Source organism: Xylocopa sonorina, unplaced genomic scaffold, assembly GCF_050948175.1.
Source record: "Xylocopa sonorina isolate GNS202 unplaced genomic scaffold, iyXylSono1_principal scaffold0014, whole genome shotgun sequence".
Lineage (NCBI taxonomy): Eukaryota > Metazoa > Arthropoda > Insecta > Hymenoptera > Apidae > Xylocopa > Xylocopa sonorina.
The window spans coordinates 4,039,576-4,111,664 of record NW_027490090.1 but is presented as its reverse complement, the minus strand read 5'-3'; the positions used below and the strand labels follow the sequence as shown (position 1 = coordinate 4,111,664).

Genomic DNA, 72,089 nt, shown 5'->3' with positions numbered 1-72,089 from the left:
TACAGAAATCTCATATCTGCTCACTAATAAGTCACTCACCAATAACATTCTAAAAACTGCCTTATTGGGTTCTACAAATCTGCAGAAAAAAAGTATAAACCAAGCAAGAATCAAAGTAGAACCATTTGAAATTAATTCACACAGAACATTCTATGCTCATCCACTACAGCACTCAATAAATTACATTCTAAAATCTGCTTTATTGGTCTTTACAAATCTGCAAAAAAGCAAGAATTACCGCCAAGCAAAAATCAAAGTAAAACTAATATACATATACTAATATAATAACACTTAAAACTAATTAATTCACACAGAAATCCTCATCCTGTACTCATCCACTACCCCATTTACCAACAACATCCTAAAAACTGCCTTATTGGGTTTTACAAATCTGCAAAAAAAAGCAAGAATCACCACCGAACAAGAATCAAAGTAGAACCAATATTGGTAGAAGCATGTTTAAAACTAATTCACTCAGAAATCCTCATTCTGTACCTATCCACTACCCTATTCATCAACAACATCCAAAAAACTGCCTTATTGGGTTTTACAAATCTGCAAAAAAAAGCAAGAATCACCACCAAACAAGAATCAAAGTAGAACCAACATTGGTAGAAGCATGTTTAAAACTAATTCACTCAGAAATCCTCATTCTGTACCTATCCACTACCCTATTCATCAACAACATCCAAAGAACTGCCTTATTGGGTTTTACAAATCTGCAAAAAAAAGCAAGAATCACCACCAAGCAAGAATCAAAGTAGAACCAACATTGGTAGAAGCATGTTTAAAACTAATTCACCCAGAAATCCTCATCCTGTACTCATCCACTACCCCATTTACCAACAACATCCTAAAAACTGCCTTATTGGGTTTTACAAATCTGCAAAAAAAAGCAAGAATCACCACCAAACAAGAATCAAAGTAGAACCAACATTGGTAGAAGCATGTTTAAAACTAATTCACACAGAAATCCTCATCCTGTACTCATCCACTACCCTATTTACCAACAACATCCTAAAAACTGCCTTATTGGGTTTTACAAATCTGCAAAAAAAAAGCAAGAATCACCACCAAACAAGAATCAAAGTAGAACCAACATTGGTAGAAGCATGTTTGAAACTAATTCACTCAGAAATCCTCATTCTGTACTCATCCACTACCCCATTTACCAATAACATCCCAAAAACCAGCTTATTGGGTTTTACAAATCAGCAAAAAAAAGCAAGAATCACCACCAAACAAGAATCAAAGTAGAACCAACATTGGTAGAAGCATGTTTAAAACTAATTCACTCAGAAATCCTCATTCTGTACCTATCCACTAGCCCATTTCCCAACAACATCCCAAAAACCAGCTTATTGGGTTTTACAAATCAGCCAAAAAAAAGTATAAACCAAGCAAGAATCAAAGTAAAATTAATGTAAAACTAAATAATAATTTGAAACATTTAAAACTAACTAATTCACACAGGAATTTTGTACCCATCCACAATTTTATACACTACTTACCAATTACACTCTAAAAACTAGCATATTGGGTTCTACAAATTTGCAGAAAAAAAGTATAAACCAAGCAAAAGTCAAAGTAACACTAATATACTAATATAATAATATTTAAAACTAATTAATTCACACAGAAATCCTCATCCTGTACCCATCCACTACCTCATTTACCAACAACATCCTAAAAACTACCTTATTGTTCTCCACAAATCTGCAAAAAAAAGTAAGAATCACCAGCAATCAAGAATGAAAGTAAAAAAAAAGGTACAAACCAACCAAGAATCAGAGTAAAACTAATTTAAAACATTTAAAACTAATTAATTCACCCAGAAATCCTATACTCATCCACTACTGCATTTACCAACACCCTAGAAGCCTAAAAACCAGCTTATTGGGTTCTACAAATTTGCAAAAAAAGGCAAGAATCACCACCAAACAAGAATCAAAGTAGAACCAACATTGGTAGAAGCATACTTAAAACTAATTCACCCAGAAATCCTCATTCTGTACCCATTCACTACCTCATTTACCAACAACATCCTAAAAACTACCTTATTGTTCTCCACAAATCTGCAAAAAAAAAAGTAAGAATCACCAGCAATCAAGAATGAAAGTAAAAAAAAAGGTACAAACCAACCAAGAATCAAAGTAAAACTAATTTAAAGCATTTAAAACTAATTAATTCACCCAGAAAAACCAACAACACCTTAAGAACCTAAAAACCAGCTTATTGGGTTTTGCAAATCAGCAAAAAACAAGCAAAACTACTCAAACTTCAAAACAAAACCAACATTAACAGAAGCACATTTCAGTGCTCGAAATTAAGAGCAAGAAAGAGCCCAACTAAAGTCGACGAAAAACCCAAAACGGTGGTGGGGAGAGGATCCAAGGGTGCCTCGAATGGAGCCTAAAAACTACCTTATTGTTCTCCACAAATCTGCAAAAAAAAAGTAAGAATCACCAGCAATCAAGAATGAAAGTAAAAAAGAAAGTACAAACCAACCAAGAATCAGAGTAAAACTAATTTAAAGCATTTAAAACTAATTAATTCACCCAGAAATCCTATACTCATCCACTACTGCATTTACCAACAACACCTTAAGAACCTAAAAACCAGCTTATTGGGTTTTGCAAATCAGCAAAAAACAAGCACAACCCACTCAAACTTCAAAACAAAACCAACATTAACAGAAACATATTTCAGTGCTCGAAATTAAGAACAAGAAGGAGACCAATTAAAGTCGACGAAAAACCCAAAACGGTGGGGGGAAGAGAATCCAAGAATGCCTCGAATGGAGCCTAAAAACTACCTTATTGTTCTCCACAAATCTGCAAAAAAAAAGTAAGAATCACCAGCAATCAAGAATGAAAGTAAAAAAATAGGTACAAACCAACCAAGAATCAGAGTAAAACTAATTTAAAGCATTTAAAACTAATTAATTCACCCAGAAATCCTATACTCATCCACTACTGCATTTACACCCTAGAAACCTAAAAACCAGCTAATTGGGTTTTGCAAATCAGCAAAAAACAAGCAAAACCACTCAAACTTCAAAACAAAACCAACATTAACAGAAGCACATTTCAGTGCTCGAAATTAAGAGCAAGAAAGAGCCCAACTAAAATCGACGAAAAACCCAAAACGGTGGTGGGGAGAGGATCCAAGGGTGCCTCGAATGGAGGCAGAAGAAGGAGACGAAGGCAGCAGTGCAGGCAGGACAAGGAGAGCAAGGAAAACTGCTGTTCGACTCTCATTTTCTGGAAGAACGATCCGCGAATTCTGAGTTCCACGTCGAAGCTGGTGATTCTAAGCAGCCAGGGACGAAAAGCAGCTACGGCAGGAGGCCAGACACGGCGATCGGCTCGAACAATGCCCATTGTCCGGCATATCATTTTCACGATTTTCCATCGGTCGACTCTCAACCGATGAAGACTTCGTTCGTAGCCACCGATGAATATCGTTCCTCGATTTTCACTGCCGCTGCGGTACCCAGCACCTTCTCGTTCCTCTTTGGTGGGCCGCTCGAGCGGATAAAACGAACACAATGCCTTTTGTTTCTCATCTTCAACGCCTATCGACGCGGAGATTCGTCATCCTCGAAGAACTGATTTTCTGATCGCCTTTATGCGAGCCAGAGCCAGAGCCCTCCCCCCTCCTGCTTCTCCGTCCGACGATTATCAATTTTTCTACCTAACCTAACCTACATTACCCGTCGTACCCCACTCGCAGTGGCCATGGAAGCATTCAGCAGCCAATCATCTCGCGTCTGATCGATATGCTCGACCAATTATCTGCTGGGGTACGAAATGTGAGCCAAGTGGGTTGCTGCTTGGGACTTAAAAATCGTTTTTGTGTTGTTTGGAAGTTGAAAATTTTCTTTTAAATTGTTTGGAAGTTAAAAATTTTCTTTTAATTTGTTTGGAAGTCGAAAATTTTCTTCTAAATTGTTAAGCTGTTGAATTTGATTTGTGATGTTGCTTGAGACTTAAAAATCGTTTTTAAATAGCTTGTAAGTTGAAAATTCCTTTTTAAATTATCAGAATGTTTCAAGGTTGTTGCTTGGAACTTAAAAATCGTTCTTAAGTAGTTTGGAAGTTAAAAATTTGTTTTTAAATTGCGAAAATGTTGGAAATTTGTTGTTGCTGATTTACTGACTCTAATTTAAGATGTTGCTTGGGACTTAAAAATTGTTTTTATGTTGTTTGGAAGTTAAATATGTGTTTTTAAATTGTCAAAATGTCAATTAAGATGTTGCTTGGGATTTAAAAATCGTTTTTAAATAGCTTGGAAGTTAAAAATTTCTTTTTAAATTGTCAGAATGTTGCAAGGTTGTTGCTTGGGACTTAAAAATTGTTTTTAAGTACTTTGGCACTTGAAAATTTCTTTTTAAATTGCCTAAATATCAATTAAGATATTGTTTGGGACTTAAAAATTGTTTTTGTGTTGTTTGGAAGTTAAAAATCATTTTTAAATAGCTTGGAAGTTAAAAATTTCTTTTTAAATTGTCAGAATGTTGCAAGGTTGTTGCTTGGGACTTAAAAATTGTTTTTAAGTACTTTGGCACTTGAAAATTTCTTTTTAAATTGCCTAAATATCAATTAAGATATTGTTTGGGACTTAAAAATTGTTTTTGTGTTGTTTGGAAGTTAAAAATCATTTTTAAATAGCTTGGAAGTTAAAAATTTCTTTTTAAATTGTCAGAATGTTGCGAGGTTGTTGCTTGGGACTTAAAAATTGTTTTTATGTTGTTTAGAATTAAAAAAAACTGTTTTTAAATTGTCAAAATGTTGGAAATTTGTTGCTGCTGATATACTGATTCCAATTTAAGATCTTGCTTGGAACTTAAAAATCGTTTTCAAGTAGTTTGGAAGTTAAGAATTTCTTTTTTAAATTGTCAAAATGTTGGAAATTTGTAGTTGTTGATATACAGATACTGATTTGAGATATTGCTTGGGAATCAAAAATTGATTTTATGTTGTTCAAAATAAAAAAAAAAGTGTTTTTAAATTGTCAGAATATTGCAAAGTTGTTGCTTGAGACATAAAAATCGCTTTTTAGTTGTTTAGAAGTTAAAAATTTGTTTTTCAATTGTCTAAATGTCAATTGAGATATTGTTTGGGACTTAAAAATCATTTTTAAGTAGTTTGGAAGTTAAAAATTCCTTTTTAAATTATCAGAATGTTGCGAGGTTGTTGCTTGGGACTTAAAAATCGCTTTTTAGTTGTTTAGAAGTTAAAAATTTGTTTTTCAATTGTCTAAATGTCAATTAAGACGTTGCTTGGGACTTAAAAATCGCTTTTTAGTTCTTTAGAAGTTAAAAATTTGTTTTGAAATTGTCTAAATGTCAATTGAGATATTGTTTGGGACTTAAAAATCATTTTTAAGTAGTTTGGAAGTTAAAAATTCCTATTTAAATTATCAGAATGTTGCAAAGTTGTTGCTTGAGACTTAAAAATCGCTTTTTAGTTGTTTAGAAGTTAAAAATTTGTTTTTCAATTGTCTAAATGTCAATTAAGACGTTGCTTGGGACTTAAAAATCGCTTTTTAGTTCTTTAGAAGTTAAAAATTTGTTTTGAAATTGTCTAAATGTCAATTGAGATATTGTTTGGGACTTAAAAATCATTTTTAAGTAGTTTGGAAGTTAAAAATTCCTTTTTAAATTATCAGAATGTTGCGAGGTTGTTGCTTGGGACATAAAAATCGCTTTTTAGTTGTTTAGAAGTTAAAAATTTGTTTTTCAATTGTCTAAATGTCAATTAAGACGTTGCTTGGGACTTAAAAATCGCTTTTTAGTTCTTTAGAAGTTAAAAATTTGTTTTGAAATTGTCTAAATGTCAATTGAGATATTGTTTGGGACTTAAAAATCATTTTTAAGTAGTTTGGAAGTTAAAAATTCCTTTTTAAATTATCAGAATGTTGCAAAGTTGTTGCTTGAGACTTAAAAATCGCTTTTTAGTTGTTTAGAAGTTAAAAATTTGGTTTTCAATTGTCTAAATGTCAATTAAGACGTTGCTTGGGACTTAAAAATCGTTTTTGTGTTGTTTGGAAGTGAAAAATTTTCTTTTAAATAGTTTGGAAGTTAAAAATTTTCTTTTAAATTGTTTGGAAGTCGAAAATTTTCTTCTACATTGTTAAGCTGTTGATTTTGATTTGTGATGTTGCTTGAGACTTAAAAATCGTTTTTAAATAGCTTGTGAGTTAAAAATTTCCTTTTAAATTGTCCAAAATGTCAACTGAGATGTTGCTTGGGACTTAAAAATTGTTTTTGTGTTGCTTAGAATAAAAAAAACTGTTTTTAAATTGTCAGAATGTTGAAAGGTTGTTGCTTGCGACTTAAAAACCATTTTCAATTTGTTTGGAGGTTAAAAGTCGTTTTTAAGTAGTTTAGAAGTTAAAAATTTCTTTTTAAATTGTCAGAATGTTGCAAGGTTGTTGCTTGGGACTTAAAAATTGTTTTTATGTTGTTTAGAATAAAAAAAAACTGTTTTTAAATTGTCAGAATGTTGAGGAGTTGTTGCTGTCGTGGTATTAAATGGCGTGAAGTGATTCAGACTTGAAAAGGTAACTGGAGAGGTGGAAAAACACGTAAATTACATTATTCACTGTGCTCCCCGCCATCTTCGTATTCACCAGCCAATCACCTCTCTTCTGATCGATATGCTCGACCAATAATCAACTGAGAAACGAAAACAGAGCCCAGTGGGTTGTTCCTTGGGACTTAAAAACTGTTTTTATGTTATTTGGAAGTTAAACATTTGTTTTTAAATTGTGAGGATATTGGAAATTTCTTACTATTGAAGTACTGAATGGAACTAGGACTTAAAAATCGTTCTTAAATAATTTCAAACTCAAAATTTTCTTTTTAAATTGTCTAAATGTCAATTGAGATGTTGCTTGGGACTTAAAAAACGTTTTTATGTTATTTGCAAGTTCAAAATTTCTTTCTAGATTGTCAGGATCTTGGAAATTTGCTACTTTGGGGATATTTAATGGCGAAATGTGGTCCAAACTTGAGGATGTAACGAGGAGGTTGTTGTTTGGGACTTAAAAATCGTTTTCAAGTAATTTGGAACTCTAAAGTTTATTTCCAAATTGTCTAAAATGTTTAAAAATCTTGTTTAAGTAGTTTGCTACTTAAAAATCGTTTTTAAGTAGTTTTGAACGCAAAAATTTCTTTCCAAATGATCAAAATGTTCAAAACTCGTTACTGTTGAGGTATTAAATGACCTGAAGTAGTTCACACTTGCGAATATAACAGAAAAATTACTATTTGGGACTTAAAAATCGTTCTTAAATAGTTTCAAACCCAAAAACTTCCCTCCAAATGATCAAAATGCAAGAAATTCATAGCTGCAAAGGCACTGAACAGCACAACCTGATCCAGACTTGAGAATATAACAGAGAGGTTGTTGTTTGGGACTTAAAAATCGTTCTTAAGTAATTTGAAACTGAAAAATTTCTTTTTAAATTGTTTAAAATGTCAATTGAGATGTTGCTTAGGACTTAAAAATCGTTTTTAAATACTTTCAAACCCAAAAACTTCCCTCCAAATGACCAAAATGCAAGAAATTCAAGGCTGCAAAGGCACTGAAGATCACAACCTGATCCAGACTTCATCCAGTAACGACTGTGAGGTGTAAAAATGAGCGTTTCGTGGAGGAGAGTCTGGGACGACGAGTAATCATAATTTCGACAGTGAGTAGTATTTCGAGATTGCGATATATAATAAGCCTGAGGCAGCGTGCACATCACAGGGAGACAGTCCGATACGAGTGAGTAGGCACATTATAGAAACGAAACGGGATACCCAGCCCAACCTACGGCAACCTACCCACCCATTGGCATCAAACCAACTACCACTACTAGTCCCTCGCCACCGCCACTACCTCATCCTCCTCTCTTATTGCGTGACTCTATCCTTGAGAGGTACTTTTACTGTCTACTGGGTGATTTCCTTGTTCCTCGCGCTTTTTTTACAGCTTCGAACCAGTTAAGAACGATTATTTAAGTTCCAAATAGTGATTTTTACTGTTTACTGGCTGATTTCCTTGTTAAGGACGATTATTTAAGTTCCAAATAGTGATTTTTACTGTCTACTGGCTGATTTCCTTGTTCCAACGAGTTAAGGACGATTATTTAAGTTCCAAACAGTGATTTTTACTGTCTACTGGGTGATTTCCTTGTTCCTCGCGCTTTTTTTACAGTTTAGAAGTAGTTAAGAACGATTATTTAAGTTCCAAATAGTGATTTTTACTGTCTACTGGCTGATTTCCTCGTTAAGGACGATTATTTAAGTTCCAAACAGTGATTTTTACTGTCTACTGGCTGATTTTCTTGTTCCTCGCGCTTTTTTTACAGCTTAGAACTGTTTAAGAACGATTATTTAAGTTCCAAATACTGCTACTGGCTGATTTCCTTGTTCCTCGCGCTTTTTTTACAGTTTAGAACTGGTTAAGAACGATTATTTAAGTTCCAAATAGTGATTTTTACTGTCTGCTGGCTGATTTCCTTGTTCCAACTAGTTAAGAACGATTATTTAAGTTCCAAACAGTGATTTTTACTGTCTACTGGCTGATTTCCTTGTTCCTCGCGCTTTTTTTACAGTTTAGAAGTAGTTAAGAACGATTATTTAAGTTCCAAACAGTGATTTTTACTGTCTACTGGCCGATTTCCTTGTTCCAACTAGTTTAGGACGATTATTTAAGTTCCAAATAGTGATTTTTACTGTCTACTGGCTGATTTCCTTGTTCCAACTAGTTAAGAACGATTATTTAAGTTCCAAACAGTGATTTTTACTGTCTACTGGGTGATTTCCTTGTTCCTCGCGCTTTTTTTACAGTTTAGAACTGGTTAAGAACGATTATTTAAGTTCCAAATAGTGATTTTTACTGTCTACTGGCTGATTTCCTCGTTAAGGACGATTATTTAAGTTCCAAACAGTGATTTTTACTGTCTACTGGCTGATTTCCTTGTTCCTCGCGCTTTTTTTACAGTTTAGAACTGGTTAAGAACGATTATTTAAGTTCCAAACAGTGATTTTTACTGTCTACTGGCTGATTTCCTTGTTCCAACTAGTTAAGCACGATTACTTAAGTTCCAAATAGTGATTTTTACTGTCTACTGGCTGATTTCCTTGTTCCAACTAGTTAAGGACGATTATTTAAGTTCCAAACAGTGATTTTTACTGTCTACTGGCTGATTTCCTTGTTCCTCGCGCTTTTTTTACAGTTTAGAAGTAGTTAAGAACGATTATTTAAGTTCCAAAGAGTGATTTTTACTGTCTACTGGCTGATTTCCTTGTTCCTCGCGCTTTTTTTACAGCTTAGAACTGTTTAAGAACGATTATTTAAGTTCCAAATACTGCTACTGGCTGATTTCCTTGTTCCTCGCGCTTTTTTTACAGTTTAGAACTGTTTAAGAACGATTATTTAAGTTCCAAGTAGTGATTTTTACTGTCTACTGGCTGATTTCCTTGTTCCAACTAGTTAAGAACGATTATTTAAGTTCCAAACAGTGATTTTTACTGTCTACTGGCTGATTTCCTTGTTCCTCGCGCTTTTTTTACAGTTTAGAAGTAGTTAAGAACGATTATTTAAGTTCCAAATACTGCTTTTTACTGTCTACTGGCTGATTTCCTTGTTCCTCGCGCTTTTTTTACAGTTTAGAAGTAGTTAAGAACGATTATTTAAGTTCCATATAGTGATTTTTCTCTGTTGTATCTGTAAGTTTGTTAATTTAGAAAGAAATTTTTTAGTTACAAAGAATTTTTTAAACGATTTTTAAGTCTCGAACGACATCACAAATCAGAATCAGCATATCCACAGCTTAACGATTTTTAACTTTCAATTTACTTACAAAATGATTTTTAAGTCCCAGCATTTGCTGAGTTTTTAACGTTCTGACGATTTGAAATGAAATTTTTGAGTTTCAAATTAATTAGAAACGATTTTTAAGTCCCAAACAACAGCCTCTCTGTTATATTCTCAAGTCTGGAGCAGGTTGTGTTGTTCAACTGCCTTCTCAGTTATGAATTTCTTACATTTTGATCATTTGGAAAGAAATTATTTAGTTTTGAGCTATTTAAAAATGATTTTTAAGTCCCAAGCAAGTCCTCTCTCTGTTATATTCGCAAGTGTGAACTACTTCATGCTATTCAGTATCTCACCAGTAGCAAATTTCCTAGATTCTGTTCATTTGGAAAGAAATTTTTGGGTTTCGAAATATTTAAGAATGATTTTTAAGTCCCAAATAGTAACTTTTTTGTTATATCCACAAGTGTGAACTACTTTAGACCATTTAATACCTAAGCAGTAATGAGTTTTTAACATTTTGACAATTTGAAGAGAAATTTTTGAGTTCCAAATTACTTAAAAACGATTTTTAAGTCCCAAGCAACATTTCAAATCAGAATCAGTATATCAACAGCAACAAATTTCCAACATTTGACAATTTAAAAGGAAATTTTTAACTTCCAAACAATATAAATCAGTTTTTAAGTCCCAAACAGCAAACTCCTTAAAAAGTAATTTTGTCTACTGGGTGGTTTGCTTATTCCTGACGCTCAACCTGTTTTTTACGTGTTTTACATGTCTAGAAATTCCTCGCAATGCTATTTGTTATTACAGTACACCCTATTTATGTTAATTGTACAGTAAAACTTGTTTTTGTGCGGTTCTTTGTTTCGTGCGATTTATTTTTCTAGTTATTTTTCTAAGAGTTCTGAACTTCGACTGTTAAAGCTTGAAATCTCAGAGTTTCAGAGCTCAGAGCTTTAATTCTCAGAGCTTAGAAATGAAAATGGAAACATATAATTCCTAGAAATTCTCTATAAAAATTGAGAGATCCTATAAATAAAAATTAAAAATTTCAATTGAAATTGCGAACAAAAAACAATTTGAACCTAAAAATTCTAAGCTCCAACTTTCAGAGCTTCAGAATTCTGAGCTTCAACTCTGAAAGCTTCAAACCTCAGAGCTTTTCTTCATGCGAGAACAAACAATTTTTACAAAAAAAAAAAAATGTATTTTTTCTTATTAGTGAATCGTTTTATTTTCAAAATCGAGGAAAGAAAGAGCTTCAGAGCTTCAACTCTCAGAGCTTTAAAATTCTGAGCTTCAATTTTCAGAGCTTCTGAGTTCTGAAATTCAAATCTCAGAGCTTAAACTCGCAGTATTTCAGAGTTTTAAGCTTCAAGTCTGAAGACTCAACTCTCAGAGCTTCAATTTTCAATGTTTCAACTCTCAGAGCTTCAATTTTCAATGTTTCAACTCTCAGAGCTTCAATTTTCAATGTTTCAACTCTCAGAGCTTCAATTTTCGATGTTTCAACTCTCAGAGCTTCAATTTTGAATGTTTCAACTCTCAGAGCTTCAAAGTTCAATGTTTCAACTCTCAGAGCTTGAAAACTTAAAATCTCTCAACAGAACAAAAATTTCCCTCAAACAAACCACCCTGGAAACTCACAGAGCTCCAATTTTCAATGTTTCAACTCTCAGAGCTTCAATTTTCAATGTTTCAGCTCTCAGAGCTTCAATTTTCAATGTTTCAGCTCTCAGAGCTTCAATTTTCAATGTTTCAGCTCTTAGAGCTTCAATTTTCAATGTTTCAACTCCCAGAGCTTGAAAACTTATAATCTCTCAACAGAACAAAAATTTCCCTCAACCAAACCACCCTCGAAACAAAAGAAAAAAAAAAAAGAAAAATCCAATACCAATAAAGCAACATCCCAAAGTTTAAGCACATATCTCTGAGCTTCGACTCTCAGAGCATCAGAGTTCTAAGCTTCAAATCTCAGAGCTTAAACTCGCAGGATTTCAGAGTTCTAAGCTTCAAGTCTGAAAACTTCAACTCTCAGAGCTTCAATTTTCAATGTTTCAACTCTCAGAGCTTCAATTTTCGATGTTTCAACTCTCAAAGCTTCAATTTTCGATGTTTCAACTCTCAGAGCTTCAAGTTTCGATGTTTCAACTTTCAGAGCTTCAATTTTCAATGTTTCAACTCTCAGAGCTTCAATTTTCAATGTTTCAACTCTCAGAGCTTGAAAACTTAAAATCTCTCAACAGAACAAAAATTTCCCTCAAACAAACCACCCTGGAAACTCACAGAGCTTCAATTTTCAATGTTTCAACTCTCAGAGCTTCAATTTTCGATGTTTCAACTCTCAGAGCTTCAATTTTCAATGTTTCAACTCCCAGAGCTTGAAAACTTAAAATCTCTCAACAGAACAAAAATTTCCCTCAACCAAACCACCCTCGAAACAAAAGAAAAAAAAAAAAAGAAAAACCCAATACCAATAAAGCAACATCCCAAAGTTTAAGCACATATCTCTGAGCTTCGACTCTCAGAGCATCAGAGTTCTAAGCTTCAAATCTCAGAGCTTAAACTCGCAGTATTTCAGAGTTCTAAGCTTCAAGCCTGAAGACTCAACTCTCAGAGCTTCAATTTTCAATGTTTCAACTCTCAGAGCTTCAATTTTCGATGTTTCAACTCTCAGAGCTTCAATTTTCGATGTTTCAACTCTCAGAGCTTCAATTTTGAATGTTTCAACTCTCAGAGCTTCAAAGTTCAATGTTTCAACTCTCAGAGCTTGAAAACTTAAAATCTCTCAACAGAACAAAAATTTCCCTCAACCAAACCACCCTCGAAACAAAAGAGAAAAAAGAAAAAAATCCAATACCAATAAAGCAACATCCCCAAAGACCAAAGCACGGAACTCGAAGCGGAACCGCGAGATGGGTAAAAAAAAAAGCTGGTAATTTCCGTTGGAAATCACCCGTTAGATGCGGCCGCGGATATACTGATACGACAAAGAATTGATACGTTCCTTTCGTAAACGTCTCTCCTCCTTTTTCCTTTCTCTTTCTCCTTTTTCGAGCACGAGTACCGATAGACCGACAATGGAGGCACATCTGTAGGTACCACGAAACAATGGCTACGGAGATTGTGGAACCTATTGCGGATAGTATTCCATAATATACCCTGTTGTTTCCGCTCCCTCGGATAGAGCCAGCCACCGCGGTCGATGGAAATATATGGCCCCCTTTCCAAGGTCTATCTAAACTGACACTACCCACGTTTAGTTTCCTCCTTTACCCTTTTATTCCCTTACTCTTTTATTCCTAGCTAGACTGCATTTGCGTTGTGTTGCAAAGACAGTATTGATTCTGTTTAATCTTTGGTTTGGTCTTTGAGTGCTGCTGCGTTTGCATTAAGCAGTGAGGATTGTATTATTCTTGCTTTTTATACTTTTACTGTACTGCATTTAGTAAGTTGCAGTAGTAAACTGCAGATTTTTGTTCTTTACCACTGCATTTGCTATTAACTACCATTGATTCTATTATAATTTTAGTTTTTACCCTTAGTTTTGTTCTTTATCATAGTGTATTTACAGTACTGAAGTGTAGATTCTAAATGTAGATTCTGTTGTTACTCTTGATTTTGTTCTCTGCTACTGTATTTACATTAACTATAGAATAGATTCTATTACTGTTTACTACTGTATTTACATTGGTAAAGTGTAGATTCTATTGTTACCCTTAATTTTGTTCTTTACTACTGTATTTACATTAGCAAAGTATAGATTTTATTACTGTTTACTACTGTATTTGCATTAACCAGTGTAGATTCTATTATTACTCTTAATTTTATTCTTTACTACTGTATTTACATTAACAAAGTATAGATTTTATTACTCTTTATTACTGTATCTGCAGCAATCAGTATAGATTCTATTGTTACTCTTGGTATTATTCTTTACTACTGTATTTGCAATTAACTGATATAGATTCTATTGATTTTTGGTTTATTCTTTATGTACTATTGGATTTACATTTATACTAGTGTGGATTCTATTATTTTTCGTTTTTACCTTTTACTATACTGCATTTAGTAAGTTGCAGTAGTAAAGTGCAGATTTTTGTTCTTTACTACTGCATTTGCGTTGTGTTGCAAAGACAGTATTGATTCTGTTTAATCTTTGGTTTGGTCTTTGAGTGCTGCTGTGTTTGCATTAAGCAGTGAGGATTGTATTATTCTTGGTTTTTATACTTTTACTGTACTACATTTAGTAAGTTGCAGTAGTAAAGTGCAGATTTTTGTTCTTTACCACTGCATTTGCGTTGTGTTGCAAAGACAGTATTGATTCTGTTTAATCTTTGGTTTGGTCTTTGAGTGCTGCTGTGTTTGCATTGAGCAGTGTGGATTCTATTATTCGTTGTTTTTATACTTTTACTGTACTGCATTTAGTAAGTTGCAGTAGTAAAGTGCAGATTTTTGTTCTTTACCACTGCATTTGCATTAACTACCATTAATTCTATTATAACTTTAGTTTTTACCCTTAGTTTTGTTTCTATGCTACTGTATTTACATTAGCAAAGTATAGATTTGATTACTGTTTGCTACTGCATTTGCATTAACCAGTGTAGATTCTATTATTACTCTTAATTTTATTCTTTACTACTGTATTTACATTAGCAAATTATAGATTTTATTACTCTTTATTACTGTATCTGCAGCAATCAGTATAGATTCTATTGTTACTCTTGGTATTATTCTTTGCTACTGTATTTGCAATTAACTGCTATAGATTCTATTGCTTTTTGGTTTATTCTCTATATACTATTGGATTTACATTTATACTAGTGTGGATTGTATTATTCTTGGTTTTTACCTTTTACTATACTGCATTTAGTAAGTTGCAGTAGTAAAGTGCAGATTTTTGTTCTTTACCACTGCATTTGCGTTGTGTTGCAAAGACAGTATTGATTCTGTTTAATCTTTGGTTTGGTCTTTGAGTGCTGCTGTGTTTGCATTGAGCAGTGTGGATTCTATTATTCGTTGTTTTTATACTTTTACTGTACTGCATTTAGTAAGTTGCAGTAGTAAAGTGCAGATTTTTGTTCTTTACCACTGCATTTGCATTAACTACCATTAATTCTATTATAACTTTAGTTTTTACCCTTAGTTTTGTTTCTATGCTACTGTATTTACATTAGCAAAGTATAAATTTTATTATTCTTTATTACTGTATCTGCAGCAATCAGTATAGATTCTATTGTTACTCTTGGTATTATTCTTTGCTACTGTATTTGCAATTAACTGCTATAGATTCTATTGCTTTTTGGTTTATTCTTTATATACTATTGGATTTACATTTATACTAGTGTGGATTCTATTATTTTTCGTTTTTACCTTTTACTATACTGCATTTAGTAAGTTGCAGTAGTAAAGTGCAGATTTTTGTTCTTTACCACTGCATTTGCTATTAACTACCATTGATTCTATTATAATTTTAGTTTTTACCCTTAGTTGTGTTCTTTGCTACTGTACTTACATTAGTAAACTATAGATTCTATTACAATTAGTTTGTACTCTTAGTTTTATTTTTTTACTACTGTATTTACATTAGTAAAGTATAGATTCTATTACAATTAGTTTGTACTCTTAGTTTTATTTTTTTACTACTCTATTTACATTAGTAAAGTATAGATTCTGTTACTCTTAGTTTTTACTTTTGGTTTTATTCTTTACTATATTGCATTTACATTAGAAAAGTGTAGATTCTGTTGTTACTATTAATTTTGTTCTTTGCTACTGTATTTGCATTAACTATAGTATAGATTCTATTACTGTTTACTACTGTATTTACATTGGTAAAATGTAGATTCTATTATTACTCTTAATTTTATTCTTTACTACTGTATTTACATTAGCAAATTATAGATTTTATTACTCTTTATTACTGTATCTGCAGCAATCAGTATAGATTCTATTGTTACTCTTGGTATTATTCTTTACTACTGTATTTGCAATTAACTGCTATAGATTCTATTGCCTTTTGGTTTATTCTCTATATACTATTGGATTTACATTTATACTAGTGTGGATTGTATTATTCTTGGTTTTTATACTTTTACTGTACTACATTTAGTAAGTTGCAGTAGTAAAGTGCAGATTTTTGTTCTTTACCACTGCATTTGCATTAACTACCATTAATTCTATTATAACTTTAGTTTTTACCCTTAGTTTTGTTTCTATGCTACTGTATTTACATTAGCAAAGTATAGATTTGATTACTGTTTGCTACTGCATTTGCATTAACCAGTGTAGATTCTATTATTACTCTTAATTTTATTCTTTACTACTGTATTTACATTAGCAAATTATAGATTTTATTACTCTTTATTACTGTATCTGCAGCAATCAGTATAGATTCTATTGTTACTCTTGGTATTATTCTTTACCACTGTATTTGCAATTAACTGCTGTAGATTCTATTGCCTTTTGGTTTATTCTCTATATACTATTGGATTTACATTTATACTAGTGTGGATTGTATTATTCTTGGTTTTTATACTTTTACTGTACTGCATTTAGTAAGTTGCAGTAGTAAAGTGCAGATTTTTGTTCTTTACCACTGCATTTGCTATTAACTACCATTGATTCTATTATAATTTTAGTTTTTACCCTTAGTTTTGTTCTTTGCTACTGTATTTACATTAGCAAAGTATAGATTTGATTACTGTTTGCTACTGCATTTGCATTAACCAGTGTAGATTCTATTATTACTCTTAATTTTATTCTTTACTACTGTATTTACATTAGCAAAGTATAGATTTTATTACTCTTTATTACTGTATCTGCAGCAATCAGTATAGATTCTATTGTTACTCTTGGTATTATTCTTTACCACTGTATTTGCAATTAACTGCTATAGATTCTATTGCCTTTTGGTTTATTCTCTATATACTATTGGATTTACATTTATACTAGTGTGGATTGTATTATTCTTGGTTTTTATACTTTTACTGTACTGCATTTAGTAAGTTGCAGTAGTAAAGTGCAGATTTTTGTTCTTTACCACTGGATTTGCTATTAACTACCATTGATTCTATTATAATTTTAGTTTTTACCCTTAGTTGTGTTCTTTGCTACTGTACTTACATTAGTAAAAGAATGCTTCCTTTTTGCTTCTTCCGCCCTATTCTTTCTTCCTCGTTGCTTCTTTCACCCATTTGTTTCTTAATTCTTCTTCTTTCTCCCTTTTTCTGTTGATTCTCTCTTTTTTCTTCCGACTTACTTCTTCCTCCCTTTTTTTCATCTCACTTGCTTCTTCCTCCCCCATCTTTCTTCCTACTTGCTTCTTCCTTCCTCTTCTTTCTTCTATTTGCTTCCTTCTCCCTTCTTTTCACATCTATTTGCTTACAGTAAATACAAATAGGACTATATAATAACATATGCAAGAAATTACACTGAAACCAGTAAAATATACAATAAATTACAATAAAGCTTACGTTTTATATAATTTAAATAGTTATATAAATAACATTTCTTCCATTTATCCATGCAATTAAATAGTCTAAGGTATATATTTACATAAAAAACATAAGAATTCCCCTAAAATTATATAATAAATATACCAATGAAAAATTAAATTAATACATATTTTAAACATCTATTGCCTTCCTGGCTTCGTTTCAGCTTCTCTTTCCTTCCCTCTGCTTCTCTATTTCTCATCTTAATTGCAGAATTTTAGAGTACTGCTGTTTAGATAAAGAAATTCCTTAATTTTCATTGAATAGAAAGAGTCAGATAAATTATATCTTCCATTTTAGAGGTAAGAAAGAGAAAGATACATACGAAAGCTATAAGAAGGAGTGTGATAGATGATGATGCCTCTAATTTAGAACTCGTGGCGCCATCTTTACGAGAAAGTGCTCAAACTGGTCGCACACAATTTTCGACAGCGAAGTAAACCACTCTGTGGAGGTCCTTGACTACTATAATTTCTTCTAATTAACTTTCACGTCGCTTGCTTTTATATAACAATTTTATTTAAAAAAAATAACAAGCCTTTAACAAATTAGATAAACTGAAGTAGAAGCTCAGAAATGTAAATCTAGATTTTCTAAAGGAAAATTATAATGTGTTGTCTTTGATGGCGCAGAAATAAGTGAATGATAAATTTGAAAAACGTAGCGAACGGGAGTCTCTTTTTTATAGATGGCGCGAATTAATCTTGAAACAATTTCCTATCGAAAATTTACCTTTCGAGGAGTAGATGCAGATGGCTGCAAATGTGTTTTTGCTCAGATGCGGAAGTCGATAACGCCATAACTCTAACATAACTCTGACATAGAGTTATGGCATTATTGACTGCCGCATCTCAGCAAACACATTCACTGCCATCTACTTCCGCTCTAAGGAAGGTACATCTTCGATAGGAAATCGTTTCAAAATTAATTCGCGCCATCTATAAAAAAAAGAGACTTTCGTTTGCTACGTCTTTCAAATTTATACGTTTTTCAAATTTATTATTCACTTATTTCTGCGCCATCAAAGAGATCACATCATAATTTTTCTTTGCAAAATCTAGATTTATATTTCTAAGCTTCTACATCAGTTTATCTAATTTGTTAAAGGCTTGTTATTTTTTTAAATAAAATTGTTATATAAAAGCAAGCGACGTGAAAGTTAATTAGAAGAAATTATAGTAGTCAAGGACCTCCGCGCAATACTTTACTTCGCTGTCGATAATTGTATGCGAACAATTTGACCACTTTTTACAGAGATGACGCCATAACTGCGAACAAAAAATTTTTTTTAATATTATCATTTCTAGAACTTGTTATATTTTAATATAAATATAGAAATATAGGGTGCTGCAGTTCCACAGTGCCTTTATGCGAGACACCAATGAAAAGAACGATCATTTCTTGAAGAAATTAATATTTAAGCTCAATGTAGAGTAGTACTCTCGATATTTATTAAACAATTAGCAATGAAATCTTCATTTCTTCAAAGAAACCCCAAAATAAGATTGTAATAGCTTACACACTGGATTCTTTAAAATAACAATTATTTTAAATTAAAGAATTGCACACAGTTGGCTTCTCCATAATCTCCATAAACCGTAAAACAATTAACTAAACACAAAGCTTCAAAATTATATATACATATCAACCCATTTGTAATTTCTATTGTAAAACAAAGAACGCTAGCAAACTTCTTCAAAAATTAAACTTATCACTGTCTTATATTACACATATCAAACTTTGCACCCTTTTCTTGCTAATTACAGTTCTAGAACCATCATACAAATTATAAACATTCCAGAAGCCATAGATTATACAATTAGAAAGAAAAAAGAACTCTTTATATTAACATTATGTGGAATTAGGGGGTGCTGCAGTTCCACAGTGCCTACAGCAACCGCTGAAAATAATTATTGACCAACGCAGACCTTTTACTTAACAGCAAATGATATTTAGCTAAAATTAAATGTCTCTTTTTCGTATTCTTCAAAATAATTCATTCATATCAATAATATACATGTAAATGCGATAATACATAATATGGAACAAAGAAATTTATACATCTAAGTAAAAAACACTTTGCCATCAACATCTGATCCCAATTATGTACATCCGTATGATCGTTTAAGATATGTACCCATAATTATGATAATTATCCGTTAAGCATTACATCAAGTATACTTTGACTATCTTCTCGATGAACCAATCTTCTGTAAATTGCAAATGATCACCGGGTACAGCAATGAAATGCAATTTGCCAGACTCGTACAGCTTTCGCAGTCCCAAACGGTCCTGAAAAATAACAAATAAATCAGTACGCTGGTATCAGAATACGTAATACGATTTGTTATTCAGGGTGTCTCACAATTTAGAGAGCGAAACTCTAATCGATGCGTACAAACATGCAATTTCTCAAAGTACATATTGACTCTGCGATAAAAGAGAGCTTTGAAAGAGAATTCTATGCTTAGAGAGATTCGTTTAATTAAATACAAGGCTGTACTGTAATTGTGCGCTAGAAAAGCTTAAGTTTTAAGTAAAAAAAAAGAACAAAATAGAATTTATCTTAAACGTATCAGAGAATTAATACACAGCAGCGATTCTTAAACCCTTTAAAGAGTCAGCGTAGCCCAATAATTGATATCTTCGAAGCAATTTTGTTATTATCCCTACATCGCCCAACTTTTTGCTTTTAATAAAATTTCTACACGGCTAAGACTTTTCGTATTCGCTGCCACTTGGCTACAATTATTCGTCTTAAAGCTAGAATGGGCTCCGCAGAAGAAAATATCCAAAAGAAGGTCTTCGAACTGCGCAAGCTCAAGAACTCCTCATCGTACGTGTTTTTCTGGCTCTTCTGGCAACGAAAGAGGAAATAGAGCTTGTACAAGGATCGAAGAAAGAAAAGAATACATAAAAATGACTACGCGGTCAGATAGAAAGATCTATTCCACCGATTAACTGTAAATGAGACTCTAGATTGAATAAACTTAGATTTTTAGTTCGTAATAGGTAGATTCTAAGTAGTAGCTTCGTAGAATTGAAGAACGATATTGGAAGAAGAAATTTAGAAGCGTTAAGCATCTGCGTCAGGCATTAATACAGTTCCAGCTAACGTAATCCTTCTCCGTTCCCATTTTGTCTTTTTTAAATGCGAAGGGCTCTAAAATAAGCGAACAGCCCTACGTTTTATTGTTTCACTTCGAAACAGAATAATTGTTATACCTCTTCATACAAACGCGTTTCGTTGAATGGTTGGATCACTTCAACTTGACCCGGTTTATAAAATCCGAACCATTCTGATTCTTGGGGCCAGACAACAGTGTCGTTGAGGAATTTAATTAGCACCATGGCCTCCAATTTCTGAAGATTCTCTCTGTACGTCTGAAAAAGAATATTATCTACATTATTCTAAAATAAAAAGAGAATCTTCTCTAAAAGCGAAGACGAAAGGAGCGTATCATGCGTAACATTTGAAAAGCTGCATCGTAGGACACAGCGATGCACTCTTGGACGAATAACTCGCATTCTGAGTTTAGATATTTCCTTTCAATGCTTCATATATCCTTTCGCCTCAAAATTCTTTCTGTATTTTGTAAGTCGAAGCTGAATAAATGACTTGAGAGGGCAAAGCGAAGACGTACAGCGATACGTTCTCTTCATCTCCCTTTCTACAGCTCTCCGTTCACTCTGCAGCTCTAATTTTTAATTATTTAATTAGAGAAAGTTCTCTAAGCGAATATTACTGAATGTTAATAATAAAAATTATTTTATTATTTTTTTAATTAATAAGAAAAATGATTCTACTATTTTTTTATTTCATAAGCAAAATTATTTTATTATTTTTCAACAAGAAAAATTATTTTATTATTTTTTTATTTAATAAGAAAAATTATTTTATTTTTTTATTTCATAAGAAAAATTATTTTATTATTTTTTTATTTAATAAGCAAAATTATTTTATTATTTTTCAACAAGAAAAATTATTTTATTTTTTTATTTAATAAGAAAAATTATTCTATTACTTTTTTATTTCATAAGAAAAATTATTTTATTATTTTTTAATAAGAAAAATTATTCTATTACTTCTTTATTTAATAAAAAAAATTTCTCAGACTATTTTCTAAAATATTAGATCATTGTTGTTCAAATGTGAGCTACGTTAATTTATTCTGCTGATTATATTTTTTAATATACCTCGTTTATATAATTTTCGTTATTAAGCTCAGCCATAAATATGCTTTTCTCTCTGTATTCTTCTTCTCTGTACGGATCATGCCAGAACGTAGCTTGCACCAAGTTCTCTTGACTGTATCTATCGCAAAATAAAATGATACAGTAGTTTTATACAACAATTAATGAGAATTGAAGCGTTACCAAATTTCGACTAGAAATTTGTGTCTTAAATTATTGTACCAGATCTCGCTATAGTCTACGACTACATAAATTTGGTAAAGATTTTAAATTTTTGTTGCGTAATTGAATCGAATGCTAGAACTCGTTTTCTTTACAGCCTTAGACTTAAAAGATAGCCATTCATTTAGCAGAAAATTAATAATCGTATCATTAATTTCAATTTCTTTTAATTAATGATCGTAATACTAAGATTTCAATTTCTGTTAGTCGAAACTTGTGCACGCTTGAAGAACAAGCAATAAATTGAAGATGAATACTGTAAATAGGCTGCGTAGTGAAGAATGCGATTCATATATTTGCATATTGTCGGACCAATCGATCCACAATTTGGTAGCCCAAAAACACCCTGTTGCGGACCACCGATGGAAATCATGTACTTGATTGGAGGATTTGGACACCTTTGCGCTATTGCTCTCCTGCGAAATAGATTAATATAATGCAGTTTTATTGCTGAAAGTATGTTTTCGCAAGAGACTTCAATGCTTTGTACTTTAATTCGCATTCTAATTACATTAACAGCAGTTAATCAAGATGAAAGTAGATTTGCAAAGAAACTAAATGCTTTGTACTTTAATTTGCATTCTAATTACATTAATAGCTGTTAATCAAGATAGTTTACGAAGCGATGGGACCAAAAGGGAAATATTAAAATTGCTCAGAAGCTGTTATTAAGTTCTATGGTGACCATACTTACGCAAGCTGGCCACCTTGAGAAAATCCAATGATATTGTATCCGTCTTTAAGCTTCTCATCGTTCGCCAGCTGTTGACAAGCATCTTGTATATGGTCGTTGACATTACCAAAGTAGCTACGCTCTACGTCCTGGAAAATTGTTATATAATTTAATATGTATTCGCTTATCGCTTTGGGTTTGTTGCTTGAGACTTGGAATTCCAAACTTGAAATTTCAGATTTAAAGCTTCAACTGTGAAGCTTGGGATTTGAAGCTTGAGACTTGAAGCTTCAAACGTGAAATTTCAGACTTAAAACTTCAACTCTTAAGCTTGAGACTTCAAAGCTTAAACTTGAAATTTCAAATTTGATGCTTCAACTTTCAAGCTTGAGACTTGAAGCTGCAAACTTGAAATTTCAAACTTAAAGCTTCAACTGTGAAGCTTGGGATTTGAAACTTGAGACTTGAAGCTTCAAACGTGAAATTTCAGACTTAAAGCTTCAACTCTTAAGCTTGAGACTTCAAAGCTTAAACTTGAAATTTCAAATTTGATGCTTCAACTTTCAAGCTTGAGACTTGAGGCTCCAAACTTGAAAATTCCCCACTTAAAGCTTCAACTCTCAAGCTTAAAACTTGAGGCTCAATCTTGAAATTTAAAACTTAATGTTTTAACTTTCAAGCTTGAAATTCGAAGCTTGAAATTTGAAACTTGAGACTTCAGGCTTAAACTTGAAATTTCACACTTAATGCTTCAACTTTCAAGCTTTGGATTTGAAGCTTGAGACTTAAAGATCCAAACTTGAAATTTCAAACTTAAAGCTTGAACTCTCAAGCTTGAGACTCGAGGCTTACCTCTAGTAAATTACTGCCTAACTCAATGGAATGCACATGGATGTTAGGTATTAATGTTTCTATTAACTTCTTTATTTTTCCCATGCTGAATGAGAAACAGCAGCTGTCTCCTGAAATTTCAGGTAATTTTAGTAATACTGTTAAATGTAAAACTAAATACAAATAGAAATAATATAATACAATATAATGTAATGTAGTAAGTAATCTAATGTAACATTTAATGTAATGTAATATGTTATATGTGATGTAATATGTATTATGTGGTGCAATATAACATGTAATATAATTGTATTACGTAACGTAATGCAAAAATTTGAAGTGAAATGCGAACACGTATCAAAATTTAATTTATTTTCTATTAATTTTTCAGGACGTTAAGCAAAAAGTTACTTTAGAAACATTAACAAGCAAATAGAAGAAACTTCTCAATAGCTGGCGATAATACAATAAGAAACATAAAAACAGATTTTCTCAGATATCTCAGTTTACGCTGTACAATAATTTCTTAAACATTAACACACTCAAATACTAATATAAAAATTCTCACCCATTCCATGCCACAGTACAACTGGCGTAGGATTGCTTTCAACGCCATCGGACTTGTATACGCATACAAGGAAGAGTAGCAAAACTCGTTTATCCGATGTAAACATTATATGTACCACTTACTCCAAGCTGATTCTGTAAAGTATTAAAATATTAATCATAGTTTGTAATATAATTAATTATATGGGTGATAGCAATGAGTTCCTCTCTTTTTGTCTTCTTTAATTCTTTATTGGGCACTGTGTAACTGCAGCACCCTCTATTTCTATTTAGTATTATCGATAGCAATTAATATAATGGGTTTCTTTTTCTCTAATTCTTTGTTGGACGCTGCGGAACTGCAGCACCCTCTATTTCTATTTAATATTAGCGATAGCAATGAGTTTCTTTTCCATTTTCTTCTTTAATTCTTTCTTGGACACTGTGGAAACTGCAGCACTCCCTATTTCTATTTAATATTGTCGAGAGCAATGAGTTTCTGTTTTTTTTTCTTCCCTAATTTTTTGTTGGACACTGTGGAAGTGCAGCACCCCTTATTTCTACTTAATATTATCGACAGCAATTGATATAATGAGTTTCGTTTTCTTTAAGTCCTTCTTGGGCACTGTGGAACTGCAGCACCCCCTATTTCTACTCGATATTATCGATAGCAATAAGTTTCTTTTTCTCATCTTTAATCCTTCATTGGACACTGTGGAACTGCAGCACCCCCTATTTCTATTTAATATTATTGATATCAATTGATATAATGATTTTCTTTTTCTATAATTATTTCTTGGACACTGTAGAACTGCAGCACCCCCTATTTCTACTTCATATAATCGAAAGCAACTGATATAATGAGTTTCCTTTCCTTTTTTTCTCTTTAATTCTTTCTTGGACACTGTGGAACTGCAGCACCCCCTATTTCTATTTAATATTATCGATAACAATTGGTATAACGAGTTACTTTCTTTTCTTCTTCTTCAATTCTTTCTTTACACTTGTACAATAGATAATCCTCAAGCTCAACGTTCTTACCTTTTCGATAACAAAAAAGCAAAGTATGCTGAAAATTCTGCTTTTGGTTTCTCATATTCGATGGGATACGAAAAGAAAAATTTCGCGCTCAACTAAACAAAATAATTATCATTCAACATTAAACTAGTTTGTGGATTGAAAGTACAATGACAACAAGTTGTTTACTGACGAAACTGGCTACAGAAAAATACAATCTTCGACTGTAGTGCAAGAAAACCGAAACTACTTTTCGAACAACCCAATAATTCACTCCCCTTTTATTTTTACATACACGAATGTTCATATTTACAATTTTTGTTATTCTATTATTGTTTGTTATACAGACACGTATAGGTTAGGATTACGTGATCACTGAAATTACCAGCGTACCAAGCGTTTTCTCGTATTACTCAGCTTCCACAGCTTCCTTTTAATCGTCTGATCGGAACTGAACGTCGATTTGCAAGATTCGACTTCTCTGCCGCCATGTTGCGTCGACGAAGTAAACAAACGCAGAGAGAACGAAGGTTACTCAGCGATTGGTGATCAATCGACTCTCATTTTCGATCTGACGACGAGTGTTGTTTATAGAATTTTCAAGCTTTAACATTTTTATTACATTATATATACATGATACACAGTCGTATGGTTTTTAAACTGAACTTAAGTTCCAACCAAAAGTCGACGCAACCTCGACGCCATCTTTGTTTACTGACTTATTAACTTCCACGCTCGAGTTAATTCGAGCGCGCGAAACTGTGCACACTCGAGATAATTCGAACAGCGTTGTACACGTACAACATTTATTATTGTTCTCAGAAAAATATTCGCAAAAAACTGTTCAACTTCTGTTTTACATACGAGCAATCTGATCACAGATCACACAATCTGATACATAAAATATATTATTATTAAGTTTCAATATTTTATTAGCTTAATATTTTATAAATATATATGCATAATCATCGAATATTTTATATCTATTATATTCATTATATTGTACACTATTATATTATAATAAAATATAAATGTAATAAAATTACTATACAAATATAACGAATACAAAATACTCGTTAATTATGAATATATATTTATAAAATATGAATGTTCATACGAATATGAATATTAATATAATATTCATTATATTATATATTATTATATTATAATAAAATATAAGTATAATAATATTATATGTTATTATACAAATATGATGAATATAAAATATTCATTGATTATGAATATATATTTATAAAATATGAATGTTCATACGAATATGAATATTAATAAAATATTCATTATATTATATATTATTATATTATAATAAAATATAAGTATAATAATATTATATGTTATTATACAAATATGATGAATACAAAATACTCATTAATTATGAATATATATTTATAAAATATGAATGTTCATACGAATATGAATATTAATAAAATATTCATTATTATATTTATTATGTTATATATTATTATATAATAGTTATCGTCCATAGTAAAATATTCACAAGAAACTGTTCAACTTCTGTTTTACACACGAGCAATCTGATCACAGCTTCTCTGTCGCCAACTATAATAAAATGATATATTATTATTAAGTTTCAATATTTTATTAGCTTAATATTTTATAAATATATATGCATAATCATCGAATATTTTATATCTATTATATTCATTATATTGTACACTATTATATTATAATAAAATATAAATGTAATAGAATTGCATATTATTATATAAATATAATGAATATATATTTTATAAAATATTCGTTCTTTATGGACATATATATTTATAAAATGTAATTATTTATATGAATATAAATGTGAATGAATATAAATGAAATTTTATACTTGTTATATTATATATTATTATATTATATTATTATATTATTATATTATAATAAAATATTCGTTTGTTATGGACATATATTTATACAATATGAATATTAATAAAATATACATTACATTACATATTATTATATTATAATAAAATATAAGTATAATAAAATTATATATTATTATACAAAATATAATGAATATAAAATACTCATTGATTATGAATATATATTTATAAAATATGAATATTCATGAAATATTCATTACATTACATATTATTATTATGTTATAATAAAATGTAAGTATAATAAAATTATATGTTATTATACAAACATGATGAATATAAATTATTCATTCATTCTGAATATATATTCACAAAATATGAATATTTATATAATAAAATATAAATATAATATAGTAAATATGAAAAATATAAAATATTCATTTATGAAAAGTGGAAGTTATGCTGGTTGTTCTGTAATTAATGGTAAAAAATATTATCGTAGCCTTTCGTACGTTAAAACAAAATCGAATACCTTAGAAAGCGTTCATAGAAATTTAATTAGAGGGGCAAAATTATGTTTTCGACAGGATAGCCATCATTTTCAGCAATTTCTGTAATAATAAACTTTGCTACAAACTTCAAACATTCTATTCAGTTACGTGCTCGTAATTTGCGATTTCAAAATCGATTCTCTCGAAAACGAAGCCTCGAATGAAAAATTGTTATTCTACATTTTCGACGCATTTTTTCATCTAGAATCACCCACCTTTCTCTATTTTATTTTTATTAATATCTAAACGCATTAAAATTAATAAAACATAATTACAATTAACAAATTGCTGTGACTGGTAGTGGCAATGTTCTCTCATTTTAATTATATTTTTATATAAAAAGATAATGTATCAATGTTTCATTTACTCACCCAAAATAGAATTAGAATAATTGGTTTAAAAATTGAAGACAATCTTATTCACGTGTTTTATTCTTCTCCACACTGTTCACAAGTGTTACCATTATTCTTTTATGTAATATTTACCACTGACTACAGATTAATTACTTGTACGCACAATATAGTTAATTATATCCTTCAATCATAAAAAAAAAAAGAAATAAACGGTTCGTTGAATAACATTCTCATCTCTGATATTATCTATGAATTCAAGATGCCACTATTAATTGCATTTTTATGCTTTCCGTTCGCTTATGAATTTTTCAAAGTATACCTATATATAGTAGACAGCAACAATTATGTAATAATAAGTTTAACAAGCACCAAATTGTGAATATCTTTTTTTCTTTTTAAGAAATAATTAGTTCTCGATGAGTAGAATTTAAAAATGTAAATAATAACTTGGGAGATTCAGCTGTTCGAGGGTTTTTATGTCTTTGGTGAGTCCTCCTCCCTTTGTTCTGTGCCCATTGGTCGTAATTGTCCAATGAGGGAGCTGCGTTTCGAGGACACGATAACTTATAACGGAATTTCATTGCACAAACTTCTTCGAACGAGCAAGTAAATCGATTCGACCTCCAGATACGAGCATAATGATTGTTGTAAATAATTCTGCAACAGATTCGAACTGTTTTTCATTCAGAATAATTGTAATTTTGAGGAATACAACGTGGAAACTTTTCATTTGTATTATTTTGTATTTTCTTTGAAGAAATGAAAATTTTTAGATAATTTCTTCTTAAAAAAGGACTAATATTACGGATTGTACTTTTAGATTGATAGAATACTTAAAACTGAGTATATTTTGCATACTGGATATTTTATTTATAAAATTATTTAAAAAACTGCAACATCTTCAAAACAATGCTGCAATATTTAGAAAGCAGCAATTTTCAGTTGGAATCAAATATTGTCAGTACTGTTTTTTTGTTTCTACTGTTGGAATATACTGTAATGAATAATTCTGTAACAGATTTGAACCCTCTTTCATTCAGAATAATTGTAATTTTAAAGAATTCAGCGTGGAAACTTTTCATTTGTATTATTTTGTATTTTCTTTGAAGAACTGAAAATTTTTAGATAATTTCTTCTTAAAAAAGGACTAATATTACGGATTGTACTTTTAGATTGATAGAATACTTAAAACTGAGTATATTTTGCATACTGGATATTTTATTTATAAAATTATTTAAAAAACTGCAACATCTTCAAAACAATGCTGCAATATTTAGAAAGCAGCAATTTTCAGTTGGAATCAAATATTGTCAGTACTGTTTTTTTGTTTCTACTGTTAGAAGATACTTTAGTGAATAATTCTGCAACAGATTTGAACCCTCTTTCATTCAGAATAATTGTAATTTTAAAGAATTCAGCGTGGAAACTTTTCATTTGCATTATTTTGCATTTTCTTTGAATAAATAAAAGTTTCTACATAATTTCTTATTAAAGAAGGACTAATACTACAGATTGCATTTTTAAATTGATGGAATACTTAAAACTGAGTATATTTTATGTACAGGATATTTCATTAAGAATATTTAAGGTATAAAAGGGGTTTATTAAATAATTAAGAATAATAAGAAGAATATTTAAGGTATAAATAAGGTTTCAGTTTTAAGTATCGCATTAAGAACTTTAAACAATTCTTTAATTTCAACGAAGTAGCCAATTGACGTTCGAATTTTGCCGCGTCGCGGTAATATCGACACTGACCAATGAGAAGCGCGCCTCTGGATACGATCGTTTCTCATTGGATGATCGTGTCGCAAGGTGCGCATGACTCGACCAGATTATTTGCGAGCAAACAAGAAAAATTCCAGGCATAACATTGCACTTTTTATCGATAACACATAGAAATATCAATATGTAAAATAAAGGTATATATATAAAAAAAATTCTGAAACGAATCTCATCACGTTGCTCGTCGTTAATTGCGTCTGTGCGTGTGGATACATGTGTAACGCATCTCACGTTATTTTCAGTTAACCTATAACCAACACGACGCAATTATTCAGTATGCTAATCACACATGTGTTTGTACAGAAATTCTTTCTGCGTGTATGTGTATTTATATGTACGTCAGATTTATGCGAGCGTTCTATTTTCAGTTATTAAAGTACGATCGTAACCTCAACGATAATGATTTTTGTTGTCTATGTCAGGGATGGCGAACCTTCTCCAGGAATGAGAATGGTGAAATTTAATTGGTTATTCTTTTTAATAACTGCTTTGCTATTTTAATTCGAAAGGAAAAAAAATTCTTTTCATTAATTCTCTTCGAGAAAGTTATCAAAATATTTTAATTAGATGCGAGTTGCTAAATTAATTGAAAAGAAAGAAAAAATTATTTTCGTTAATTTTCTTCGAGAAAGTTATAAAAATATTTTAATTAGATGCGAGTTGCTAAATTAATTGGAAAAAAAGAAAAATTTCTTTTTGTTAATTTTCATCGAAAAAGTTGTAAAAATATTTTAATTAAATTTGCAGTTATATCTCTTATAAATGCAAATAAAAATTAGTTAAAATATTTTCTCAATTTTCTTTAAAAAAATTCTTGTAAATGTAAGTAGAAATTAATTAAAATATTCTCGTAATTTCTTTTCGTTAATTTTCATCGAGAAAGTTTTAAGAATATTTTAATTAGATTAGAGCTTTGCGAGTCACTAAATTAATTGGAAAGAAAGAAAAAATTATTTTCGTTAATTTTCTTCGAGAAAGTTATAAAAATATTTTAATTAAATTTGCAGTTATATCTCTTATAAATGTAAGTAAAAATTAGTAAAAATATTCTCTGAGTTTTTTTGAAAGAAATTAACAAATTAAGTTTCCTGATATGGTCAAAATGACCTCTTTTTAATCCTACTTTAATTATTTAAAGAAAAACACGATGATTGTCCTTTCTCTGCAACAAATTACGTTCACCTCGTCTTACGATTTTTCCAAACGAGAAGCGAAAAATAAAGAAAAATCGAAAAATTGATATCAATGAAGAAGCGACATCATCAAGTCTCCATATTGAACATCTGAACGAACGAGGAACAAAGAGAATTACGATAGTAAATCAGTTGGTCAACTTGTCCACTTGGAGATATTTTTCTCTACAAATTCAACGTTCTAACATTTATTATTACTACATGTAATATAGTATTTATTATTGCTATATATTATATTATTTATACTTAAATATTCTTCGTTATTCAGTTTCTTCTTCATAACACAAAAATGAACGCACAGGTCGTATAGGTTCGTCACCACTGATCTATGTATATACTTTTATTTGTTGCAGAACACTGGTAATATATACAGACATATATATAACATAAGTATACGTATAAAATTCTGACGAGAAACTGTAGAGAAACTTGCTACTGCTAATGAATTTAAAAAGACACCTTCGTTATTAATTATTGTTAATATACATTTTGCTAAAATTTACCATTAACTATACACTTTTTGTACTATTCTGCCTTTATTTATATACATTTATTTATATATTTTTATTTATATATACACTTTTTGTACTATTATACCTTTATTTATATACTTTTATTTATATATTTTTATTTATATACTTTTATTTATACATTTTTATTTATATACTTTTATTTATATACTTCTATTTATATTATTATGCATTTATTAATTTTACATTTTGTGCATTTAATATTAGGCTCACCAAGAGGTCATTTCGATTCCTCTTTACGTGAAATTTCTTGAAGAAAATTACAAGAATATTTTAACTAATTTTTACTTATATCTACAAGACATCTATATAATCTCTAATCTAATTAAAATATTCTTATAAAATATGGCAATAATTTTTTTAAGAAAATTTAGAGAATATTTTATCTAATTTTTATTTACATGGCAATATTTTTTTAAAGAAACTTTAGAGAATATTTTATCTAATATTTATTTATATTTACAAGACACATAATCGCAAATTTAATTAAAATATTCACATAAAATATGGCAATAATTTTTTTGAAGAAAATTTAGAGCATATTTTATCTAATTTTTATTTACATGGCAATAATTTTTTTAAAGAAACTTTAGAGAATATTTTATCTAATTTTTATTTACATTTACAAGACACATAATCGCAAATTTAATTACAATATTCTCATAAAATATGGCAATAATTTTTTTGAAGAAAATTTAGAGAATGTTTTATCTAATTTTTATTTACATGGCAATAATTTTTTTAAGAAAATTTAGAGAATATTTTATCTAATTTTCATTTTCATCTGCGAGACATCTAATCTCTAATTTAATTAAAATATTCTATTTTGCCTTTGCAAAACCTGGTATTAAAATATTCAATACGATAAAATTAATGCAATTAAATACAATACAATAAATAATATTCGATTACGATAGAAATAATATACAGTTATTACTCGTAAGAAAATAACAGATTCGATTCGCCTTTTTTTTTATTATTTATTTCAAAGTATTTAATTATACTTCAAAATATTAAAATTCGCAAGACATAAGGTCGCAAATCTAATCTCTAATGTAATTAAAATATTCTCATAAAGTATAACAATAATTTTCTCGAAGAAAAGCTTTCTCAGAGTGGTCAAAGTGAAGTAAAATTGGTTTGGTAAAATTATACGATACAACAATGTAGTAAATTAAATAAATTTTAATATTAAACTCAAATTTTCTGTTTTAATGAAATTACAACAAAAAATTTAAGCTTAACATTAAAATTTATTTAATTCATTATATTAAATTTATTGCATTAAAAATTTAACGTAACACTCGAATTTTTTGTTGTAATTTCATTATCATTGTATACGTAATTTTATCGATGTTTCAATGAAATTGAAACCAAAAATTTAAGTTTAACATTGAAATTTAATTAATTTATTACATTAAATTTAACATTAAATTTTACATTAAATTTATTGCATTAAGTTTAACACTAAAATTTATTTAATCTATTACATTAAATTTATTACATTCAATTTTATATTAAATTTAACATTAAATTTATTACATTAAAAATTAAACATTAAAATTTATTTAATTTACTATATTGTATAAATGTTGTATTATTTAAATGTTTATATATACAAAGTATTTAATTAAACGTTATAAAATAAATTAAATAAAATTTAATGTTGAATTTTTAATACAATAAATTTAATATAATGAATTAAATAGATTTTAATGTTAAACTTAAGTTTTTGGTTGTAATTTCATTAAAACATTAATGAAGTTACAATTGTATTTAAATAATTGTAATTAATTGTGTATATATATATATATATATATATATATATATATATATTTAAATTACAATTGTAATTTCATCGATGTTTTAATGAAATTACAACCAAAAATTTGAGTTTTATGTTAAAATTTATTTAATTCATTATATTAAATTTATTGCATTAAAAATTTAACATAAAACTCAAATTTTTGGTTGTAATTTCATTATCATTCTAATTCCAGCGATGTTTTAATGAAATTACAACCAAAAATTTGAGTTTTATGTTAAAATTTATTTAATTCATTATATTAAATTTATTGCATTAAAAATTTAACATAAAACTCAAATTTTTTGTTGTAATTTCATTATCATTGTAATTCCAGCGATGTTTTAATGAAATTACAACCAAAAATTTGAGTTTTATGTTAAAATTTATTTAATTCGTTATATTAAATTTATTGCATTAAAAATTTAACATAAAACTCAAATTTTTTGTTGTAATTTCATTATCATTGTAATTCCAGCGATGTTTTAATGAAATTACAACCAAAAATTTAAGTTTAACATTAAAATTTATTTAATTCATTATATTAAATTTACTGCATTAAAAATTTAACATAAAACTCAAATTTTTTGTTGTAATTTCATTATCATTGTAATTCCAGCGATTTTAATGAAATTACAACCAAAAACTTAAGTTTAACAATAAAATTTATTTAATTCATTATATTAAATTTATCGCATTAAAAATTTAAAATTAAATTTTATTTAATTTACTATATACATTATTTAAGTATTATATTATATATATACGTACAAAATATTTAATTAAACGTTATAAAATATAAAATAAATATGATCCAACAATTATAGCCATATAAATCTTAGAGCACGTATAGATATATTTTTTTCTAACCCTACGTCAATTTATTTGTCATCAAAACACATCATAGTGAATTATTCGAATGGCATGGTATGCATGTTCAACAAAAGGACGAAGTATAGAGTGTTTGCATCAACTTAATTACGTTTTACTACATTTAGTATTGTATATTTTGGTCTCGATCTGAGTATTAATTTCTTCTTTATATAGATATATATATATATACATATATATTATTTCTCTATTCTTTTTACATATACATATACATGTAATATACACACACGCACGCGTATATAAATATATATATATGTGTGTACACGTTTTTTCTCTTTATCAACGCTCGTCTCTTATCAATTCTCGTATCAACGGACACGCGTGAAATCGCCAAGACCAACAGAGATCGCAGCGATACGGGGTGGAAAAAAAAAAAGAAAAATAAAGGGAACAGCCGCCCTGCCGTCCGTCCGTTCTCGAAAATCTGCGTCACATTTTCGAGAACGTCATCGCCCGTGATCGAAGCATAAACGCGCACTATAAGATAGTTGGTATGACACATAACCTAGAAGCGTCCCAACGGGGTTAGCGAAAATGACTCGTGAGAAACGTTTCGTTCTGTTTAACATGTAAAACGTCCCAGCGTACTGTTCCACGTTTGCCCCTCGATTTTAATTTCCCTTCCTCTGCCTTTTCTCGTTCCTCGCCCGTGGACGAAACGTGACCATTAATTTCTATATATAGCGTTCGCCAGGTAAGTCGTGTCCAATTTGAATCAATCACGCGTCTCTATTTACAATTCTAATCGAGACGCACGTTCAACAGAGTGGCTGCGAGCATTGTACATACACACAGCGGATATATACTCATTCTGGTGGAGGTTTCGGTTCGATGTTCGTTGCGGATGGTAATCTTGGGTTCTCTCGGTGCAAAGAAGCTTTAACCGGTGAAAAACAATCACGTTTCTTGTAAGGTAACACGGTAAAAGATGTTATACCATCGTACGATCGTATTTCGTTGATTCGTATTAATCTTAACTAATTTCTTGCAGGATGTTCCATCGATGTTACTTCTGTGGCGATCGTTGTTTAAATGCGATCGTTTCTGCTAGAGATTAACGAAGAAGTGAGTGTAAAATACATGAGGAGGTATAGAAGAGGATCTTTTCAATGCCATGTGAAGAACCACTTTGTTATTTAAAGTTGGTATACATAGTTGCGTATGTAAAGTAATTGCTTGACTAATCGTGCTTTAATTGAACCGCGTACAGTTAGATAAACATGGACGAAAGGAGAGTAGCGGATTACTTTGTCATCGCTGGTTTGCCTGGCCAAGACAATGATTTCGATAACGATAACGAAGCGAATAACAAGCTGGAGGATTGGTATCAAGAAGGGACGCATGTCAAGGATATGAACATGAAACCACCGATCACTGATCTTGCCATTATATTCCCAGCGCTGGGCGAAAAGTGTCCGGAGGGATACGTTTTGCTGGAGCACACCGTTTCTGGATTACCCGCAGATCTGAATCATGGCAGTTTGAGAACGAACGAATGTTATCTGTGTTATCGAAGAGGTCGTGACAAACCACCGTTAGTAGATATAGGTAAGCTGATATTTTGCAGCGTACCAATTAACATTCTGAGAAGTGCTGTTGTGTAAACATTGATCGAGGCTTGGATGTAAACCGTGGCTAGAATTTATGGAGATATTCAGCATCAATGTGATTCATTAGAGCCTTAAATTAATTCTTTTGACTGTAGCTTACACTAAAAATCTCTGAAAAGTGTTAACGCTTAGAATTGTGAAGTTTTAAGAGCTTCGATGTTACTCGATGCTTGTAATTAAGATTGAGGAAGTCTGTAGATAAATAAGAAAGGATATTAGTTTGAGTAATTTTTGACTTGATCTTTAACAAGTGTTTTTAAATAATAATAGAAAGTTTGTGTAGCTTTATAATTTATATGTCGAAATTTTGTGTTCTTTAACATTTTGCTGAATTAATCTGCAATTTTTTATGTAACGGAAGCATAGTATTTTTTTCTTTTCTCCCAGTTACGTAAATAATGTATATTTTGTTGTGCTTTATATTTATTATTTACATTGTACTCTGTTTTATACTCTGAATTATAAGTTATTCATGTTTTATTGCTGAAACAATGCTTATCATTAGAAATTAAATTTTGTTGAGGGACATTTGGTGTTTGATAGCTTAGAAGTAAAGAAGAAAGATGATATTTAATATAGAATAAATTGTTTAGACCAAATTTCTTCTTTTTGCGGAAGAAACAAAATTCTATGTAATTTTTAAGTCTTAATATATATTCGTTAACTATTTAAGTAACTTTTCCATGGAAAAACGCAGAAGAAACAAAATTCTGAGGAACTTTTAAGTCTTAATATATATTCGTTAACTACTTAAGTAGCTTTTTTACGCAAAAATGCAGAAGAAACAAAATTCTAAATAACTTTTAAGTCATAATATATATTCGTTAACTGCTTAAGTAACCGTTTTATGCTAATAAAAGTATAAAACAATGATCTTTCTTCTCTAAAGAATTTTAGATACGTAAAGGTGGATATATTTAGCTGGTATGCGCTTGCGAAAGCATTACTCTTCGAAACACAAGCTATTAAAAATGATTTACAATGTATTTCTGATATCTTAAGCAGCGAATATGCTTATTACACTTAATGAAGGTATATAGTTGAAATGTATTAGACAATTCATTAAGAATACGTTATTTTAATTGTTTTATTAACAGTTGATCTCGCTGAAAATCGCTGAGGATCCATAAGAGAAGGATACTCCGCGTTTTAATTTAATTACTTAATTTTTTCTTATCGTTTTAATAAGAAATATCATTCTCTAAAATTCTCAGCAGCTTTCGCTCAATTTCTGCTAAAAAAATTACATATTTTTACAATTGTTCTAATTGCATATCAATACTCAGAAGTACACTTCTTGCTTAACTTTATAATACAAGCAAAAAGTATGTTAAATATAATTATATGCTTGTAAATAGATCCTCATACGATTCTTTACAATCTGAAATAGCAAACGAAGCATATCTTCGCTTTTCTTTTTTAAAAACATATACTTAATTAGCGAATTGTAACAAAAGCTTTGATATCAATAATGCGTTGATACATTTTAGCTTTTTTAAAGAAGATATATCAATTTTAAGATCATGAGAGACTAATATTTTAGAGTACGAGTATATATTTAAGCAAATCGAAGTTAATTTGGAAAATAGTCCTAACAATATGTTGTATAAAATATTTGTTACATTTTATGCTTCTTCATTTTTATTCTTGATTTACAAGAAATGTTAAAATTTGTTTTTTTCGAAAGCATTACAGATACTAATTTGTAATTTATAATACATTGAATAATTAAAAAGAACTGATTATTCTAGGTACAAATTTGAAGTTTACAATACAAGTTGAATAATTAAAAAGAACTAACTATTTTAGATATAAATTTGTAATTTACAATACAAGTTCAATAATTAAAAAGAACTAACTATTTTAGATATAAATTTGTAATTTACAATATGTTGAATAATTAAAAAAAAACTATTTTAAAATATGAGAAGCTATCTTCAATCTATTTCAGAATTACTATTAAAAAGCTTAATACTGATCCAATCGTATAATTTGCTAAATGTAATTCGAGCTTAAAACTGTATCTTTATTTATACGATTCTGTTATTATTTATTTTTATCATCCGTACGATAAAAATGTGAGACTTGTTCACAAAAAAGTATCAATGATCTTGTTGCTTAAGTATCGCAATATTTACTCGTAGAAAAGAATCTTCTCTCTTTTATATCTTTTACATTAATATCTTAAGGTATTCAAATTGAATGCGAACACCCTTTCTTTCTTTTAAAAATAAGGAAAATGTTTAAAGAGTTCGAGTCGAATGCAAACACTCTTTCTTTCTTTTCAAATCAAGGAAGAGACTTAAGGTGTTCGAGTCGAATGCGAACACTTTCTTTCTTTTAAAATCAAGAGAGATAACTTAGGGTATTCGAGTTGAACGCAAACACTCTTTCCTTCTTTTTAAATCAAGGAAGAGACTTAAGGTGTTCGAGTCGAATGCGAAGTCTCTCTATCTTTTAAAATCAAGGAAGATGCTTAGAGTATTCGAGTTGAATGCGAAGTCTCTTTCTTTTTTGGTATCAAGAGAGATACTTAGGGTATTCGAGTCGAATGCGAACACCCTTTCTTTCTTTCAAAAATAAGGAAGATGCTTAAAGCGTTTGAGTCGAATGCGAACACATTCTTTCTCTTCAGTTCGTACGAACTCTCCAGTTTCTAAAAGCAACAATGCAATACTATCGATAACTCCAACTGAAATATACATTCCATACAACTCTTAGTCGCCTACAAAATACATTTTCATCGCTAACAGCAATTGTGCGTTGCAGGTGTAATATACGATGGCAAAGAGCGCATAATGGAGGACGCAGAGATGATATTGGAGACACCGAAGGGGCATCTGGCCAATGTGAACAACTCGACGGCAAGGATATTCGTGACCTACAGACGTGCAAGCCGTAAAATGCCGTGCAACTCGTTAGTGGTGACTGACATTTGTGTAATACTGACGAACAAGGGCGAGAGCCCGCCCCATGCGTTCTGTGTGATTAGTAAAAACTTGAACAAGGGGATGATGGGCAGCGACGTGTTCCTGTGCTACAAGAAGTCGATGAACAGAGCCAATCTGATATCGTTTAAGCCCGCGATACTGTTCAAGTACCCGATGTCGGATTACAGCAGCTTCGTCTTCCCAAACTCTGTGGCGATGTTCTGTCTGCCGATGGGGGCGACGATAGAGTGCTGGCCAAAGGTCGCGTGCAAGCCCAAGCCAGTGTTCTCGACGTTCGTCCTTACTGTCGCTGACGCTGCACAGAAGATATACGGGTCTGCGATTACGTTTTACGAGGAGCTCGAGCTGGACGTGGATATTTCTAATTTTAAGGACAACCAACAGTCGACTGATGTACTCATGGAGAATATGAAGAACTCTGGTACGGAACGATGAGTATAGTTTGTGTAAATGTGGCTCTGAGCTGTGAGGAAGTCTGTTGAAGTGGTGTACTGGTTTTGATGATTCTTTGGTTGGTTCTTTCTCACCTCAGAAGAGGCGTAACTGTTTGTATTTAATATGTTGGACTGTATTCCTTTGAAGAGACTTCTTTTTAGCTCTGAGTAACTCATATGCTTCCAAGAGACTTCTTTCTAGCTCTGAATAGCGTAAATGCTTCCAAGAGACACCTTTCTAGCTCTGAGAAGACTTCTTTTTAGCTCTGAGTAATGCATATGCTTCCAAGAAACATCTTTCTAGCTCTAAATAACACATATGATTACCATAAAAGTTTGAAGAGATGCAAAGAAGTCTATTGAAGCAGCATATAGGTTTTGATACTTCTTCAGTTTCTCAGAGGAGGGGCAATTGTTTCTCTTTAATCAGTTGGACTGTATTCCTTGCAGGAGACTTCTTTCTAGCTCTGAACAACGCATATGCTTCCAAGAGACTTCTTCTTAGCTCTGAACAACGCATATCCTTCCAAGAGACTTCTTTCTAGCTCTGAGCAACGCATATACTTCCAAGAAATTTTTTTCTAGCTCTCAGAAGTGGCATAACTCTTCCTCTTCAATAAGTTGAGCTGTATTCCTTCCAAGAGACTTCATTCTAGCTCTGAATAACGTAAATGCTTCCAAGAGACACCTTCCTAGCTCTGAGAAGACTTCTTTTTAGCTCTGAGTAATGCATATGCTTCCAAGAAACATCTTTCTAGCTCTAAATAACACATATGATTACCATAAAAGTTTGAAGAGATGCAAAGAAGTCTATTGAAGCAGCATATAGGTTTTGATACTTCTTCAGTTTCTCAGAGGAGGGGCAATTGTTTCTCTTTAATCAGTTGGACTGTATTCCTTGCAGGAGACTTCTTTCTAGCTCTGAACAACGCATGTGCTTCCAAGAGACTTCTTTCTAGCTCTGAATAAGGCATATGCTTCCAAGAGATGTTTCTCTAGTTCTGAATAGTGCATATGCTTCCAAGATACTTCTTTCTAGCTCTCAGAAGAGGTGTAACTGTTCTTCTTCAATAAGTTGAGCTGTATTCCTTCCAAGAGACTTCATTCTAGCTCTGAATAACGCATACGTTTCCAAGAGACTTCTTTTTATCTCTCAGAAGAGGCATAATATAACTGAAACTTGAGTCACGCTTGGCAATAGCAAGCAATGAATGGCTTAGTACGAGTTTCTAATTAAGAACCATTCACAATTAAAGTGACTAGTCTCAGATAAAAATAGTACAGAGAGTTTCTCTTATCGTTTCAATGCATATACAAATATTACAGCTGTTTTTAGTGTTTCTGGTGTTATATCACACATCAAGCCATGGTTTCCTTTCAACAAAGGTGTTTCATGGTCTACGATGGTCTAATGTAAAAGCTTTTTTGTCTATATCATCCAACAAAGGTGTTCGATGATCTACGCATTAATGTAAAAGCCTTTTTGCTCATATCTTGGAAACTAAAAGAGATAGACAGTTGCATGTAGAGTAAAAAGTTGTTCCAAATGTTGATTTCTAAAACATATCGAAAAATCAGGAAAATCGGTTCAGGGATAGCTGAGCTATGCGAACTTTTCTTTCTCATTTCTGTGAATTCTTCCACTTTCTATGTTCAACAGCCAGTCCTACGTAAACGAAATTAGGTCAGCGTCTTGAAATCTAGCATTTCTTAAGCAAAATAACAGTACGTTAATAAGACTTATGAAGAAATCCTCAAAAACCCCAGGCGAGAGCTAATTTCTAAGCTCCATTAAACTCTACCATTGTTATTGTAGTGAACCTTTTTGCTCATATCTTGAAAACTAAAAGAGATAGACAGTTGCATGTAGAATAAAAAGTTGTTCTAAATGTTGATTTCTAAAACATATCAAAAAATCAGGAAAGTCGGTTGAAGGATAGCTGAGCTACAAGCTTATACATCACTTTCCAGTATCGCTTCTGGAGTTCTTTCAAGATGAATCAGAGAACTGTTTCTCTTGTTACAGCAGAACACGCAGAGATAGACTACCAGCAACTGAAGACGAAGACGAACAAGCAATCCGGAATCCTCAAGAAGCTCACTCTGGCGCAGCTGGAGAAGCTGCAATACACAAACTCAGCAACGCAGTCGCTGAACATCAGCAAATCCATCTGCATCCTGTCCCACTGGCCATTCTTCGACACCTTCGAGAAGTTCTTAGTCTTCTTGCACAGCATGTGCGACAACAAGCCGCAGCAAGTTCCTATCGAGAAGTACATAGCGTATTTTTTGTACGACATACCATTTCCAAGCCCGCAGAGACCAAGGATACTCGTGCAGCTAAGCTCCAAGGACAGGCTGATCCTGACCCAGCCGGAGGACCTGGCGTTGCCCAGGTCTGGCGCCAGCTTCCGCCAGTTGCTCATTAATCTAGGACCAGACAATTGTTTGCTTATCCTGCTGCTGATCCTCACCGAACAGAAGATACTTGTACATTCGCTACGCCCAGACGTGCTGACCTCAGTCAGCGAAGCAATCGCAATGATACTGTTCCCATTCAAGTGGCAGTGTCCGTACATACCCTTGTGCCCACTTGGACTAGCCGAAGTAACATACCTTACTCCATCCACTCGATCCGCAAACAATGTGGAGAGTAATACGGTTGGTCTTCCAGGTCCTCCATGCTCCGTTACCATTTCTGATAGGGGTGGACTCAAGATTCTTCGACTTGTACGACCCTCCATCAGATGTGAACTGCGTCAACCTGGACACGAACAATATAGCAATCTGTGACGACAAGAAGTATCTGAACGTAAAACTGTTACCAAAGAAAGCTGCCAGGCAGCTGCGGAACTGGCTCGAGCATCTCTACTCGAAGCTGATCTCTCTGGGCAAGAGTTACTCGTCCATGAAAGGTCTGCGCCTCTTCGGTCTGTCCTCAATCGTCTTCTAACTTTTGCTTCTTCTTCAGATACTGAGGACGAAGAGTTCAGCGTAGACAAAGAGTTCCAGCAGAAGCGGAAGGAGCAAGCCTTGGAATTGGAGATACAAGACGCCTTCTTAAGATTCACTGCGACTATTCTTAAAGGGTATCGTGCTTTCTTGTTGCCAATTACGAAGGCACCGACTGTTGGCTCAACTGATCCCACCAGTTTGTTCAACATACAAGCGTTCCTTAGAAGCAGAGACAAGACTCACGCCAAGTTTTATAGCATGCTAGTGAAGACGCAAATGTTTATTAGGTACGTATTCGCTGATCTGCGTTTCATTAAAGTTAGAATTCTAAAAAACAGTAGCAGATTTATTTCGCAAGGAAGTTGCGCTGCGTTTAGCTTCTTGAAGGTTCATAACTTAAAAGACGAAGACTCTAAGTTGCGCAGAAGGTTTTTTTAATGCGAAGAATGAGGAAGAGGTAATAATTTTTATCGTAAATTAATTATTTACTGATGCGTTTTGACTTGTATACAATTTTTTGCTATTTATTTGTAGCGTAACTTCCAGGTGGATTAAAATGTACTTTGCTGTGCATAAAAAGTTGGAAATGCATTAAAATGGTAAATTTCATCGCTCTGAAAAGAATCGCAGGCTTCATATACTAAAATAATGAAAATTTTCAATGTAGAAAGTCTTAAGTTCAGGATAGCGAATAGTTTATCTTTTTGCGATTATTTTGATCATATTTCTGCAACTCTAAAACTTAATAGACAGAGTGAGATATTGTACGATGCAGGAATTTCTAGAATTTTCCTTCGTTTGTACAAAAAATTGCTGTACGGAGAAGAAAGCTTCTTAATAAAAATATTTATTCCACTTAAGGTATTTAGAAATGCTATTGGTTGATAAAAATGCAGATAAATTAACTTTGCGATTCACCAACAAATGTTCTTACTTAAACGTAGCTCTACTTTTTATAGATTTTGTGATTTTGTGATGCGATACTTAAATGTAATTTTAATGCTGAAAATTATATCCGTATTACTTTGATTTATATTCTTCTAGGTTTATAGAAGAAAGAAGTTTTGTATCTGATATGGACATGGCTGGTTTAGCCTTTTTTGACGAATGTACAGAACGCATCGAGGAAGAAAATGGTGAGTTCGCATTCCTATAAAATTCCATTAGAATAATTATTATCGTACTTAAAATTTGTTGTTTGCTGAGCAGATAACTAAGCGTATAAATTAGATTTAAGGTAGAGAAAGCTCTGAATGTTCACGTATGACTAAAAAAGTGAGAAACCAGATTATATTTCTAAGAAGAACTCCAGAAGCGATACTGGAAAGTGATGTATAAGCTTGTAACTCAGCTATTTCTGAACCGACTTTCCTGATTTTTCAATATGTTTTAGAAATCAGCATTTCGAACAACTTTTTACTCTACATGCAATCGTCTATCTCTTTTAGTTTTCAAGATATGAGCAAAAAGGTTCACTGCAATAGCAATGGTAGAGTCTAATGTTTAGAAATTGGCTCTCGCCTGGGATTTTTATGGATTTCTTTATGAGTCTTGTTAATGTGCTGTTATTTTGGCTAAAAAATGCTATATTCCAAGATGCTGACTTAATTTCATTTACGTAGGACTCGCTATTGAACATAGAAAATGGAAGAATTCATAGAAATTAGGAAGAAAAGTTTGCATAGCTCAGCTATCGCTGAACCAATTTTCCTGATTTTTCAATATGTTTTAGAAATCAACATTTAGAACAACTTTTTACTCTACATGCAATCCTCTATCCCTTTTAGTTTCCAAGATATGAGCAAAAAGGGTCACTACAATAACAATGGTAGTCTAATAGTGTTTAGGAATTGGCTCTCGCCTGGGGTTTTTAATAAGATTGTATGAAAATAAAAAAGTAGAGGGAAAAAGATGAGCGAAGAAGACTTTAAAATTAAGTAACGCTGCAGAGAACACTCTGTACATGTTCGATTCTCTTGTAGAACCCTTTGTAAGCCTGGTTGAACGTTCTAGTGCCTCTTTTGGAGCTGGACGAATCTCAACACAGCGAGCGAACAGTATTCATACCACCCCCAGAGCCTGGTCCGAATCAGCCACCTATAATATATCATACGTTCAAGTTGAACCCAGATTTGATAAGGCCGCAGAAGAGTTTCCACCTGAAGAACCCAAACTTGAGCGTCTTTGGGATAATACCAGGGAGTCCAATGGCTCGCAGGACCAAACACGAGATCAAGGTGGCTCAGAGGATGGCACGGAAGCAAGTAAGTCAATCTTTTGTGCCGTTGAACTCAATTTGAGGAAATTAAATGCTTCTCTGCGCTGGAATCTTCAATCGTTGGCTCTGGAGGGTACCAATTGACCTAAATCTTGTTCTACGGAGCACTTGGTGCTAGTCTACTGTGTAACAATGTAGTTTCTCTTGATTACTCCTCCAACGCTACCTGAAATCAAAAGTTGTAGAGTTGAATTCATGCTACGAGAGAGGAATAGCTGTAAATTAGGAATCGTAAGTCAATCTGTTGTGCCATCCAACTAAATTTGAGGTAGTTGAACGTTTTTCTGCCCTGAAATCTTCAATCGTTGGCTCTGAAGTCTATCGATCCATCTAAATTTTGCTCTACGGAGCATCTGGTGCCAGTCTACTACTTAACGATGTAGTTTCTCTTGATTACTCCCTAACGTTAACTGAAACAAGGTATTTTAGGAAGGAATAGCTGTAAATTGTGCATCGTACAGTTGTAACGTTAAAGAAAACTCAACATCGTACAGCAAAATCCCCTTTTTTTGATACACTATGTTATTTTTCAGGCAGCAATGCCAAACAGATGGGGCAGATGCCTCCTAGGGACCTGTTACAGCCTCTGGTTCCTCCATCTGCCAGCGATGCTGCAGGTATCCAACCAGCCAGCCACTATCCTGCACCAAGCGTACGATCTACTGGTGAAGATGCCCAAATTGCACCTGGACCCGATAGAAGAAGTAAATGTTTCTGTTCTCACGTGTTCGAATAGCTGTTCCATGATCATATTCTGTTAACAAATTTTACCGTAGAAGGTGTGTCGATTTTAGGTCTGTTATAGAGCCATGATGCAGCTCTGCGGGGTGTACGGACAGCCTGTTCTAGCAGTGAAGCTGCTGTTCCACATGAAGCGCAGTGGCGTACAGCCAAACGCTCTCACCTACGGGTTCTACAACAAGGTACGAACACCCTTTCGTAGCCAATTTCCCATTCGTTAAGCTGTTCGAAGAGATTATTCGCATCGCTGGGGTCCCCAGGCTGTACTCGAAGCCACCTGGCCCTCCGACATGACCAACTCCAGCCAGCTGATGTGGAACAAGCTGAGAAACGCTATTGTCGGAGCTGCTCTGTTCAAGAGGGCTGGCAAGAGAAGCGCTAGAAGAAGATTGAGCTCCAACGCAGAGCTTCTGACTGTTGATGGGAAGACTGCGAGCATGGAGCATGCGTTGTCCAGGTCTAGTCTCGATAGTACTCATTCGCAGGACACCGAAGCTGCCCACAGTGACTGTGAGTGACCGATTCACTGCGTTACGATTCAGTTATTCTTTATTTTGGGTTGATATAGGTTTTTAGTTACCTTTTTCCTTTTTTTTTTTCACTGCGTCCTTCGCATTACTGATAGCTACTAAAGGGAGTTCTGTCTCAGATCTACCGGAGTACGGACCATTCGAAATAAAGAAACTTCCTAGACAAAATAGCATCGTCAGAGACTCGATAGCACTGAACGCTTTGCAGACGGAGGACTTGGATGGCCTTTCGCTGAGCCAGAGGTAATTTATACTTCGAATCGATGAGAAAGAACACGTTTCTCATCGTCTCTTTGCTTTCAGAGTGATTCGTAACTTGGAGTCGCCACTGAAAAGCCCTGTTCGCACACCGGTCACTGAGAATGACCCTCTGGGTGCCTTGATCAATGACGAAACACCAATCGTCTCACCGTCTGGAGAGAACGACTCGAATTGTTCGACAAATACTCTGACTGTGTTTAACAACGTTGAGGAGAGACCTGGAGGACCACTCTTGTTTCGAAGGTACCTCCTTCTACCTTCGATGAATGTCCACTGTGTACACGCTCTGCTCGCATGGAAGTTATTCTAGTTAAACGCTTCGTTTAATGTGTACGAGTACATGTGTATGCGATAGAACTGTTTTTAGTGTTGCGAGAGAAGTTTTACAGTAATTGTTACGTATATTTAGTTTAGAGAAAGTCTTGAGTTTACAGTCGAACGCTGCGTTCCTATTTTTAATGCTTCTGGATTTTTTGCAAGCGTAATTTAGAAGGCGTAGAGAAATTGTGGGGTTTACAATCCTCTTCTGATGTTCTTCGTCTATGAATTAGCTTGGATTGTATGGAAACTGTGCTGCGTTCGAAGGAAATGGATATTCGATTTAAGTTTCGAATGATTTCTGCTGCGATTCGACTTGTATTTCTTCTTCGATGGCAAAACGCTGGCTCGCAAGCTTCGATATTCATCCTGTGAAGTAGAAAAGAGTCAACGATTCATCTCGCATCTCCTACAAATGCCTCTGCAAGGTTTAAACAAAGTATCGCAATAGTAATTCTCAGTCGTAGACTAATTAAGAACAGATTCATCCTCGTAATGCCTTCGTGGGCTATTTTACTCTTACGTTAACTTCTATTTTACTTTCTGCAGTTAGTATAACTCCTTTCGAGCCTCGTCTACTTTGGTAATCTTCAACAGAAAGATGGTATCATCGTTTAGGTACTCGATTACAGAATTGCACAATCATACTTCAATTAAATGGTTCGTAGCAGATAATTGGATGTACAGGATATTATATTGAATAGATTAATGCAGAAGGATGTAGCCAAGTGGCAATCGAAGCCACCAAACATGATTCATCATCAAAAATGATATACTTTGACTTCTTCTTCGTACAGAGTTTGTTCGTAGAACTGATTTACGAGGAAAGATACTGCGAAGCACCCATATATTTTGGTTTTACTTTTACGTTAGACTTTCTGATAATTTTAGTGGACTTTTTACACATTTTTATGCAAGTAGAGATCGTAGAGAATATTATATGCACAAAATATCAGTAACGTTCTGTTATTTTGCTTTAAAAATCCTAGATTCCAAAACGCTGATTTAATTTCATTTACGTAAGGCAGATAACTAAGTGTATAAATTAGATTTATGGTTGAGAAAGCTGTGAATATTCATGTATGACTAAAAACATGAGAAACCAGATTATATTTCTAGAAAGAACTCCAGAAGCGATACTGGAAAGTGATGTATAAGCTTGTAACTCAGCTATTCCTGAACCGACTTTCCTGATTTTTCGATATGTTTTAGAAATCAGCATTTCGAACAACTTTTTACTCTACATGCAATCGTCTATCTCTTTTAGTTTCCAAGATATGAGCAAAAAGGTTCACTACAATAGCAATGGTAGAGTCTAATGTTTAGAAATTGGCTCTCGCCTGGGGTTTTTGAGGATTTCTTCATAAGTCTTATTGACGTACTGTTATTTTGCTTAAGAAATGCTAGATTTCAAGACACTGGCCTAATTTCATTTACGTAGGATTGGCTTTTGAACATAGAAAATGGAAGAATTCATAGAAATGAGAAAGAAAAATTCGCATAGCTCAGCTATCCCTGAACCGACTTTCCTGATTTTTCGATATGTTTTAGAAATCAATATTTAGAACAACTTTGTACTCCACATGCAACCGTCTATCTCTTTTAGTTTCCAAGATATGAGCAAAAAGGTTCACTACAATAACAATGGTAGAGTCGCGCAAAGGTTCGCATGGCTACTATGATATCCTGCCTTCGAATACAATCTTATCTCCTATCGTAATACTTAATTACTAATGTTATACAAGCTTAAACACATCATATTGCGAATCGTAGGGCTCATTCTAAAGCTACGCAGACTTATCATCTTCCGATACCTAGTAAACTAATAATTTCTACATAATAGTCTTTATAAGTAACATCAACCAAGTCTAACGAGCCTTGATAATCAATCTCGAAGACCGTAGGAAGCTATTATCCCCAGAAAAACCCCCTGTTTCATTCAAAATAATCCATAACTCTGAAACAAGATGAAATACTTCATTTTTTAGTCAAAACGCAGCACTCTGAGTACATTAAATTGGTCAGAAATGGCTGCGCCTTTAGTTAGAAGTTAAGGAACAACACATCCGAGTCTCTACTGTTGTTATACGCTTGAATAAGTAATGCGTACAGTCGTAAACTTCTGTTAAGAGAGTACGTAGTTGGTGTATGCTGTCTGAGATGAGGCGGAGAGCATGAATCTGAAGAGGCACGTATGCGCACGCAGTGTTTTATAACTACATTTTTGCGTTTACATTGCAGTAGCATCCTGCCTCGTAGCGCAACTTTTCATCAGACAGTAGATGAAACCGGTGTAGCGATAGGTGGCCAGTTACAGAGAAGCGAAACCATGCCACATTCTGTCGCACAGCAAGGCGAACAGGATAGAGAAAGAGAAAGGCTAGAAGTGACCAGTATCTGGTCGCAAAAGGAGAGCGTCACTTCCAGTCTCTCGAGTTTAGGTTCCAGTTTAAAGCTGAGTTTCGGGTAAGGTGGACTACTCTAATTACCATTTATTACACCTAACGTACTAATCGTTCGGGCTGAAGGCACTTCGTCTCAGCTCCGTAATCCAAAAAACTGAACACAATCTCATCGTACTGACTCGCAGAGCTGAGATTGGCTGCGTCGTCTTCACTCGTTACAGATTATCTTGCGTAATCTTGGTAAATGTTCACTGCGAGTGGAAGAATCAAGCTTAGAGAGATTGAGCGATGAAATTTGAGGAACAGAGAGAGAGAGGAAGGGTAATGAACATTCTATTTTAAGCAAGAACTGCGTTAGATGCTTGAATTGGTGTCTACGAGAGCCATTTCTCTCTCGATTCAGATTTCAGTGGGTTCTCGCAGCTGTTTCTGCGAAAGCAATTGGCTACGATGTTCTAGTTTCTCGTACGTAAAGTTTAAGAGTACAGTCTCTCTCTCTCTCGATGCCATTCGCCTCTAAAATAAAAGAATTAGAGATTAACGCAAGGCGAAGGCCAGTCGTTGGTCCTTTCTCTCTCTCTCGACCAAGGCTGTGGTTACCGAAGGACCTTCAAAATTTTTTCATAGCAAATCTGGACCGTACAGTCCCAAAATTTGGGCTCGTTGAAGTTCTAGAAGGCCCACATTTTTTATATAAATTTTTTAGAGTCACTATTATCGCTCTTCGTAGCTTCCACAGACTTTTAATGGGGTACATCACTTAGAAATGGAAGCGTTTGCTAATTTTCTGAATTCTAAATATTTCTAGCATCAATAACGTCTCATTCGTGCGCAATACTTGGCTGATTTTAATCTAGAAAGCGCGATTGGGACTAATAGCGAAACTCAGACCGAACAAATCATAGAACGGAGGATTTCATCTACTCTGCGCCATGCGAATACCAATTTCTAGCTTCCTTGCGATTGCTTTTCTTGTCGTAGCATGTTTGCCAATTGGACAATAGATTGCATGTTAAGATAAACCGTACGATTCGATATCCAACATCAAATCCCCCAAAATTTCAATCGAGCTACTAAATATTGGCTCTCAGGTACATTATTTAGCTCGTAACAGTCTCGACAGACATTATTCGAACTAAATTCCTCGCTTCGATGACTCTGAAACCAACCATTCGTTTAAATCGCAACAAAATCCAAATTATCTCTCGTAAAGTGATTAGAACTGCTTTAAGCGGATCGTACAAGCATGATAATCTTAATTCGAGTCTCTAATAAATTTCTGAAGGTTTTACATTGCGAACAGATGCGTTTAATGTTCGTTACGAGGCAAGAAACGAGTCAGAGGATCCTCCTTCGCACGTCTGCACGTATACAACTAGTTTTCTGACCAACGAAGCCTCCGTTACCCAAAAAAAAGAGACCGTTACCCCATATTCTACCTTTATCTACTAATTAGAAGCACGTTATTGCATTACGCAGGAAGAATTCAGTGTTTAAGTAAGAGTCAGCTGACGAATGCAAGCGAACGCTGAGAAGATCATTTGTTTCAGCCCAACCAGCTTGACCGGAAAGAAATCCAATGAAATAATACTCGGTGGCTTGAACAGCTTGAAGTCTGCAGCCACAACGGTTGCGAAGAAGTTCGATGAGATTAAGGAGGCCATCTCCGCAACCAGCACACCGGTGAAGCTGAAGGACAGGGAGTACAAAGTGACGCATGGGGCATCGCATGAGTCGTTGGATTCTATGACCGATGGCTCCTTGCAGGATAAGAATGAACCGCCTAAAGTATCTGGTTTGTACGATCAAGGGCATTGGAGGAAGTGTATACGGAGCACGCAGCGTTTACGTAGAAACGCTTGAGTATTTGGTATTTTTGAGCTCGTAGGATCCAACGGAGGAAGTTAAACTAGCATTATACTGTTTAAGAGACTTCTATGGGGTCATATTTCTTTTTTATTACTTGATTTATGTAATCGAGGCTCAGATTTCTTTCTACGATGATCTATTCCTTAATTTATATGAAGAAGTATACGGAGCGCAGCGTTTACATAGAAACGCTTGAGTATTTGGTATTTTTGAGCTCGTAGGATCCAACGGAGGAAGTTAAACTAGCATTATACTGTTTAAGAGACTTCTATGGGGTCATATTTCTTTTTTATTACTTGATTTATGTAATCGAGGCTCAGATTTCTTTCTACGATGATCTATTCCTTAATTTATGTAAAGAAGTATACAGAGTGCAGTTTTTATGTAGAAACGCTTGAGTATTTGGAATTTTTGAGCTCGTGGGATCCAACGGAGGATGTTAGACTAGCTTTGTAGTTTTTAAGAGAGTTTGGTGAGCTCGTATTTCTTTTTTATTCCTTGATTTATGTAATCGAGACTCAGAGTTCCTTCTACGATAATTTATTCTGTAATTTAAAGTTAATTTAAAGTTCAGATTTCCTTCCACAATGAATGTAAATACTGTTTAAAGCTCTTCTAGGATGATCTGTTCCTTAATTTATGTAATCGAAGTTTAGATTTCCTTCTACGATGATCTATTCCTAAATTTATGTGAGGAAGTATACGGAGTGCAGCGTTTACATAGAAACGCTTGAGTATTTGGTATTTTTGAGCTCGTAGGATCCAACGGAGGATGTTAGACTAGCTTTGTAGTTTTTAAGAGAGTTTGGTGGGCTCGTATTTCTTTTTTATTCCTTGATTTATGTAATCGAGGCTCAGAGTTCCTTCTACGATAATTTATTCTGTAATTTAAAGTTAATTTAAAGCTCAGATTTCCTTCTACGATGAACGTAAATACTGTTTAAAGCTCTTCTAGGATGATCTGTTCCTTAATTTATGTAATCGAAGTTTAGATTTCCTTCTACGATGATCTATTCCTAAATTTATGTGAGGAAGTATACGGAGTGCAGCGTTTACATAGAAACGCTTGAGTATTTGGTATTTTTGAGCTCGTAGGATCCAACGGAGGATGTTAGACTAGCTTTGTAGTTTTTAAGAGAGTTTGATGGGCTCGTATTTCTTTTTTATTCCTTGATTTATGTAATCGAGGCTCAGAGTTCCTTCTACGATAATTTATTCTGTAATTTAAAGTTAATTTAAAGCTCAGATTTCCTTCTACGATGAACGTAAATACTGTTTGAAGCTCTTCTAGGATGATCTGTTCCTTAATTTATGTAATCGAAGTTTAGATTTCCTTCTGCGATGATCTATTCCTTAATTTACATAGTCGAAGAAGTCCAGATTTCCTTCTACGATGATCTATTCTTTAATTTTTAATACAAGAAGTTCAGATTTCCTTCTACGATGATTGTAAATACTGTTTGAACCCCTTCGATGCCCATATTTACGATCTAAGTTCAGATTTCCTTCTACGATGAATGTAAATACCATTCAAAACTCTTCGATACTCATATTTATGACTCGCAGACAAACACGCCTCGCAGAAAACACTATCACCATAGCAAGTATCCTCCAAATATTCCATTTCGAGAGGCAAACAGAAGATTACTTAAAACTAGACCCTAAAATAGCAAACGTAGCACTTATAAAATTAAAAATTGAGAGAGAAAAGCGAAAAAAGAACATATAGAGTCCATCGTAATAAAGAATTGTATCTTTTCTGTGAAATATTATCCAATTCGCTGCTCTAAAATATCAAAAACAAAAGTTTTCTAGGTATCGAGTTGGATTTAGAAGAACACAAAATAGTAGCGAACTTATTTTACAGTCTTAACTACTCTAAATTCCTTCGAGAGACATTAAAATGCAATATTAGAAGACAGAAAGTAACGATGGACTTCTACGAGAGCTTTAATTAAATTACAACAAACAAGAATGCGAATTAACTAGAATTAATTACATTTCATCGAAGCGAATGGTCTATCGATCTACTATTTTGCCATTTTATCTTCTAAACGGATTCAGAAAGGTATATAATCCTCCGTTTGGAAAGAAACTGGTCATTCGACTATCGTAAATATGTTTTTTTAAGCTGCGTAGCTTTATTTTAAGAGTTTCAAGCTGCGCAACTTCATTTTCAGACTTTCAAGCTGCGCAACTTCATTTTTTTGCAAATTCATATCGTAACGAAGATGTTCAAGCGTTTCTGTTCGAACGCAGCGAATCTGTATCGCTCTGAACTGAAATTGAGCAATTGAAACAGGTGACGGAGGGCTGGACACGTACATGCTGTACGATCTGGCTGAGTGTCTGTATCCGAAGGGCTCAAGGGAGTTGGACGAGCGAATTGCCATCGAGCTCGTGCTCTCCAGTGCCAGCAGGTGTCATCACTGCGCCACGATACTGTACGATGAGGAAATAATGGCTGGCTGGCAGCCGGAGGACTCGAACTTAAACACGGTCTGCCAGTACTGCGACAAAGCTACAGTACCTCTGCTCACTATAACTATATTAGATTACAGGTATTCCGCTGACTAAAAATGCCTCTGAGACCCCAGCGCACTTGTGCGTACAGGTTTAAGGACTGTTCGATGTTTCTGCGAAGGTGCGAAGAGAATGAGAAGAAGAGCGACCCACTGATGGGTGCTCTGGTCGAGCTGCTGGACAAGCCGAGGGAGCTGCTCGAACCCATTACGGTGCCATACCTGAACCCTCTAGTTTTAAGGAAGGAACTGGAAAGCGTCCTGAGCCAGGAGGGCGATACGTGCCTGACCAAGCACAAGTTCATCGAAGAGCATCCGATAGTCTATTGGAACCTGATATGGTACTTCGAGCGGACCAACTTGACCAGCCACCTGCCTGACCTGTGGCTGAGCAACGACACGAAGAAGGAGCTGACCAACTACAGCGCAGTGGGCGTTAAGACCATGTGGGACAACGAGAGACTCCATATGGACCGGCTGCCCATGTATCTTCAGTGGAAGTTGAACACTACGGAGGACAAAACGTAAGCTGAGGCTCTGTCGTTGTGCTAGTTTGCTGTTTTATCTTCTAGGAGGGTGCGGAGAGGTGTATAATGCTACGTTTGGGAAGAAAGCTAGTCATCGTTGAGTATTATCTGTTAGAATTGCTATTCGCAGCAAGGTTTGTCTTTGTATCCCTTCGTCAGCAGAAAGAAACCAGCTGCGCTCTTCGAATCTCTCTCGAAGCGAGGAACAAGGGTTCTTCTGATTTCTACAGCTGCGTCGGTGGAATAGTTCAGCAGTAGAGAGTCGTAGAGCAGAGGAATGGAAGAACGCTGCTTCTTCTTCAACGCCAGCCTCAATCTAAGCCGAAGATCACAGATGTAGATGGAAAAAGAAGGTTTCAGAGCGCGTTGGAGCATCCAACGATGAAGAACGAACATCTGAAAATTGTTTTAGGGAAGAACAATAAGAGCGCAGCTTGTAATTGCCATTCGGAGCAAGAATAAGTTGTTTGCGAGTGCATATTTTTGGATGAGAGCTCTCTGCGCTTGCGATTTATAGTATTTAGGAGAGAAATTGATGATAAATTTGCTTTTGTCGATTATATCTTGTGAACCAAGGTCTAGCGATGATTGTATGTGGATAGAAAGAAGTTAAGTCGACTTTGGAAGTTCAATTAAGAAGAGTAACGATTTCTGAACTTTATATACAAAGATCGAAGGAATTGAATGTGTTTTGGTTTGCGAAATCTTGGATATAGTGGATTTATGTCTTCTGAAGAGTAAATCTGAGGTGTTTGTGGTAATCGCAAGTCATCAGAGCATTTGTTGAGACTTTTCTCAGTCAAATATTTAGCGATAAGGCTGTCTTTCTCAGTTAAGCGTCTTGCGATTGGGCTCTCCTCTTCTTGGAGACTCCTCTCAGTGAAATATCTCAGTCGTAAGACTCTCCTCTACTTGAAAACTCTTCTCAGTCAAATATCTCAGTCGTAAGACTCTCGTTTTCTTAAAAATTCTCAATCAAACATGTAACGATGAAGCTCTTCTCAATCAAACGTCTAACGTTGAAGCTCTTCTCAATCAAACGTCTAACGTTGAAGCTTTTCTCAGTCAAACGTCTAACGTTAAAGCTCTTCTCAGTCAAGCATCTAGCGATGAGGCTCTGCTCTTCTTGGAGACTCCTCTCAGTGAAATATCTCAGTCGTAAGACTCTCCTTTGCTTGAAAACTCTTCTCAGTCAAATATCTCAGTCGTAAGACTCTCCTTTTCTTAAAAATTCTCAATCAAACATCTAACGATGAAGCTCTTCTCAATCAAACGTCTAACGTTGAAGCTTTTCTCAATCAAACGTCTAACGTTGAAGCTTTTCTCAGTCAAACGTCTAACGTTGAAGCTCTTCTCAGTCAAGCATCTAGCGATGAGGCTCTGCTCTTCTTGGAGACTCCTCTCAGTGAAATATCTCAGTCGTAAGACTCTCCTTTGCTTGAAAACTCTTCTCAGTCAAATATCTCAGTCGTAAGACTCTCGTTTTCTTAAAAATTCTCAATCAAACATGTAACGATGAAGCTCTTCTCAATCAAACGTCTAACGTTGAAGCTTTTCTCAATCAAACGTCTAACGTTGAAGCTTTTCTCAATCAAACGTCTAACGTTGAAGCTTTTCTCAGTCAAGCATCCAACGCTAAGACTCTTTTCTCCTCGAACGACTCTTTTTTCTCAGTAAAACACCAACCGACTTAAGACTTAAATGTTTACTTTCATGTGTTCCAGGCTAATGCAATCAGTAATTACGAACGTTCGTCGAAACGATCTAACGGAACCTATAAAAAGAGTGGCCTTTGAAAGAAGCAAATATCAATCAACCAACCAACCACTATTTTCTGTATACCGGGATATCTTGTTTCTGGCATTTACAGTTTTGGGAAGAGGAAATATCGATCAAAGTGCGTACGATCTTAGTTTACAGTTAAACAGTTGTAGAATTTAGTTAAATCTAACTTTTCTAAGCACACGTTACACTTATCTTCGCTTCGCTATCAAATTCTTCAATCGATTGCCTCTACGATAGACCGGAGGACCAATAAATAGTGACCAATGTACGAATGCTGAGTCGTAGAGGCTGAATTAACATCACATACAGCCACTATAGGGTTTCTTTACAGAAGTAATGCTCAATCTCTCAAAGAATGTCTGTTATTAGTCTTTAGAACAATTGTAGAAGCTAAAATGCAGCACAACAGCCTCTACGATAGACCAAAGGACATGAAGTTGTACCAATGCAGAGTCGTAGAGGCTGAATTAACATCACATACAGCCACTACAGGGTTTCTTTACAGAAGTAACTCTTAATCTCTCAAAGAATATCTGTTATTAGTCCTAAACAGCCTCTACGATAGTCCAAAGGACCAATAAGTAGTGACCAATGTACGAATGCAGAGTCGTAGAGGCTGAATTAACATCACATATAGAAAATACAGGGTTTCTCTGCAGAAGTAATGCTCAATCTCTCAAAGAATATCTGTTATTAGTCTTTAGAACAATTGTAGAAGCTAAAATGCAGCACAAACAGCCCTTACGATAGACTAAAGAACATGAAGTTGTACCAATGCAGAGTCGTAGAGGCTGAATTAACATCACATACAGCCACTACAGGGTTTCTTTACAGAAGTAACTCTTAATCTCTCAAAGAATATCTGTTATTAGTCCTAAACAGCCTCTACGATAGACCAAAGGACCAATAAGTAGTGGCCAGTATACGAACGCAGAGTTGTAGAGGCTGAACTAACATCATGTACAGCTTCTGCATGTAGAAAATGCTGGGTTTTTCTATCTAAGTAACGTTTAATCTCTCAAAGAATATATGTTATTAGTTTTAAACAATTCTGCAAGCTAAATGCAACATGAACAGCCTCTACGATAGACCAAAGTACCAATAAGTAGTGACCAATGTAGGAACACAGAGTCGTAGAGGCTGAAATAATTTCACATACAGCCACTACAGGGTTTCTCTACAGAAATAACACCCAATCTCTTAAAGAATATGTGTTATTAGTCCTAAACAGCCTCTACGATAGACCAAAGGACTAATAAGTAGTGACCAATGTACGAATGCTGAGTCGTAGAGGCTGAATTAACATCACATACAGCCACTACAGGGTTTCTTTACAGAAGTAACACTCAATCTCTCAAAGAATGTCTGTTATTAGTCTTTAGAACAATTGTAGAAGCTAAAATGCAGCACGAACAGCCCCTACGATAGACCAAAGGACATGAAGTTGTACCAATGCAGAGTCGTAGAGGCTGAATTAACATCACATACAGCCACTACAGGGTTTCTTTACAGAAGTAACACTCAATCTCTCAAAGAATGTTTGTTATTAGTCTTAAAAACAATTGTAGAAGCTAAAATACAACATGAGCAGCCTCTACGATAGACCAAAGTACCAATGAATAGTGACCAACGTAGGAACGCAGAGTCGTAGAGGCTGAATTAACATTACGTACAGCCACTGCATATAGAAAATACTCTTAATCTCTCAAAGAAATATCTGTTATTAGTTTTAAACAAGTTTACAAGCCAAAATACAGCACGAACAGTCTCTACAATAGACCGAAGGACCAATATATACGAACATAGAGTCGTAGAGGCAAATACTGGTCCCTCGTGACTTCTAAACCCATCCAACTGGATGATTCTCATCCGCTGGATGTTGTCATTTGTCTGCACAAGCGTCCAACCGAATGGTTTCTCTGTTCCAGGTGTTTTCGACAGGGAATACAATTTATCTTTAGATACGTTAACAGAGGCGGAGAAGAAGTTGTTGTGCACAATCGATGCCTCGCCATCGTTGATGTCAACCTATTGCAGACATTACTTTAAGCAGCTGAACGTGTAAAAAATTTATAGAGCGAAAGAGAGAGAGGGAGAGAGGGAGAGAGAGAGAGGGGGAGGAGTACGATGTAACATATTGTGAGAATGAAGAAACAGTGCGTTCATAAACAGTATCAACGATTACTAACTTGTCCAGTATGATTTCCGAAAGCCCACGTAGAGCGTTGAAAAATCTCACCAGTTAATTAACAGACCCCTCGGCTGGCTATTTATCATTGCTCTTTCTTTCTCTTTTCTTTTCTAGGCAGAGAACAGCGTACCCTTTTTTTTCTTTTCTTTTTCTTACCAAGGAACAGAGAGAGAGAGCGAACGAATGAAAGTGCCACAGTGTCGTAGAGACGTGTCCCTGTTATTCTCGAAAACGAAAACACGCGATCACTGTTGACTACCTTTCTCACGTAGGAGAATAGCGAAAGAGGTACATATATATACATTATTTTATTATTATAATGCGAAACACATATTAGCTGTACGTATGGATTGCGATAAGGAAAACTTAACTCAGTACCAAAGAATCTGATTTTGGGTACTGGTCTCTATTTAATGTACCATTAAGCCCAGCGTCCTCGTTCATGGATTACTTAAATAAAATTGGTTCTGACTTTAAATTTCATCACGCGTCAGATTTATGTTCGCTCTTCCACCTTCTTCTAGCTAGAGACAACTGCGCTTCCAGTCGAAACAGAGTATTGGTCCTTAAAAGCGCTTTGAACTCAAAAGCGAAGACTAGGCAGCGACTTAACAGAGCATCGGTCCATTTTTTTGACTAAAAACACATATTTTTCAAGTCGTAACAGAGTATTGGTCCTTAAAAGTGCTTAGAACTCACAAACGAAGACTGGCCAGCGACTTAACAGAGCATCGGTCCATTTTTTTAACTAAAAACACATGTCTTTCAAGTCGCAAGGGTTTTACGCTGATCGAAGTATACTTGAGAGCTCATCAAACTCAGAAAAATTAATATCGTAGCAACTGTGTTGGGTGCTTAGGTGCTTAAAACTTATAAACGAAGACTGGTCAGCGACTTAAGGGAGCATCGGTCCATTTTTTTAACTAAGAACACATATTTCTCAAGTCGTAACAGAGTATTGGTTCTTAAAAGTGCTTAAAACTTATAAACGAAGACTAGCCAGCGACTTAACAGAGCATCGGTCCATTTTTTTAACTAAAAACACATGTCTTTCAAGTCGCAAGGGTTTTACGCTGATCGAAGTATACTTGAGAGCTCTTCAAACTCAGAAAAATTAATATCGTAGCAACTGTGTTGGTCTTAAGCGATACGCCTTCGCTTTGTCTAACTCTCGACGCAGAAATTATGTACCTGACATTGGTAAAACTACTTCTATTAATGTCGCTTGAATTAAATTACAATGCTGGATTGATATTTAAAGATTGCACCAAGCTTAAGAGCACAGTATGCTACAATATGGTGTACAATGAGGTAGTATTGTGTATTCGTTAGTGAATTATAAATGTGAGACGCAAATAAAAGGCAGTCGCAGGCGAGCAGAGAGATTGCGCTGTAATATTCTCAGTGTAAACTTTATGTAGGAGTTCTGCAGGAACTTTACGTGGAATTTGTTCAGAAACTATATGTAGAACTTCTCTAAAAACTTTACACGAGTCTCTCAACGTAAAACAGCAAAGAATATAATTTTACATTGCGTTAGAAAAATGTTAAACAAAAAATGAAGTACGATGAGGGTGTTACGCTTTATTCTCATCTCGAATATCAACCAATCGATGGAGATATTCAAGCGTTACAGCTGTTTGGGTATTTCTGAGGTAAATTGGGACTACGAGGCCATCGTTGGTGCATTATTCATCAGCCAGTCGAAGAATAGATGCTGCGATAAGATTACAAAAGGTGGCGTCCATTCTATTCTCAAGTTTAATGGCGAACGGATTCAGATTTCAGATTCATCGCTCGGCTGAGAATGTTCAAAGCATCGCAGAGGGCAATGTCGGTCAAGGACTGCGCAGTTCTCTGGAGAGAAACAGAATTTCAATAATAAAGCTTGAAAAGATAGAAACGCATGGCGAATACAATTTTTATTGTCATCGTTACTTTATTAAAAGATGATAAAAGAGATTGAAATTTTAAGTATCGAATATTTTTTAAAATTATAATTTCCAGTTTGTACAGTTAAGATTTAAATTCTGTTTGAAAAGCAATTTAAGTCTTGAAACTGCAAACTTATAAACTTAATTTCTTTAAATTAGACATAAAAATAAATATAAAATAATTTTTAGAACTGTAAATTATAATTCTTTTTAGCAGAATTTAATTTTGTAATTTTAAGACTTGAATTCTGTTTGAAAAATAATTTAAGTTTTTAAATTACAAAGTTAAAATTATAATTTTAAAAATAATTTTATATTTATTATTATGTTTCATTTTTAAAATTATAATTTTAACTTTGTAATTTTAAAACTTAATTTCTGTTTGGAGAATAATTGAAGTTTAAAAATTTTAAGTTGTAATTTTAGGACTTGAATTATTTCAATTAAAACTTAATTTTCTCTTTAAACAGAATTTAAGTCTTAAAATGACAAACTTAAAGTTATAATTGAAAAAAATTATAATTTTGGGTTTACCATTTTATGTTGTAATTTTAAGTTTGTCATTTTAAGACTTAAATTCTGTTTAAAGAGCGATTTCAGTCATAAAAGTGCAAACTTAAACTTATTTAAAAAATAATTTAAGTCTTAAAATGACAAACTTAAAGTGATAATTTAAAAAAATTTATAGATTCATATCGATAATCATATTCATATATAATATATCAATCGATTCTTTCATATCGATAATCGTATTCATATATACTATACCAATCGATTCTTTCATATTGATAATCATATTCATACGTACTATATTAACATTAAAATTAAACAATAATTAACATAAAAATTGACATTAAAAAATTATACAAATTACAAGTTTAACCTAACTTATATATACATACATTATTCGTTAATATATAAACTTTTTGCATTAAAAAAAAATAAGAATCAGACAATTAACCTAAGTCATATATATATAATTTAATATAAATTAAATTATACAAATTGCACGTTTAACCTAAATCATTATATGATTCAATCAATCTAAAGCATATATAATCTAATATATATATCTAAATTAGAAAATTGTACAAATTATACATTTAACCTAAATCATATATAGTTTAATATATACATACATTATTCTTGAATGTATACATTAAAAAATCAAACATTTAACCTGAATCATATATAATTTAATATATACATACATTATTCATTAATATATACCTTTCATATTAAAAAATTATACAAATCACACGTTTAACCTAAATTATATGTACACTTAATACATACATACAATATTCATTAATATATACCTTTTGTATAAAAAAATTATGCAAATCACACGTTTAACCTAAATTATATATACATTTAATATATACATACATTATTCATTAAAATATGAACTATTTACATTAGAAAATTGTACAAATCATACATTTAACCTAAATCATATATAGTTTAATATATACATACATTATTCTTGAATATATACATTAAAAAATCATAAAAATCAGACATTTAACCTAAATTATATATAATTTAATATATACATTCATTATTCTTTAATGTATAAACTTTTTACATTAAAAATTATACAAATTAATATAAATTGTATATAAAAATTATGCATTTAATCTAAATCATATATAATTCCATATATACATACATTATTCATTAAAGTATACAATTCACACGTTTAACCTAAATCATACATTATTTAGTTAAATTATACAAATCAAACGTTTAACCTAAATTATATATAATTTAATATATACATACATTATTCATTAATATATACCTTCCATATTAAAAAATTATACAAATCATACATTTAACCTAAATCATTATATGATTCAATCAATCTAAATTATATATAATTTAATATATATATATATACATTAAAAAATTATGCAAATCAGGCACTTAACCTAAATCATATACAATTTAATTATTCATTAAATTATACAAATCACACGTTTAACCTAAATTATATATACATACATTATTCATTAAAATATGAACTATTTACATTAGAAAATTATACAAATCACACGTTTAACCTAAATTATATATACATTTAATATATACATACATTATTCAATAAATATGAACTATTTACATTAGAAAATTATACAAATCATACGTTTAACCTAAATTATATGTGCGCACTTAATATGTACATACAATATTCATCAATATTATTATATGCTATATAATATCATTATACAATATTATTATACAATATTCATTAACCTTTTGTATCAAAAAATGATGCGAATCAAGCAACCTAATCTTAACCTAAATCGCTCAAACAACCTTCCAAACGCGCACGCGCGCATGGACTACCAACCAGTACCGCCTGGACGACCAAATCAAATATAATTTAATATATACATACATTATCCATTATTATGACCTACTTCATTAAAAAATTATACGTATCTGACGTTTAATATATAATTTAATATATATATACATGCATTATACATTATATAAACTTTTTACATTAAAAAATTATACGAGTCAGACTATTAATCTAAATTATATATAATTTAATATATATATACATTAAAAATTATGCAAATCAGACATTTAACCTAAATATATTATATATATATGTACATTATTCATTAAATTACACAAATCACATGTTTAACCTAAATTATATATATATATACATTTAAGATATACATACATTATTCTTTAACATATAAACATTTACATTAAAAATTGACATGAATCTGACATTTAACCTAAATTATATATACATACATTATTCATTAAAATATGAACTATTTACATTAGAAAATTATACAAATCACACGTTTAACCTTAATTATATATAATTTAATATATACATACATTAAAAAATTATGCAAATCAGACATTTAACCTAAATCATGTACAATGTAAAATATATACATATACATTATTCATAAATATATACCTTTTATATAAAAAAATTATACAAATCACACGTTTAACCTAAATTATATGTACACTTAATACAAACATACAATATTCATTAATATTATTATATGCTATATATTATCATTATACAATAATCATTAACCTTTTACATTAAAAAATGATGCAAATCAAACATTTGAACTAAATTATATGTACACTTAATATATACATACAATATTCATTAATATGTACCTTTTATATAAAAAAATTATGCAAATCACACGTTTAGCCTAAATTATATATACATTTAATATATACATACATTATTCATTAAAATATGAACTATTTATTGAACTATACAAATCACTATACACGTTTAACCTAAATTATATATACATTTGATATATACATACATTATTCATTAAAATATGAAGTATTTACATTAAAAAATTATACAAATCACACGTTTAACCTATTTTACATATATTATAATATATATACACATTATTCATTAAATTATACAAATCGCACGTTTAACCTAAATTATATATACATACATTATTCAGTAAAATATGAACTATTTACATTAGAAAATTATACAAATCACACGTTTAACCTAAATTATATATATGTACATTTAATACATACATATAATATTCATTAATATTATTATATACTATATTATTATACAATATTCATTAACCTTTTATATCAAAAAATGATGCGAAACAAACATTTAACCTAAATCATATATGATCAACCTGAACCATATATAATTTAATATACATATATACATTATTTATTAAACTATACAAATCACACGTTTAACCTAAACTATACATACATTATTCGTTAATTTATACCTTTTATATAAAAAAATTATGCAAATCACACGTTTAACCTAAATTACATATACATTTAATATATACATACATTATTCATTAAAGTATACAAATCACACGTTTAACCTAAATAATATATTTGTACATTTAATACATACATATAATATTCATTAATATTATTATATGCTATATAATATCATTATACAATATTCATTAGCCTTTTATATTAAAAAATGATGCGAATCAAACATTTAACCTAAATTATATATACATTTGATATACACATACAATATTCATTAATATATACCTTTTATATAAAAAGATTATGCAAATCACACGTTTAACCTAAATCATATGTACACTTAATACAAACATACATTATTCATTAAAATATGAACTATTTACATTAGAAAATTGTACAAATCATACATTTAACCTAAATCATATATAGTTTAATATATACATACATTATTCTTGAATATATACATTAAAAAATCATAAAAATCAGACATTTATCTTGAATCATATATAATTTAATATATATATATACATTATTCATTAAAATATATTATATGTTAAAAAACTTATATTATTATATATTAAAAAATGATACGAATCAAACATTTAACCTGAATCATACATAATTTAGTTAAATTATACAAATCAAACATTTAACCTAAATTATATATAATTTAATATATACATTCATTATTCGTTAATATATATCTTTTATATTAAAAAATTATACAAATCACACGTTTAACCTAAATTACGTGTACATTTAATACAAACATACAATATTCATCAATATTATTATATGCTATATTATTATACAATATTCATTAACCTTTTGTATACTATATTATTATACAATATTCATTAACCTTTTATATACTATATTATTATACAATATTCATTAACCTTTTGTATACTATATTATTATACAGTATTCATTAACCTTTTATATACTATATTATTATACAGTATTCATTAACCTTTTATATACTATATCATTATACAATATTCATTAACCTTTTATATACTATATTATTATACAATATTCATTAGCCTTTTATATCAAAAAATGATGCGAATCAAACATTTAAACTAAATTATATGTACACTTAATATATACATACAATATTCATTAATATATACCTTTTATATAAAAAAATTATGCAAATCACACGTTTAACCTAAATTATATATAATTTAATATATACATTCATTATTCATTAATATATACCTTTTATATAAAAAAAATTATGCAAATCACACGTTTAACCTAAATTACGTGTACATTTAATACAAACATACAATATTCATCAATATTATTATATACTATATTATTATACAATATTCATTAACCTTTTATATACTATATTATTATACAGTATTCATTAACCTTTTATATACTATATCATTATACAATATTCATTAACCTTTTATATACTATATTATTATACAATATTCATTAGCCTTTTATATCAAAAAATGATGCGAATCAAACATTTAAACTAAATTATATGTACACTTAATATATACATACAATATTCATTAATATATACCTTTTATATAAAAAAAATTATGCAAATCACACGTTTAACCTAAATTATATATAATTTAATATATACATTCATTATTCGTTAATATATATCTTTTATATTAAAAAATTATACAAATCACACGTTTAACCTAAATTACGTGTACATTTAATACAAACATACAATATTCATCAATATTATTATATACTATGTTATTATACAATATTCATTAACCTTTTGTATACTATATTATTATACAATATTCATTAACCTTTTATATACTATATTATTATACAGTATTCATTAACCTTTTATATACTATATCATTATACAATATTCATTAGCCTTTTATATCAAAAAATGATGCGAATCAAACATTTAAACTAAATTATATGTACACTTAATATATACATACAATATTCATTAATATATACCTTTTATATAAAAAAAATTATGCAAATCACACGTTTAACCTAAATTATATATAATTTAATATATACATTCATTATTCGTTAATATATATCTTTTATATTAAAAAATTGTACAAATCACACGTTTAACCTAAATTACGTGTACATTTAATACAAACATACAATATTCATCAATATTATTATATACTATATTATTATACAATATTCATTAACCTTTTGTATACTATATTATTATACAGTATTCATTAACCTTTTATATACTATATCATTATACAATATTCATTAGCCTTTTATATCAAAAAATGATGCGAATCAAACATTTAAACTAAATTATATGTACACTTAATATATACATACAATATTCATTAATATATACCTTTTATATAAAAAAATTATGCAAATCACACGTTTAACCTAAATTATATATAATTTAATATATACATTCATTGTTCGTTAATATATATCTTTTATATTAAAAAATTATACAAATCACACGTTTAACCTAAATTATGTGTACATTTAATACAAACATACAATATTCATCAATATTATTATATACTATATTATTATACAATATTCATTAACCTTTTATATACTATATTATTATACAATATTCATTAACCTTTTATATACTATATTATTATACAATATTCATTAACCTTTTATATACTATATCATTATACGATATTCATTAGCCTTTTATATCAAAAAATGATGCAAATCAAACATTTAAACTAAATTATATGTACACTTAATATATACATACAATATTCATTAATATATACCTTTTATATAAAAAAATTATGCAAATCACACGTTTAACCTAAATTATATATAATTTAATATATACATTCATTATTCGTTAATATATATCTTTTATATTAAAAAAATTATACAAATCACACGTTTAACCTAAATTATGTGTACATTTAATACAAACATACAATATTCATCAATATTATTATATACTATATTATTATACAATATTCATTAACCTTTTATATACTATATTATTATACAACATTCATTAACCTTTTATATACTATATTATTATACAATATTCATTAACCTTTTATATACTATATTATTATACAATTTTCATTAACCTTTTATATACTATATCATTATACAATATTCATTAGCCTTTTATATCAAAAAATGATGCGAATCAAACATTTAAACTAAATTATATGTACACTTAATATATACATACAATATTCATTAATATATACCTTTTATATAAAAAAATTATGCAAATCACACGTTTAACCTAAATTATATATAATTTAATATATACATTCATTATTCGTTAATATATATCTTTTATATTAAAAAATTATACAAATCACACGTTTAACCTAAATTATGTGTACATTTAATACAAACATACAATATTCATCAATATTATTATATACTATGTTATTATACAATATTCATTAACCTTTTGTATACTATATTATTATACAATATTCATTAACCTTTTATATACTATATTATTATACAGTATTCATTAACCTTTTATATACTATATTATTATACAGTATTCATTAACCTTTTATATACTATATTATTATACAATATTCATTAACCTTTTATATACTATATTATTATACAGTATTCATTAACCTTTTATATACTATATTATTATACAATATTCATTAGCCTTTTATATCAAAAAATGATGCAAATCAAACATTTAAACTAAATTATATGTACACTTAATATATACATACAATATTCATTAATATATACCTTTTATATAAGAAAAATTATGCAAATCACACGTTTAACCTAAATTATATATAATTTAATATATACATTCATTATTCGTTAATATATATCTTTTATAATAAAAAATTGTACAAATCACACGTTTAACCTAAATTATGTGTACATTTAATACAAACATACAATATTCATCAATATTATTATATACTATATTATTATACAATATTCATTAACCTTTTATATACTATATTATTATACAACATTCATTAACCTTTTATATACTATATTATTATACAGTATTCATTAACCTTTTGTATACTATATCATTATACAATATTCATTAGCCTTTTATATCAAAAAATTATGCAAATCAAACATTTAAACTAAATTATATGTACACTTAATATATACATACAATATTCATTAATATATACCTTTTATATAAAAAAAATTATGCAAATCACACGTTTAACCTAAATTATATATAATTTAATATATACATTCATTATTCGTTAATATATATCTTTTATAATAAAAAATTGTACAAATCACACGTTTAACCTAAATTACGTGTACATTTAATACAAACATACAATATTCATCAATATTATTATATACTATATTATTATACAATATTCATTAACCTTTTGTATACTATATTATTATACAACATTCATTAACCTTTTATATACTATATTATTATACAGTATTCATTAACCTTTTATATACTATATCATTATACGATATTCATTAGCCTTTCATATCAAAAAATGATGCGAATCAAACATTTAAACTAAATTATATGTACACTTAATATATACATACAATATTCATTAATATATACCTTTTATATAAAAAAATTATGCAAATCACACGTTTAACCTAAATTATATATAATTTAATATATACATTCATTATTCGTTAATATATATCTTTTATATTAAAAAATTATACAAATCACACGCTTAACCTAAATTATGTGTACATTTAATACAAACATACAATATTCATCAATATTATTATATACTATATTATTATACAATATTCATTAACCTTTTATATACTATATTATTATACAATATTCATTAACCTTTTATATACTATATCATTATACAATATTCATTAACTTTTTGTATCAAAAAATGATGCGAATCAAACAACCTAATCTTAACCTAAATCGCGCGCGCGCGCGCCTGGACCGCGAAGCAGTACCCCCTGGTCGACGAAAACAAAAGTACTAATATCGCGCGTGCAATGTCGCGCGGTCGCGGCTGAGCCAGAGCAGCCGCGCGGACCCGCCAGGCGCCAGGAAGAAATGCGCGGAGCACGGGCGATCCCTCCTAACCTCTCGCACGCGCGCCTTCCCGGACGAATATGACTTCTGTCCCGCTATGGTAAGCAAAAACCGCCTTTTCTTCGCGACCAGTGACATAACCTGCGTAATCAGCGCTCGGCTAGCACGTCCCCCACCACCAGCTCAAATGAACGAATGCAACTAGGCGGTAGTCGCTGCGGAAATATTTACTTGGCACGAGCTCTCGCGTCGAACTTAATCTCGCCAACTCGAGGTACGAGAACACATTATTCGACTGCCGTTTCACTCTTTTTCTCCTTTTTGTATTTCACGAATCGCACTCGAGCAGGGTTAACATTCATTTTTCGAGCCTACCTGCGCATATACGCGACGGTTATTTATAACAGTTATGTAAATAAACAATTCCAGTGCGAATAATGTGTTTCATGTTTATTCAATTCTGCTTTTTCTCATGTGTTGTCGCATTTGTAGACTTTAAGGACTTATCGTTACTTGTTTTCACTCTGCGGGCACTTATATTTGATGTATTACGATATTTGGAACGTCTATTCTGTATTTCTATGCGGCGTTCTTTAATTGATCTTGTATCCGTCTTACGTAACCTGTTCTGCTGTTGCGTTACTGTTATTCCCACTTTTTTTCTCAAACTCGATGTTGTATGGTAATCGTACGGAGCTTGTGAAAAGATTTTGCTGGAATATCGATGAGTCTGCTCGCTTTTCTAAAGGACGATTGTAAATTTTAGTGAAATATCTTGTACTGCGCTTTGTTTCTATCGTTTGATGAATATTTTGGCTCGATTTGCTCTTTGGAGCTAATAGAAAAGAAAGTTTGATCTTTGTTTCATAAGAAAACTGGATAATTGAATAGTTCTGAGCATTATTACGCTTTTTTTTCACCGAGCGAACTCTTGAAACTTTCAGAAGCTAATCGTTAGTTTTTGCTCTGCGTTATGCATTAAATGAAGTAATAGAAAATTAATTTGAGTTCAAACAGCATCGATAGAGGTGTACAAGCTTTTATTAAATGATTTTTGGGGCTTATCGTTACTTGTTCTTGTTCTTTTTATATTTATTATATTTTAGCAGTATTCGTGCGAGTTATTCATCGATTAGTATGAAATTGATCTTGCGAATCGATCTCAAATCTAATACTTTTTTTAAATACACCTGTACCTTGCTCTACAGCCACTCTTTATGTAGCATTTCGCACATAATAGTCTTTTTTTTTAATGAAGAAAAAAAGAAATACTGTATATATGTGCATACGATTTCTTTTGCTACTTAATTTATATGTTTATTTCTTTAATTTCTGTTCGTTATCGCTTGCTTTGTACCTTTATTTTTATGAGAAATTAAAGGAATAAAATGCTGTCTGAACCGAAGGCTTGCTTTATAAAAATTGAGACAGATGTAATTTAATTTGTATGAGTTTGTATTAAGATAATCGACTCGTTAACTTTTCTAAAAAGTATCCAAGTTTTAAAATGAAGTATAAATGTAGTTTTTTCTATTCTGCGTCTCGCAATTTTTACTTTCTTGCTGGCTAATACTTTTAAATAATAAAATCTGGAACAGTGGCGGCTCGTATCCAAAATTAGTGGACGTTTTCGTCTACAAAATGCATAGTTTTTGGTTTAAGATTGTTTAAAAGGAAACAAACACGTACAAAAAGAAAATTTGTTTAGATACTTGATAGAATCATAGAAGAACAAAATCAAATAATTTTTATTTAGTTTAACTTAAATTTTTGTGGTTCAAGCTTGATTTATAATGTCCAATCAAACGTAGCATAATCTAATCCATTCCAACATAAATTGTTAGAGTTTAAGCTTGATCTATAATCTGAAGTGACCTAAGTTAATCTAAGCTAACCTAACCTAAATTGTTACAATTCCAGCTCCATTTATGAAGTAAGCTAATTTAATCTAATCTAATCTAAACTAATCTAACATAATCTAATCCAACTTAACCTAACCTAAATTGTTGCAATTTCAATTTGATCTATAAACTAAACTAACCTAATCTAATCTAATCTAACCTAAACTAAACTAATCTAATCCATTCTAATCTAATCCAACCTAACCTAACCTAAATCGTTACAATTTTAGCTCGATCTACAAACTAAACTAACCTAATCTAATCTAACTCAATCTAACTCAAACTAATCTAATCTAATCCAACCTAACCTAACCTAACCTAAATTGTTACAATTTTAGCTCGATCTATAAAGTAAATTAACATAATCTAATCTAATCTAAACTAACCTAAACTAACCTAACCTAACCTAAATTGTTACAGTTTCAGCTCGATGTATAAACTAAACTAATCTAATCTAATCTAACCTAAATTAACCTAAATTGTTACAGTTTCAGCTCGATGTATAAACTAAACTAATCTAATCTAATCTAATCTAATCCAACCAAACCTAACCTAAATTGTTACATCTTCAGCTCGATCTGTAAACTAACCTAACCTAACCTAACCTAAACTAAACTATTACCGTTGAAGCTTGATCTACAAACTAAACTAACCTGATCTAATATTTTCTAACCTAACCTAATCTAACTTAAATTGTTACCATTCAAGTTTAATCTATAACCTAACCTAACCTAACCTAAATTGTTACCATTCAAGCTTAATCTATAACATAACCTAACCTAACCTAAATTGTTATCGTTCAAGCTTAATCTATAAACTAACCTAACCTAACCTAAATTGTTACTGTTCAAGCTTAATCTATAAACTAACCTAACCTAACCTAAATTATTACCATTCAAGCTTAATCTATAACATAACCTAACCTAACCTAAATTGTTATCGTTCAAGCTTAGTCTATAACCTAACCTAACCTAAATTGTTACCATTCAAGCTTAATCTATAACATAACCTAACCTAACCTAAATTGTTATCGTTCAAGCTTAGTCTATAACCTAACTTAACCTAACTTAACCTAAATTGTTACCATTCAAGCTTAATCTATAACCTAATCTAACCTAACCTAAGTTGTTGCCATTCAAGCTTGATCTACAAACTAACCTAACCTACTATCTACCATCCACTAACGCGCCATGGTCGACACTGCGGGAGCGACAGTGCTCTCTCACCCTCGCATCGTTACGCTTACAGCTTCCTACGTGCGCATGCGCGTAACAACCAAACACGCGCTACTGGAACTGTAACGCGCATAGTTCCATCCCACGTGCATTATTCTCTCTCCTTTGCAACATCGCGCGCATGCGCAGAACAGTCAAATACCAATTCACAACACACAATTTTTGTAACTTTTTCATAATCTAGGGTATGACTATTAACATAATCTTAAGTTTAAGAATTATATATTGTACAGGTTTAAAGAAAAAATTAAATTGAAAATTACTTATTATATTGATATCATGTGGAAATAGAGGGTGCTGCAGTTCCACAGTGCCTAAACGCGAGCCACCACTGGTCTGGAATATAAAGTATATCGAATGATCGACACAGTTATTTTCTATGTGTTAAAATTTAAATTCTAAGCGATCCTTGTATTAGTTATTAATGTTTGCAAGAAAGTACTTTAAGGCAGATATTTTCTCACCTTTCTGAAGATGTTATATTAAAGAAAGCATTTGATCGTTCGAAAACATCATTCTCATACCTGTTATAAATATTGTTATATACACAGCGTTAGTACTATCGTATTTTATCAGCTATCTTATCTACGGTTGATATCTTTTGTTATACATTTTCATACGCTTATAATCGCATAGGAAATTAAGTTTTCTCACAGCTGCATTGCATCGGAAGTTATCAGTTTCAAGTAATGAGTTATCGAAATTTTTGTAACTCTGTTTTGTCCAACTAATTGTTTATCTTTTTCCTGACGATTTAGCGAGAGATCGTGATAACGACCAACAATTCTTTTCTATTATCTTTCGACGTTCCACAGCTTTTAATCCCCTTTCACAGTAAATTTCTACACAATCTTTATTACACGTGACATCTCGTTCAACATTATAAATTTCTGTTCCGTATAGACGCAGTGTTTTTCAAACCATTCTCATGGCGGGACGCCTTTTAAGTTCGAACATTTTTTGGGAACATTAGAGTTAATTTGAGTTTTTCGATTTTTTATAATTGAGCAGACAGTGCTTCTGTTGTTCTCTACGTCGCTTCCGGAATATTTCGTGGGACACTTAGTGATAGTTTGCGGAACACAGTTTGGAAGACAGTGCGGTGTTTCCTGACTTTGAGAAGGTTGAGA

At 31.7% G+C, this 72,089-nt stretch overlaps 2 protein-coding genes across 2 annotated transcripts; one reads left to right on the top strand and one right to left on the bottom strand.

The window, feature by feature from the left end:
* Window positions 1-19,446: 19,446 nt before the first annotated feature.
* On the bottom strand, window positions 19,447-23,921 carry LOC143431845 (palmitoyl-protein thioesterase 1-like). The gene is made up of 7 exons (XM_076908809.1): window positions 23,806-23,921; window positions 23,259-23,368; window positions 22,428-22,555; window positions 21,991-22,149; window positions 21,515-21,632; window positions 20,543-20,701; window positions 19,447-19,609 (listed from the first exon to the last, which is right to left on the bottom strand). Exons 1-7 carry the CDS (start codon window positions 23,909-23,911, stop codon window positions 19,484-19,486), a joined length of 906 nt encoding a protein of 301 aa, XP_076764924.1. The 5' UTR covers window positions 23,912-23,921; the 3' UTR covers window positions 19,447-19,483.
* Window positions 23,922-29,457: 5,536 nt separating this feature from the next.
* On the top strand, window positions 29,458-57,022 carry LOC143431849 (DENN domain-containing protein Crag-like). The gene is made up of 20 exons (XM_076908821.1): window positions 29,458-29,476; window positions 34,809-34,898; window positions 34,968-35,305; window positions 38,137-38,739; window positions 40,779-41,359; window positions 41,427-41,667; window positions 41,724-41,994; window positions 42,752-42,843; window positions 43,721-43,971; window positions 44,519-44,689; window positions 44,780-44,908; window positions 44,987-45,236; window positions 45,352-45,499; window positions 45,560-45,760; window positions 48,077-48,301; window positions 49,791-50,035; window positions 52,400-52,670; window positions 52,754-53,155; window positions 54,883-55,055; window positions 56,872-57,022. The coding sequence occupies exons 3-20, from the start codon at window positions 34,978-34,980 to the stop codon at window positions 57,006-57,008; spliced, it is 4,719 nt and encodes a 1,572-aa protein (XP_076764936.1). The 5' UTR covers window positions 29,458-29,476; window positions 34,809-34,898; window positions 34,968-34,977; the 3' UTR covers window positions 57,009-57,022.
* Window positions 57,023-72,089: the final 15,067 nt, after the last annotated feature.

Coding starts and splice junctions, on each gene's coding strand:
- LOC143431845 (XM_076908809.1), bottom strand. CDS start 23,911: ATGTTTACATCGGATAAACGAGTTTTGCTACTCTTCCTTGTATGCGTA. Junction 22,150..22,427: donor TCTCAAGGTGGCCAGCTTGC/GTAAGTATGGTC, acceptor TCTATTTCGCAG/GAGAGCAATAGCGCAAAGGT. Junction 21,633..21,990: donor CACTACGCAGCCTATTTACA/GTATTCATCTTC, acceptor ATTTTGCGATAG/ATACAGTCAAGAGAACTTGG.
- LOC143431849 (XM_076908821.1), top strand. CDS start 34,978: ATGGACGAAAGGAGAGTAGCGGATTACTTTGTCATCGCTGGTTTGCCT. Junction 41,995..42,751: donor AAGACGCAAATGTTTATTAG/GTACGTATTCGC, acceptor ATATTCTTCTAG/GTTTATAGAAGAAAGAAGTT. Junction 45,761..48,076: donor GGACCACTCTTGTTTCGAAG/GTACCTCCTTCT, acceptor TTTACATTGCAG/TAGCATCCTGCCTCGTAGCG.